Genomic DNA, 60948 nt, shown 5'->3' on the forward strand with positions numbered 1-60948 from the left:
AAACATGTGGCAAATCATGTCTCAACTGGTCTAAAAATCTATCTTACCTTCATATACCCACACATTAGATTCAACATCCAAGTATGTTTATTAATATAGACTAGTATTTTCTTGACTTTTGCAATTACAAATGCTTGCATTGGTAACTGCATAATGTCACCAAGCATTAGATCCACAAAATGCGCCGCACAAGGTGACCAAAACAAATGTTTCCTCCGCTCCATTAATAACTCCACCGCTTTAACATATGTCGCAAAATTATCAATCACTACTTGAACAACGTTTTCCTGATTCACCTCTTCAACAACTCCATCGAACAACTTGAATAGATTTTTGGTATTCTTAGATACATCAGATATGTCAATTGATCTCAAGAAAACAGAGCCAAACGGGTTATTCACTAAGAAGGTAGTGATGAACATTTTCTTCCCATCTATCCACCCATCTGGCATTATAGTGCATCAAACCTTCTTTCTTTCTTATACATCCCAATTCTTTCACTTACCTTATTTATTTATTTCTTTAATAAGATTAATATTTTGTATTTCGTGATACAAATATGGCTTAAGTCAATGACCAAAGCAACTGATCTCTGCTATCATATCTTTCAAATACACATCTTTTACAAGGTTGAATGGGATAACATTAACACAAAAGAACCTAAATATTTTAGCACAACATTTTCTCTATCACCGTTCTTTCAAATTGCGTTGATAGTTTTTTTATTTTTTAACAACTCTGTGATTATCCATTTTGCTTTCTTTTTACATTAGAATCAAAAATATCTATATTTGGCTCATATGATCTTCTTTAATCCATTTTATTGTTTTTTCGTTATTTTTTCATTCAACATCTTCTTAAAGTTTTCATACACCTCTTCCGGATTTTTACTACATGCAGAGTAATAGAATACAAGATATGAGACGAATCGTAAATAAGAGATCCGGCGGTCAAGATGAGTTGCAGAAATAATATACGTGTGTAACACGTGTATGTCGTGACGGATCGAGAAGACGGGATCCGACGATCAAGAAGAGTTCAGAATATATTTGAAGATATGTGAAGATATTTGAAGATATGTAATATTAGTATAATATATTCAGAATATCTCTTGTAACTATCTAATGGTAATATTAGATAGATTTTGTATTATTTCCTAGTTTAGTAATCAGAAACTAGGAAACCCTAAACCCTAAGTCATCTATAAATAGGAGAGGGTTTTAGGCTTCAAACTCATCGAGTTATGTCTGACCAATGTAACCGATCAACCCACATACAATTGTATGTGGTGATTATTAATAAAGAGTTATTTCTCCGTGGATGTAGGTCTTGAGTATTCGACCGAACCACGTTAAATTATCGTGCCTTTATTTCATGTCTATATCTCTGATTATTATATAATCGTGAATTTAACATGGTATCATGAGCAGGTTAATGTTCCTGATTTAAGCTTCCGCAAAATTTCCAACGTTTTTTTTATTCGTTGTGACATAATAGTCGATCAATTATTTTGACGATTTTTTTCCAAGTTATTCTTGTGATTATCAAATTCTAACGATTTTTTTAATTTGTTGTGATTAATCATCCGTTCATCAAGTATCTAAGATTCTCGAATTGTTAGGTTCGGATTTCTCCTTTTCTGCATTCAAGGTCAGTACACATTCTTCAATATTATCAATTGTTTTTCTTTCTTTTTAACAGAAAAAAAAGGTTAGGTTTGGATTTCACTAAAGCTAAACTTTTGAATCAGACTTTTCTTAGTCAGATTCCAATCACCCATTGGCTCACAAACAGACCAAGTACCTTTAATAAGGGACCCTATTACTCGGTACCTACTATTCCTATCGACACTCTTTCTTCTCCATGTGAGAATTTTTTTTCTTTTCTTCATCATGAGAAGCCCTAGGGTTCCTGGTGTGCAACACAAACTTGCCAATTTTAATCACAGGAACCTACACATATGAGTTTACTTTTGCCCAGAGCACGGACGCCAATAGCCTTAATTCTCCCTTTGCCGGCAACACTTTCTCTCTCTAGATTCTTCGCAGTGATCGACCAATCTGGTCTGTTTTGTTGAAATTAATAGGCTACCTGTCCCTCACTTGATATTTACGCGATGATCTATCATTAATTCATTGGCGACTCCAATCCAAATTGAGTTTTAGTTTGATCTGATTTTGTCTCTCTAGCTCACAAACAATTGGATTTGAAAAATCTCTTATTTAACCAGAAGTTGATTACTCTGTGTTTTGCTTGGGCCGAACATCTCTCGCCGCCGTGCTCCCCTCGTGGAACACCAATAATTTTCCGAACTTTTCTTTGACTGGTTTCAACTTCAACGAGATTCGTGACGTTTTCTATGTGGTCCTCTGCAACACTTAGTCGTTGTTGCAAATATCCTAACTGTTTTTTACAGTTGTGACGTACTGTCTCTTATAAATTTAATTTGTGACAGTTTCTCATCCCACTGTTTTGTGACAGCTTTTTTTACCACAATTATCTGTCGAAATTTATTTTGTCACAGACTTCTGATGTCACCTATAACCAACTTTTTCTAGTTGTGACACAATTTTTCTGTCACTTTCTCTTCTATTTGTGACACTAAAAATAGATTAATTTCATCTAATTTTCTTTCCGGATATACCCGTGATATTTCCAAAGTCATACTTTCTTTATGACGACTTCATTTCTCTACCAAAATTTTGGACTCTCTTCAACGGAGAAAGAATTCCTATTTTGGATTTTAATTCCGGAATTCAATCCGCGAAATTTTCATAATCATATATTTCTCATGATTATTTTCTTTCTTCCAATTATATTTTAGACTTTTTCTTACCAGAATATATCTATTTTGGCCTATATTTCAGGATTCTCCCGTGACATTTTCCAACTCATACTTTCTCTATGATGACTTGTCTTTCATACCAAATTACATTTTGGACACTTCCTTTCACCTAATAGAATATCTCTTCCACGGATAGAATATCTCAATCTTTAATTCCGGAATTATATTCGCGATCTTGCCTTTTTTGACAATGAATTTCATGTCGACCATCATTTTGGTTGTTACTTTGCATATTTTTTGGTATTTCGACAATGATTTATTGTCGATTTTAAACAAAACCAACATTATTTTGTTGTCATTCCTAAAGTTCATACTTGACGTTTTTATACGACAAGATATTGATCATCACAACCTTTTAGTTGTTGACATTTTTTTCATACAATGACCAACTTTACATACATGAGAAAAATACATGTAATTTCGTTGTCATTGATTTTCGCTCAATTCTTTGACCGCAATTCCAACTTTTTAGTTGTGACTAAATCCTTCAATCATCTTCCAACGCATCCACAATCTAAGAGTTGACAGAAGACGAATACGAAGAATCGACAAGTACTTTTTTCTCTCTCCAAGTCGGACACTTCAAAAAATTACGTGCTCCAACTTGCGGAGGGGTAATAGAATACAAGATATGAGACGGATCGTAAATAAGAGATCCGGCGGTCAAGATGAGTTGCAGAAATAATATACGTGTGTAACACGTGTATGTCGTGACGGATCGAGAAGACGGGATCCGACGATCAAGAAGAGTTCAGAATATATTTGAAGATATGTGAAGATATTTGAAGATATGTAATATTAGTATAATATATTCAGAATATCTCTTGTAACTATCTAATGGTAATATTAGATAGATTTTGTATTATTTCCTAGTTTAGTAATCAGAAACTAGGAAACCCTAAACCCTAAGTCATCTATAAATAGGAGAGGGTTTTAGGCTTCAAACTCATCGAGTTATGTCTGACCAATGTAACCGATCAACCCACATACAATTGTATGTGGTGATTATTAATAAAGAGTTATTTCTCCGTGGATGTAGGTCTTGAGTATTCGACCGAACCACGTTAAATTATCGTGTCTTTATTTCATGTCTATATCTCCGATTATTATATAATCGTGAATTTAACATGCAGCGACATTCTTCTTAGTTCTTTCCAAATGATGTTTCATCCTATAAACTCTCTCGAATAAACATTAACACAATAATTGCATTTGACATGCATGATCCTTATTTCCATCTATAGGGGTACAATGTTTCTATGTAAAACCATCATTCCCCTCTTTTGTTTTCATGTTAAACTACTAAACCTACATTGAAAATTAAACATATCATTATTCATTATATATATATATCTACATATATTATATTATAATAATATAAGAAAGAAAAATACAAAAGTATGTTATAGTTTTAAAATAAAAACAGTAATCTTAATAACTTATTATTATAATATAATAATAAAAGACAGTTTAAAACATTAGAGCAATAAAATTAATACAATAATAAAAATAGTAAAAATAGTAAAAATAAATATTAAACAGTAAATTTGTAATAATAAAAAATAATATCATTATTATTATAATGGTATAATTTACATCATTATTATAGTAGTAACGATTAAACCCGTGAGGCTATAGTCGACTAATCGTCTATAGAAAATGTAGACATTTTATTTTTATTTTTGTGATCAAAGTTATATGTACAAGTAAGTTCTCTACAATGACAAATGAATATGAATGAAAAGTTTACAGTTATTTTATCTACACTTTTTTCACATCGTTCTAGGTTCTCCATCGACATGATGAGTACAGACGAACAACAACCAAAATTGAAGGTATCTTACCGATTAAGTTTATATAAAGTTGGTAGTTGTCTTATTGACAAACAATTGATGACAACTACTTATTACTCTCAGTTTTCTACCTGTATGATGAATACCGACGTCAAAATAATAAAATCAGATGCTGATTTAGAACAAATAGCCTCAGTAATCACCTTACTGACAGAAAAAAAAGTTTACAGTTATTTTATCTACACTTTTTTCACATTGTTCTAGGTTCTCCATCGACATGATGAGTACAGACGAACAACAACCAAAATTGAAGGTATCTTACCGATTAAATTTATATAAACTTGGTAGTTGTCTTATTGACAAACAATTGATGACAACTACTTATTACTCTCAGTTTTCTACCTGTATGATGAATACCGACGTCAAAATAATAAAATCAGATGCTGATTTAGAACAAATAGCCTCAGTAATCACCTTACTGACAGAAAAAAAAAGTTGTCGTTATAAACTATTGCTCTAAGTTTTCGTTGGTAGAATGACTACTGACGACCAAACATCTAAATTAGTTACATCTTCTTTTAAAAGGAATCAAATTTTACGTCCAAGATCCAATGTCAAAATCGATTTAGATGATTTCTTTCACTTTGCATGTGTCAACAAACAAATACCTACATTTTTCACAACAAGTCGGAGTTATCTAGAAATAGAGACTTACTCGGATAATTTTGCTGTTGTGAGAGAGAATTCGTACTGAGTCTTAATTGGTAACTGAGTTACCCCCCCCCCCCCCCCCTTGGACTTACTACGTTGTTAAGAACCTTGAGACAATGTTTGACGTGGAGAAAAAGAATATGACTACCAAGAATAACGATCTAATAATGCGACATAATGTGACTTTAGTCATTTTAATACCCTACTTTAGTGATGTGTTAAGTCAAGAATATGATTCTTAGAGACTTAATTTGTCCCTAGATTATTTACTTGATGACCAAACATGATTCTAGTATTTTACCAAAAATAGTAAGTCCAAGAAGGTAAACTCAATTACCAATTAGTGTTGAGGGGGTAAGCGCAAAAAATCCTAATCTTTATTCCCTTTTAGAAGTGTTAGGAGCAAACCAAGGTTTACTATAGGCATACTATACTTTATTTGAGTTGGTACAAAGACTTAGACCAAATCTTTATTAAGCCCACAACTCCACACACAAAAATATGTACAATTGCCGGATAAGAGGTTTTTCGCGATTGTTCATCGAGATTGAGTTGAAGAGAGAGTTTAAACAAGGTTGGATAGTTAGTGGAGGACGAGTTGGAGATAGAGATGGATCAAGTGTTTTGAGTGAGAAAGAGATGGAGTTTGAGAGATGTTTGAAAGTTAAAGAGATATATTTAGGGTTAGATAGAGTTACAAAAATATATCCAGCATTTTACATGGTCGCCAAGTGTAAAATATGGTAAATTAGATCGAGTTACGAAGATGGGTTTAGGGTTCACACCTAGATTTTGTTGTTCATTCGAGAGAGATAAATGAAGCTCTTTTTCCACGGATTCCTTTGATTTGGGAGGTTTAGTTGTTCATTGTACGAGTTTAGGGAAATAAAGGTTTCTAAGTTATTTGGTGACAGTGTTGTATGCAAGGCGGTGCCAGGATTTTAAGCTCGCATGGACAAGCCTAAAATTACTTAAAGAGCAAAATTTTTATTTTTAGCCTACATACGCTCAAAAGTAATATTTCAAAAAAAAAAGTATTTTAAAAGCAATTTTTTTCCGAATATGATATTTTCTCTATCATTATTCTTATATATATATCTTGACTTTTCAATCCAATTTAAAGAAGTGATTTTGAAACTTTACATTAGAAGAAATAAAATTTTCGTTATTAGTTCAAATATCAAGAACTTAAGGAAAACTTCACATTAGAAGAAATAATGTATATGATCAATGGTAATTTGATGATAAAGATCTAGAACATAAAATGGAACCTAACAAAAGAAGTAAGAATTTGACTTGGCAAAAAGAAGGGGACAATAGAGAATTTGGTCAAAAAGTAGGGGGCATAAGGTGAGACTAAAACTGAAAGAGCATACTAGATGTAAGGGGTCAATGGGAAACAAATAAAAATAAAAATAAAAAAACCACTCAGATTGGAGGGAGAAGGAAGTCGGTGTCATGATGTGGTGTGCATTGGACTATACAGCCAAGTAGCCAACCACCCTAGCTGGTACTCTAATATTTTATATGTGTCACACATATTACAATTACAGAATTACTCAAGTTTGACCCTTGATTGCAGCCTTGGCTCCCCCTTGGGTTGTATACTTGTATGAGACAAGAATAGTTTGTAATTTGTTCTTTAGGGGGTTAGAGAGAAAAGAGAAGAGATTTATTTGCCGAAGAAAATGTCAAACCAGTGATAGTGGTCAGCCAATAACGAGGGGTCCTGCGAGATTGTTTGGTCTGCGTGATATGGGGAAGAAAGGGAAGTGTGTATAAAAGTAACGTGTTTTTGTGAAAAATCACGTCTTATTTGTTGCGCCTGATCTAACAGTTTGTGTCAATTGTAAAATTTATTTTGCCCCTATAAACTTTTTCCTTTTTCTTTTAGGGGGGGTAGTGGAGCGGGACTTTCACAGACTTTCATAGACAAAATGTCCCGTAGACATTTCAAGACATTTCGGATGAGTTATTATAGACAACATGTGTTCATAGACATTTTTAAGACATTGAGAGTTTGTAGACAAAATGTCTTTATAGACATTCAAGACATTTGATCCATAGACAAAATGTCCTGGGGACATTTTAAGATCTTGAGTCCATTGACAAAATGTGTAATGCATATTATATTTGTGCTAATCAAAAATATATTTTTCGACTTTTGTAGACATCTGTGAATATTTGTGGACATTGATGGACATTTATTATTTTAATATTATTATTTTAATATTATTATTATTATTTAATCACATGAAATAATATATTAATACTAACATTTCAAAAATATATTTTTCGACTTTCGTAAACATCTGTGAATATTTGTGGACATTGATGGACATTTGGTAGATATTTATTATTTTAATATTATTATTATTTTTTAATTACATGAAATAATATATTTATACTAACATTTCAAAAATATATTTTTCGACTTTCGTAGACATCTGTAAATATTGTGGACATTGATGGACATTTGGTAGACATTTACTATTTTAATATTATTATTATTGTTTAATCACATGAAATAATATGTTTATACTAACATTTCAAAAATATATTTTTCGACTTTCGTAGACATCTGTGAATATTTGTGGACATTGATGGACATTTGGTAGACATTTATTATTTTAATATTATTATTATTGTTTAATCACATGAAATAATATATTTATACTAACATTTCAAAAATATATTTTTCGACTTTCGTAAACATCTGTGAATATTTGTGGACATTGATGGACATTTGGTAGACATTTATTATTTTAATATTATTATTGTTGTTTGATCACATGATGGACTTCAAATGTCTCTTGTTTTTTGAAAGACATTTTGGCTTCCAAATTTGTCCCAAATCCTTCACAAATTCATCAAACTATGAAGTCCACCAAAGTCTGGGACATATTTTGTCTACAATCGAATGCCTCGGACTTTCATAGACTCTCAAATGTCTGGATTTGAATGCCTCAGACTTTCGTAGACTCTCAAATGTCTGGATTTGAATGCCTCAGACTTTCGTGGACTCTCAAATGTCTGGATTTGAATGCCTCAGACTTTCGCGGACTCTCAAGAGTCCGCGAAAGTCTTGCTCCACTACCCCCCCCTAAGAAATCATTTCACTCCCAAGCAAGAGGAAGGGAAGAAAACTTGTTATTCCTGTCTCTGGGGTGGTATTTTAAATTTGGAATCGAATCTGTGACCTCATTAGAATTTCACACTCAATGTAAATGTGTTTAGCAAGAAATGATATAGTTCATTGAAAATCCAGTCAAGAAATAATGTTTACCCTATAAAACTTCAGATTTGCCGATGACTAAGGCATCAGTATCCTCAAAGAAGGAAAATGATATTGCTTTTGTTTAATTTTTCATATTTTTATAGCCAAAGGATAATCAATGGTTTGTAACGGATGTGAAACGTAAATTTCCTTTAATGACGTTAGTCTCTTCGCAAATTTGAATTTTTTTCATCATGACGACCAAGTCATATTTTTGTTCTTTTATTAAACTTATGTTCATTATCCGCCAACTGTTTATATTAGGTAGAGTGGTTGAATCCCCCACAACACAAACGACAAACTCTTTAAATAGATTTTGGGTGGATTGGTTGTGGGTTCAAAATTATAGAGTCAATGTGTCAAAACCCCCAAAGATGATTTAGAATGAGATTTAAGTCCTCTAGTTTCAACAAAAAAAAAAAAAAAGAAGAGATTTAAGTCCTCTAGGAGTAATTTACTGCCAAAACCCCTCTTATATCTTAATTCCTAACTTTCCCTGTGATTAAAAACCTTCCCAAACCTTCATTCTCTCATTACCTTTGTTTCTCCAAAACACTCAAACCATTTTTCCTCTTTCTTTCGTCAAGCCAAGGAGTATGGTCTATTCGAGATTCTGTAACGCCCCAAGTCTTAGCAGTTGCCGATATTTGATAGGCCTAAAAATAGGTCTATTCCCGCAAGTATACGGGGTCAAGTTATAGTATTTCTAATAAGTCGAGTTTCGTCCCAAGGGATAAGTAGGCAATTTCGGATATTGACGGCAAGTTTAGCCCAATAATCAAAATGTCAATAGCTAACGTAGACTAACACACACACCCCACTTTATAAGTTTGATTTGATTTGGAAACTACTATGAAAAAAAAGAAAGCAATACTAATAGACTAATGAGAATGAAATCAAGATGAGAAGAAGAATCTAAGGTTTTCGATTTCACCACATAAATGGACTACTTAAAACATGCATTAATTAACAAATCCTTTTTCTCATGTATAACTAAAAATCTAACATAATAAACTATTTAGATTTCGGAATATATTCTTTAATAACACAATTCAAAATCAAGAATGTATGATTGACTACCAAATAAAACTAATTTCCTACACTATCATTCAAGATCTAAAAGGCATATCTCATCTAATAAATCAATAAAAGCATGAAATATCTAATTATAATACATGAATGATAATAAGGTTATAGAATCAACATGAAATGACAATCAATAGGCATTGAAGCTCAAAATAAGGATTCATTGATTTATAACATATCTCAAAATAAGCCCAAATATGGGTTTCCTCTACACCCTAGATACAAAATTTAGCTACTCATGGAATCTAAAATAATATTCATTGAATTCATAAAATAAATGGAATTACAAAAGATTAATGGAAAGAAATCACCAAGAATGTTCACAATCCATATTCCCATGTATCTCCATTTTGATGTCCAATTTAAGCTCCAAGTATCTCAAGAATATTGCTCAAAACTCCAAATAATAGCTTATTAGAAGATAAAAGAAGAGAAATTTAGAAGAGAGATAGAAGAAGAAGAGATTTTAGAGAAGAAGGAAAAGGAAGAAATTAGATGTAGAAAGAAGTTAGAAAGAAGAGATGAAATGGGATAAAGATGATAGAAGAATGTGGAAGGAAGAAGGAGAAGATTATTAATGGAAGAAAGAATAGTGGTAGAGAAGAAGATGGAAAAAGAATGGAAAAGATGGATTTAATAGTAGAGAAGAGGGATCTAGTAAGAAGAGGTATATTAGAGAAGAAGGATTTGGTAAGAATAGGTATATATGAGAGGGTTTGCAAGTCTAGGTTTTAATGGAGGAGAAAGGTGCTATTTATAGATGGGTTAGGGATTTGGTTGGTTAAATTGGTAAAAAGTGGAAAGCTGAGGGTCAAAATTGGAATTCTAGGGGTTAAAAGCACAATCTGGTCGGCGGCTAGGGTTTATAATGGGTTTCGGATGCTAAGGTACTCCCGGGTGTATGGAATTAATCTGCGGCGCGCACAGGAGCCGTCGGATTAGAAGACGCGCGGATCTTGGGCGGCCGGGAAGTTGACACGCGTCCGGGACTAACTTAATATGAAGCTTCGGGCAACACGGGATTACAACAAAAAGAACAGATCATCCGAAGCCGTCAGATCTTGAAAACGCGGAAGCGTGTGGACAGGATTAGAAAGTGGGCACGGGATGCACGGAGTTAAGTTGCAACGGGCTACACAGAAGCATAAACCGTCGATCTGGGACACGCGGAGAAGAACGGTCAAGATTAAAACGTTGAAGTGGGGCTACCGGGTTAAGTTGAGGCGCGCTCCACCGGATCAGGCTTATAAGGGCCATTTCGCTGCTTAGCGTGAATACGGGAATTGGATATACCGGTCCCTAGAGCGCGCCACGTGTCTTCTTGTATCCCGCGTGCCCGAATTTCTACCGAGAGTATCCCACCAAGTCAACAGCATTAGACCCAACTTTGACTTTGCCTAGTTCACTCATCCGGACTCCGATTTGACTTCCGTTTTCTCCTACGGGCTCGTCTCAACCTCTACTTTTCAACCACGCACTAACCTTGGCCAAATTACCAGAATGTCCTTAACTCCAAATGACCAAAATACCCTTCATGCATCTTTTCCTCGTTTTTAACCGTTTTTCACACCTAACTCTGCAAAAGACACCTAATCAAGAAAACCAACCATTTTATTATAATAAAGACTCGAAACCGACTAATTTGTCTAACTTAAGCGACTTAGATGGGACATTTTCATGACCCATCAATATTGTCCCCGCTTTAACCACCTCACACAGGTACGGGGTTTTGTCTTTGGCGAAGGCACCACAAGCCTACCCAAAAGGCCTCGGTACTTACTAAGCTAGAGCTTACACATATAGCCCAGTCTCTGGACACTCTTGTGAGCAATGTGGGACTATTACAATCCCCCACCCTCAGCGAAGAGCCGTCCTCGGCTCTGATACCACTTTGTAACGCCCCAAGCCTTAGCAGTTGCCGATATTGTCCCCGCTTTAACCACTTCACACAGGTACGGGGTTTTGTCTTTGGCGAAGGCACCACAAAAAAAATGATAGGGACACTACAGATTCTGAAGAAAATCATTGACAATGTTTATGCGGAGGATATTCCTAAAGACATGGGGATTTCAAATACCTTTAGTGTCGTTGATATTTATATTTTCTATACAAAAACGCCACTTTATCCTAATCATAACTCGAGGTCGAGTTCTTTTCAAGTGGAGGACACTGATGTAGAGGAATTGGCAAAAACTACAAAGAAGAAACCGGTACGGATATAAAGGGTTACAAACTAAAACGACCAAAACCGGAACTATGGGTGTCAAAATTAAACGACATTTCAAAGGATAGTGCGAAATGACCTTCCGTCACATTCTTTCTTGCTTCGCCGCAATCGACCCACTTTGAGGGTCAAATTCTATCATTTAGGTCCTGAAAAAAAAAGGTGGCCAATACGTGGACAACCGTTTATCTTATATGGACAACTATCTTATGTAGACAACCAAAATAATTAGTTTTTTTATATGGACACCAGTTTCTAAGGGGACAACTCTATTATTTTCACTCAAGTCCTCTTAGAATTAGATGTATTATTTTAACACCTCCCCCTTTTCTCATAAACCCTAAGTAAGTTTGATCTTCTTCTACTACTTCATCTTCATCATCAACCCAAAATTCTAGAGTGAGAATTTTTTTGGAAAATATTATGACATCAAACAAAGGGAAGGGAATTGTTGAAGGATATTCCTAACCAGAAAGATCAGATCTAAAAATCCTAAAACCCGTTAAACTTTTAAAACCTAGAAATCAAAAATTTCAAAACCCTAGATTTTGTACACACACGTAGAGTTGCTCGTGCTTCGTGAAAAATCGACAAAACACGAGAGCTTAATTTCTGAGTTTTTGTAAAAAAAAAAAAAAAAATCTGACTTGCCAATTTCGTAGATTTCCTACGAAAATTTGGCAAGACAGAAGAAAACTTGCCACGAAAATCTACCATATTTTCGTAGATTTCTCACGAAATTCTGGGAATTTCTTCTTCACTTCGATTTTTTGCCTTGAAATCGTTTTATATTCTTTCAAACTACCAAAACTAAAATACAAAATAAAATTAAAAAAGTTAGAGTTTACCTCATCAATGTAGGGTTTGATTAAAACCTATCTAGAGTTTGATAAAAAACAAAGGGAAGTAGTAGAAACTATATAGTTCACTAAAAAACAAAGATAAGTGGTAGAAACTATCGTTTACTAAAAAATAAGGGAAGTGGAGATTGATGAGTTTTATCTTCTTCATTCATCTAGGGTATGATAAAAAACAAAAGGAAGTGGTAGAAACTATAGTTTACTTTTAGTAGCAGTACAAGAATAAGAATGAGACGAAAAAGAAGGAAGAAGAAGAAGATGATGAAGAAGAAGACAACTTAGGTTTTCAATTTTGAACTATTATTTTGTTAATGGTCCACAAGTTAGTAACTGTTAGTATTTAAGACTTTATGGAGTTGTCCCCTTATTAAATCAAAGTCAACTAACTCAAACATAATTGACTCGCACCGGGCCCAAAAATAGTTGTCCATATAACAAAAACAGTTGTCCACGTATTGGCCACAAAAAAAACACTTCTAAAAGCGTCCTGTCAAAATGTTTATTTTTTCGGGAGTGCTACATGTACAAGATCCTTCACAAAATTTGTGACTTAATGACTCTTTTTCACTAAAAGACAAAAATTGATCAAAGCTTTTCAAAGTTTGACTTTGATTGGGACCGTTCAAATGACATTTTGTTAAGAATCTTTTACATTTAGCATTTCCCCCTTTATTTTTATAGTGAAAAATTCTAAATTACAAATTATCTTGAAAATAAAGTAGGATATAAAGTACTTTTATTCATTAACAACTCAATTTTTGGCTTAAAGCACTGATTAACGTACTAATTAAACTCTAATACAAGTCATACATACAAGTCACTTTATCATACATTAACGTATTGATTATCATATACGTACTCTAATAGAATATATATAACGTATTATCATACATTATGAACAGCAGAAGAGAATCATATATACAAGTCACATTTGATTATATAATACTTAATCTTGATACTAGAAATTGCACACTCAAGTGATTAAATTCGACTCATCGTGTCTACTAATGGCTCGAGAGTGAGTCCCTACACACTAAGCGAATCCCTAGGTTGTCTCGGCTACAACTCAATTAGGTTCAAGCGAATTGTCAACCCGAAGAAGAAGCAAACACTGAGATGCTTAAAATTGCAGCTCCGTGAGACTAGTTCTCAAATTCGCACAAGCCATATTTGATTTCATGTTTTCAAATCCAAGCTTTTCAACTTCTCCGCAACCAAGTAGTACCATTCTGAAATCAAAATTTGACTTGTATCCCCTCTGAGCTATTAGCTCAACTACAATCTTTTCTTCTCATCAGAATTGAGGAGTCTTCGTAAATACTACAGAAAGTAAAATAAAAGATTATCAAATACAGTAATATTTTTCTCTTCTTAGGTGGTGTTTGGATTTTTCCTCATTGTCAATATCAAGTGTCACATATCAAGTGCCTAACAAAAAGTAAAATAAAAGATTCAAATAGACCCAAAAAATCAACTTAAATCATCCATTCTCACGAGTCACATATCAAGTGCCTAACAAAAACAAACGTTTGTCAAAAAAAAAAAATAGAATATGACTTGAGTCAATTCAGATTTAAGCAGATTTCGAATACAAAAATTGATATGGTTACATGTATTTCTAGAATGAAAATTAAGAGTCTCATTCCTTATATCACATAAAATCCCTTACTTTTCTATAAATGCGCTTCTTATGTGTTTCTAGTATATGGTGCATTAATTATGCTAATTTAAGACACTTGATTATTTCCAATACAAAAATTGATATGGTTACATGTATTTCTAGAATGAAAGTTATTTCCAAAATAAGAGTCTCATTCTTTATATCACATAAAATCCCTTACTTTTCTATAAATTCGGATAACACTTTAAATGTAGAAAAAAAACAAGCAATTTTCATAACAACAATACTTGAACATGAAAGCGAAATGGTTTGAGGGCAATATGGTCATTTTTCATCTCTTTTTCTTCCTGTGTTATTATTATACTCCCTCCGTCCCAAGTTAAGAATCTACTATTCTTTTTTTAGATGTCTCAAATTAAGAATCTCATTCCTTATATCACATAAAATCTCTTAATTTCTGTAAATACGCTTCTTATATGTTTTTCTAATGAACAAATCAATTCTTTTGGATTAATCAAGTAAGAAATTGATATGGTTACATGTATTTCTAGAATGAAAATTGTAATCTTTGAATTACTTCAAGAAAAGTTAGCAAATAAATAAGGACAAACATGGAAGTAGAGAAAAATACGAAAATAAGTTGGACTTCCAATATGAGACTCTTAATTTAGGCAAGGCCACGGCTTTGGGGAATAAAAGAAAATCTCGGAGGAATAAACATATTTTCGTTTTAGACCAAAATTTGACATTGTTGTTATTAACCCCATAATCTTCATCTCCTCACATCTTCATATCAAGTCACAAGAAAAACAAAGTAAATCAACCCACCAAATAATATATTCACACTATTGAAGAAAGAATTTTTTTTCACAAATCTCTTTTAAAAGATTCAACCAATCCACCTGCTCCTCTAAAATCTAAAATTCCTCTAAACTTTCATATGACTATCACCATCTTTACTTCATCCAAAAAATTTCAGGATTTTGAATTGTTAGCCTTCTACCCTTCATTGAGAGTTAATCACCATCTCCATGTTTTCTTTTACAGAATAAACATCAGAGAAATTTTCTTTTTGTGCCTAAATCTCAATAAGAAACTCCAAGTTATTGTTTCTATAGAAACCCTAAATCAGGGAGATAGATATAGATAATTTAGAAACCCTAGATTAGGGAGAGGAGGGAAATAGAGAGAAAGAAAACGATAGAGAGAAGGGGGAGAGAGAGAGAGAGAACGGCAGAGAGAGAAAGGGGAGAGAGAGGGGAGAGAGAGGGGGAGAACGACAGAAAGTGAATGGGGGAGAGAGAGAGAACAACAGGGAGAGGGGGAAGAGAGAGAGAAAGGGGAAGAGAGAGAGAGAGTTTGTTAGAGATAGGGTTTGTGAGATTTAGGGGATTAACAAGAATCATGTCAATTTTTGGTCTAAACAGAAAATATGTTTTATTCCTCGGAGATTTTTTTTTATTCCCCAAAGCCGTGGCCTTAATTTAAGACGGAATACAAACAATCAAAAGGTCAAGTGGGCGGACAAATTATCTTATTTGGGTTGAAAAAGAATATTAACAAAGTTCCAAAAATAAAAGACAAAAAAAAAAGAAATTGAACAGAAAACCTAATTTTTAAAGTTAAAATAGACAAGTTACAATCACAAAAAGATTTGACCAAATTCTCAAAAACAGAAAATTGTAGTAAGATGTTCATAATGATAAAAAATTAACCATAGAGATAGGAACGACTAACTTTCATTGTTATAATACCAGTATAATCTATTTTTCTTCATTTAATTTGTTAAGTATCAAAAAATTGGGCAAGTTAAACAATTTCATGAAAATCCCTTTGAATTTAAAAAAAAATTTAAATTTGATAAAAGAACACAAATCGTGTAAAATAATTTACCTCTCAACCATCTGATAAGCACTCCAAATAATGCATCAAAACCAGTTGCGGTTCATGTTATGGCTTCGAAGTATCTTTAATACGGAATCGGATCTGTAGCCTCATTCTGAATTAAACATGAAGTATATTTCGTGAGAAATGACGGAAACACTGAAAACCAAGTCAAGAAACAAATCTACTAGTTAGCTTATACTACTCCGGATCAACCCATGTCTAAGGCATCAGTAGCTCAAAGAAAATGAAGATGATTTTGTGCTCTCTCTTACCTTTTTTTTTTTGTTAAGATTGGTCTCTCTTACCTAGTATATATATACACACATAGGGCAAAGGAGAAAGGGAAATATTGTAATGTTTACAAAAAAAGAATATTTTTCTCTATGATGCTTATCTATTAGTATGGTAAGTTTGAATTTCTTCATTATCATGTCCAACTCATATTTTTCATTTTACGAAAGAAATAATCGTTAATGGCCCATTTCCAATTTTATTTTATTTTTTATTGAAAAAATTCCAGTTTTACTTGGTGTGTTTGAATTGTCTTCCATGCAAATGATAAGTGGGAAGTTGATATAGCTCCCCATTTTCTTAGCGCAAATAGATTTGCTCTTCATTTTATTTGAAATTGAAGAATTGTCCATAGCTTTGTTAACTGGACGAAATTTTCCATAGCTTCTTTTTTACTTTGAATTGTCCTCCTCGTAGAAATTATAAACAACTCCGATTGAATAGGTTTGCCAGTGTTGAGTTTAATTCAATATAGATCCTTATATTGAGTGTTATCTCAAATGAAGAAATAGTCACTGATCTTTTTGGACACAGGCTTATCAAGCGTAAAAGAAAAATTCCTTTTTTGGTGTTGAAGGTCGATAACAGAAAAATTTTCCGGTCAGCGACCTTCTGTTGGAGAAGAGAGTTGACATGTAGGGAGATGTGTGGTTGAGAGATATGTGGGATTGAGGTGGAGAGACATGTGAGATGGAGGTGAGGTGGGTGAGATGAGGTGGCTTCAAGTTTTTTAGTTAATTTTATGATGAAAACATATTTATAAGAAAGGTAGTTATGACATCTTGATTAAAGTTAACTGGCAAAATTTAGAAGAAAAACACTAAATTTAAATTTACGACAAAATAGGGGGCCAAATAGGAAGTTGGACACAAAAAAAGGGTAAAAAAAATAACTCAACAAAAAAATTTATAGGAAATTTTGAACAAATTTATTATTTTTTTATGGAGTTATTTATTGTCACATTTTTTTTTAGTGACAAAAAACAGCTACCAAAATCGATGCTCAAGAAAACCAAGTCAAATGACAAAATGAAACTTATAAAATGTTGTACTAGAGGTAGACCTGTATTCCGTTTGATTGTTTTATTTGCATAGTTTTTTTTTTATATTATTAATTTAGGTCGCGGCGTTGGGGCATAAAGAACAATCTTCGGGGAATAAATTCTCTAGGGAATCCATGTTTTTCTGTACATTCTTGGGGGAATATTATTTTTTAACATAAAAATTTACTTGATCAAACATTACCCCCTAATCTTCATCTTCTTTATCACCATCACAACCACAACTTTCCACTACCACCATTTTGACTACCATTTCCTCCTCTTCTCTCCTCTCTCACTTACTCTTACCCTCTCTCTCACTATCTCTCTCTATTGCTTTCTCCATCTATGTCTCTCGATCTCTCGATGTTTCTTTCTCAATATTTCATTGTTTCTTGCTTGATCTCTCATTGTTTTTCTCTCCCTCTCACACACAGACACTGTTCTGACGAAAGAAGTGTTCTTTTCGCCAGAACCAGACCTCGAGGAGGGTTTTTGACGAAACCCTTCGAGTATTTCGTGGCCACGAAACATTTTTTGGATACAAAACGTTTTGTGACCCTGACCATTTCGTGGCTACAAAACGTTTCGTGGCTGCAAATTGAGAGAGAGTGAAAGAGATGGTGAGAGAGAGGGAAGATGAAGATTAGGGGGCGATGTTTGATCAAGTCAATTTTTGGATTAAAAGAAGAATATGCCCTCTAAATCAATTTTTATTAACTAATTCTTTATTCCCCGGAGAATTTTTTATTTCCCAAAGCCGCGGCCTTAATTTAACCCTTTTTTTTCTGAACCCCATTGTCTAAACTGGATTATTTGAAAAATAGTATTGTTAGAGTAATGGATATGGATCAGGGCACCCGATCCATATGCCACACACGACCAACCCGGACGGATCAAGGAAACCGGCCCCACCGGTTCCACCATGTAAAAGGTTCTAGAAGATCGACTGTATTTTACATTAATATCTTAGATAGACATCACTTGTATGTAATCTTTATCCAAAGATTTACCCAAATTGTATTATAGTAGGCTATAAATACTTGTAATCGTTGTTGATAATAAACACAAGAGAACGATTAATCTCTATTCCTTCTTTACTAATTCAGCATCTCTCTCTTTGTTTCTCACGTTCGATCTCTATCGAACTATCAAAGTGATAGTTCTCACATGGTATAAGAGCCAGAAATTTTTTTTTTTAACAATAACTTACCTTTTTTCTCTTATTTAACCATGACTACTAATGATGGTTCTGCCTACACTCTTGGTACTCCACCAAACTCTTCTGCTATGTTTGGTATTCACCATTCTGATTCACCTACCACCTTTCTGATTACCCCTCTGTTAAGCGGAGATAACTATGTTTCCAGGTCTCGAGGGATGAAAATGGCTTTACGAGCAAAAGATAAGCTCGGCTTTGTTGACGGTTCTATTCAAAAACCAACAACTCCCATTGACTTACATGCATGGGAGAGATGTAATGACCTTGTGTCAAGCTGGCTCGTCAACTCAGTCAATCCCAACATCCGTCAGTCTATTCTTTACGATGAATCTGCTGCAGAAATATGGCCAAATCTTTATGAAAGATTTCATCAGACAAACGCGCCAAAGATTTTTCAACTTAAGCGCGCTATTTCCACCTTGAAACAGGAAGGTTCGGATGTCTCAACTTACTTTACTCTTCTCAAATCACATCAGGATGAGCTTCAATCTCTCCTTGCCATTGAACCGTGTTTATGAGGTCACGGAAAAGCTCTTATTGATCGATCCAATCAAGATCGAGCTATGGAGTTCCTTCAAGGACTCCATGATCGATTTGCCGCTATTCGGAGTCAAATACTCCTGATGGATCCTTTTCCATCGGTCCTCAAAATTCATAGCATGGGAAAGCAGGAGGAGTTTCAACAAAACTTAACGCACTCGGATCTCGCAAGCTCGGAAGCCGCCACTCTTGCTGTCGGACAGCAGTCCTCGGGCGGACGGTTTGATCGATCTGGTCGTCCAGACCGAATCCGACCAAAGCGAACCCGACCTTACTGTGACAACTGTCTTCAGCATGGTCACCTCCAAGCCAAGTGTTATAAACTACATGGCTACCCGCCACGTCAGCGTCCAACTCAGCTAGCCGGTTCAGTAGTTAGCGGTTCGGTTTCTGAACCATCACAACAGGGGGCGCCTTCAGCGACTTCCATGACCCAAGAGAAACACCATCACCTTGTTCGTTTATATGAACAAGGCAATGCTGCTGGAGGCACCTCGGTTATGGGCACCACTGATCCGTTAGTCAACCTCGCAGGTATTTCTTCTTATTCATTACCATGGGTCATCGACTCGGGCGCTGCTAAGAATATTTGTGCGACCGTATCATCTTTTTCTTCATATACTAAAGCACCTCCACATTACTATGTTCGATTACCGACGGATCCCGTTCTCATGTCCTTCACATTGGATCCGTCCCGTTTAGTAAAGATTTCCTTCTACTTAATGTATTACATATACCATCGCTTAAGTTCAATCTTATTTCCGTTTCTGAAGTTACCAAATCTCTTGATTATAGTGTTACAATTGACTCTAAATCTTGTATCTTTCAGGACCCGTTGACAACAAGGACGATTGGACTTGGTGATCCTCATGACGGACTCTACTTCTATCGCACGGAACCTAGGATATTTTCTTTCTAATGCTTTTAGTAATTTCAATTTATGGCACTGGCGTCTTGGCCATCCATCTTTAGATCGTTTTAATTTTATTGTTTCTAAAAATCCATGTATTAAGAGTGGATTCGTGAATAAAATTCCGTGTGATGTTTGTCCGATCTCTAAACAACCGTGTCTCTCTTTTTCTTCTAGTACTTCGATTTCATCTCAACCCTTTGAATTAGTTCATGTAGATTTATGGGGACCATTTAATATTACTTCAAATTCTGGTTACCGATATTTCATCACCATAGTTGATGATTACTCAAGATGTACTTGGGTTTATTTATTACATTCTAAATCGGAAACCTTTACTATTCTTTCCAATTTTATTAACTACACAATCACTCAATTTCGTTTTAATATTTCAAACGTTTATTCCGGTAATGGTGAGTCTCTTTTTCCCCAATTACAAACAATACGCTTCGACAATGGTCCGGAATTTCTTTCTCGTGAACTCCAACTATTATTTCACAACAAAGGAATCGTTCACCAACGAAGTTGCGTCTACACACCTCAACAAAATGGTGTGGTAGAACGCAAACACCGCCATATACTTGATGTGGCTAGGGCACTACGTTTTCAAACCCACTTACCTCTCAAATTTTGGGGGGAATGCGTTCTTACGGCCGTATACTTAATCAACAAAATTCCGACACCCATTCTTAAAGGGAAATCCCCTCATGAAGTCCTTCTCGGTTTTCCGCAGTCCCTTGACCATTTCAGGGTGTTCGGTTGTTTATGTTATGCGCATAACACAAATCTTCGACACAAATTCGATCCTTGCGCTTCACGTGGAATGTTTATTGGTTATCCTAACTGACAAAAGGGATATCGTATCTATGACTTAACTAGACATAAGATTTTTACCTCTCGTAACGTCACTTTCCAAGAAGATCGGTTCCTGATGCAACAATTTGATCGACCGATCTCATCACCGTCAGCCCCTTTCCTGTCCATTCAGGGTGATGGTTCTTCGACTACTCTACTGACCACGAGATCAGTCCTCTGTCGGCATCGCGATCTCCTGGCCTACTGGGCTCTGATCAGCCCACTGCACCGATGTCACTTCCTCACGGCAACCCCTCGGTTACTTCACAGGGGGAGCCCCTAACAACTCCACGTCCATCTTTGGACCGTTCTACCTTTCTGGAAAATATTACAGGCACCTCCATTTCTACTACCTCTAGAGGCACTCTTCCCTCTACAAACACTCCGGCTTCTGCTGACACACCCACTAGCCTTGATCTTAAAGGAACCCCTAGGCTTCCAAGTACTCCTGTCACTGTAGACCCTCCAACGTTCTGAGACTCCTACGGGTCCTCCTCCTACAGACACTTCTGGTAACATCACCTCCGATAAATTGGATGTAACTATGACAAGTCGACCAGTTCGCCATCGCCGACCTCCAGCTCATCTCGCAGATTACGACTGTAACAACATTTCCCTGCCTTTTTTGAATTCAAAATCAGATACCCCTTATCCTCTCACTGATTTTTTGTCCGTCGACTCTTTTTCCCCTTCTTACAAAATCTTCTTAACATCGGTTCTCTCTCATTCCGAACCAACCTCTTTCACTCAGACCATGACCTCACCGCATTGGAGAGAAGCAATGGCTACTGAGATTAAAGCTCTCGAATCCAATAAAACTTGGACTCTTACTCATCTTCCAAGTGGTAAGAAACCCATTGGCTGTAAATGGGTCTATAAAGTCAAATTCCGAGCCGATGGGTCTATTGAACGCTACAAAGCTCGTTTGGTCGCAAAGTGGTACACTCAAATCGAAGGTCTTGACTACAATGACACTTTTGCTCCTGTCGCAAAATTAGTCACCGTCCGAGTACTTCTTTCCATCGCAGCTGTCAAAGGTTGGTCCCTTCATCAACTCGACGTCAATAATGCTTTCCTCTAGGGAGACCTGGATGAAGAAGTGTTCATGAAACTGCCACCTGGATTTTCTCCTAAGGGAGAGACAAGGGTATGTCGACTTAACAAGTCCCTTTACGGACTCAAACAAGCATCCCGTCAATGGTTTTCCAAACTTTCATCTGTTCTCCTCAAACGTGGTTTTGTTCAGTCACTCTCTGACTACTAACTTTTCACTTATCGCAAATCCTCCACCTCCTTATATGTTCTGATTTACGTTGACGATATCATCATTACTGGAAATAACGATGCTGTCATTTCCTCTCTCAAGAAATTTCTACGCTCGGCATTCTCCCTCAAAGATCTTGGCCGCCTTCAATACTTTTTGGGTATTGAGGTCTCTCGGTCCTCCAAAGGAATATTTCTCTGTCAACGGAAATATATTATCGACATCCTCAAAGACTCTGGCCTCACGGCCTCCAAGATTTCTCCATTTCCCATGGATCAGAAATCGAAGCTTGGTCCCACTGACGGTCATCCACTCCAGGATCCTTCGGTGTATCGTCGCCTTATTGGTCGTCTTATTTACCTAACAGTTACTCGTCCTGATATCACATATGCTGTAAATAGTCTTAGTCAGTTCATGCAGGACCCACGCTCCGCTCACTTAGATGCCACTTACCGCGTCCTTCTCTACCTTAAAGGCTCTATAGGGAAAGGAATTCTTTTGTCTTCCTCCAGCAAGTTACTTATTTCAGGGTTTTGTGACTCTGATTGGGTTGGATGCCCGACATCCGGTCGTTCTACTACGGGCTATTTGACCATACTTGGTTCAAGTCCGCTTTCTTGGAAATCTAAAAAGCAGCACACGATTGCCCGATCTTCTGCAGAAGCCGAATATCGGGCTCTTGCCACTCTCACTTGTGAGCTTCAATGGCTCAAATCACTTCCCTTTGATCTTGGCATTAATCATTCATCTCCTATGCCAGTACATTGTGACAATGAAGCTGCAACACACATTGCAGAAAATCCAGTTTTCCATGAACGAACCAAGCATATAGAAATTGACTGCCACTTGGTTCGTGAGAAAATTAAAGGCAAATTGATTTCTCCGCAATTCACTCCCTCATCGGAACAACTCGCAGACATCTTTACGAAGCCACTTGGTGCGAACGCCTTCCGAAATACTATTGGCAAGTTGGGCCTCATTAGCATTTCGGCTCCAACATGAGGGGGAGTGTTAGAGTAATGGATATGGATCGGCCACCCGATCCATATGCCACACACTACCGACCCGGTCGGATCAAGGAAACCGGCCCCACCGGTTCCACCATGTAGAAGGTTCCAGAAGATCAACTGTATTTTAGATTAATATCTTAGATAGACATCACTTGTATGTAATCTTTATACAAAGATTTACCCTGATTGTATTATAGTAGGCTATAAATACTTGTAATCGTTGTTGATAATAAACACAAGAGAACAATTAATCTCTATTCCTTCTTTACTAATTCAGCATCTCTCTTTGTTTCTCACGTTCCATCTCTATCGAACTATCAAAGTGATAGTTCTCACAAGTATTGTATATATTAGCTTACCTACAGACTCAGTTATAACCTCTTCTTTGGTTAAACTTGCCTTATCTAGCTTTGGATACTTATTATCTAATAATTCCTTTTTGGGGTTCCATGTTCTTATTTTGTCCTATACAAGGTTATATTGTCCTTGTAAAATGATTTTTTATTGTTTGAGATTTACCTTATATTAAAAAACATAAAAATGGAGGAAATTAAGGATCACTTTAGTCTTTAGTTGTGATTTTAGGGCTTTTTGAAAAGATGAAAACAAAAAGAGAGTTAGTTGGTGGACTAAAATAGTAGTGTATAGATTAATTGTTAGTAAAGGAAAGAGGAGATTAATGGATCCCACATCTATCATTCACTATAATGCCCTACCAAAAACTTGTATTTTATAACAATAGTTGATTATTCACATCCTATACTCCTTGTTGTTGGGTAGTGATGCAAGGTGAGCGGGGCTACCTGAGCCGTGGTCGATCTAGCCCAGCCAGCCTTCAACTGGATTTACGTCATTTATTGTTGGTTTTCTGTTTTGAAGAAAGAAAGTGGTCATAACTAACTCTAACGATTCTGTTAGTTTTGAAGAGAGAAAGTGGTCGTAACCACAATGATATCTCTACTATTGGAGGACACCTCCTTTTTCTTCTTCATCTTAGACTTACACCGTGTTGACAATGATATCTAACAGAATCGTTAGAGTTAGTTACGACCACTTTCTCTCTTCAAAACAGAAATTCATTGGCAGTCGTTGATACATGTCGATAAGATAAGGCAGTTGATAACCAAGATAGAAAAAAAGTGACATTCAAGCACACTAGAAGAAAGATGAATTCGAATGCGGACAAGTCAGCCAAATAGGCTTGGAAGTATAATAGAAATAAGAGTTGGACGTATGTCCCTTGTATTTTGCTTGAGTCGGTATTGTAATGGAACTCTTTGTTAGTAATGTATTGCTTTTCATCAAAAAAAAAAAAAAAGAGATACTGTCAGTAGTTTAGTACTATATAAGCCACATGAATAATGTATTACAGGACCGGAAAAGGTAATTTGGCAGGAGGATGACTTTATATATACATTATTTTTATATCAAAACAAATTTGTTATTATTATTACTATTATTATTTACCTAATATTTTGCCAGGGTTGGAAAGGAGATGTTTTCTAGGGATGCTTCATAGATTTTTTTTTTTTTTCTTTTTGATGAAATAGTATTTTCTATGTTATTCGTTCAATAGAATTTAGCATCAGATAATTATCTTTTTTGGATAACATCCTTAATACAATCTAGAGATGCTTCATAGATTGTTTTCACTCGCAAGGGTGTAAGAGAATGACAACTTTAGTAGTTCTGTCAATTCATATTTGAAAATCTAAAATTCAGTTTCAATTTGTATTCAATTAGTATAAAATATAATAAAATTATCTACAGATTTGGTTGGATTCAATATATGGTATGATAATTATCAAAAATATGTTACTTTCTTCTATTTCATATAAATATACTATATATTTTTAATAATTTATGACAAAATAATATGTTCCACTAGTCACATCTAAGAGAATTCCATGTTTATATATACAAAAAATTATTTTGATTACTTTTTCAATTGAATACCAAATATCACATATTGCCTTCAATGGACAATTTAGCTAATTCCAAATCAAATAAGAGAAAGCAATATCCATCACATATATATACACGAGGATATAACCCGTGTCCGGTGAGCACGGATAGTTCTATCAAATGTGTCACGTGAGGTGATCTATACGTGTTCCACATTGTAATTATAGGCGCGCCTCAAAGGCTAAAGTTTTAAGAAAACCAAGCGCCTACAAACAATAATATGGGTGCCTTTAAGTCTTCTCAAAGAAAATTGGATCTTTAAAAAGATGTTTTTTTCTTATAATCTCAAATGATTTTAATGGCCAGCGCTTTGGGGAAAGCAAAATAGTTTCTGGGGTGTGAAGACTTGATCAAAAATTAGTCAATTTTGTTTAACAATTTTATTTTGTAAGTTGTTAGAGGGAAATAAAAATAAAAAATCCTCCACCTCACCTCACTCTCTCTCCACCTCACCTCTCTCTCTCCACCTCATCTTCTCTCTCCACCTCATCTTCTCTCTCCACCTCATCTTCTCTCTCCCCACCGTTCTCTCTTCTCCCACAAGGTCGCCGGCCGGCGACCTGGTCGGAGAAGAGAGAGAGTGAGGTGAGGTGGAGGGTTTTTTATTTTTATTTTTATTTTGAAACATACTCCCCATAAAATATGTTTCTCCGGAAAAATTTTAAAATATTGTATATTATCTTTAAAATTTCACACCCCGAAAACTATTTAGATTTTCCCAAAGCGCTGGCCTTTTTAATTAAGTGGGCCATCTATTTTTGAATAGTTAAATCCCAACCATGAAAGACAAATTTGTGGGGATAAATCATAGCCCTTGAGAGGAGGGGGAAAGATACCCTCCTCCCTTATTATATAGATATATATTTATGTGAATAATTACATCAAATAACTTATTAAATTTTAATGTTGATGGTATGCCCAGCCACTCTCCCGGTTGAATCCCAACCAGGTGACGTGATCGGACCAGATTTAGAGAGAAAGTGAAAAACCCTCTCTCTCTAATCTGGACCGGCCACGTAATCCATCCGAGATTCAGCTGGGAGAGGGGTCGTACATACCATTACTCTTCATTAAATTTACTTACTAACGTAATCATATTCCATGTCATAGTCTACATTTTACCCCACACCTTCTCTCTTCTGTCCAAAATCTTGTTCAATCTTATGTGGTCCCTTGTCAATCATATGACATAAACAAATCAAAACTTATAGGCGAAAACTACCCCGTTCCAACATGTTTCATACATTTTATGTGAGATAATATTATTCGGATTAAAAAAGAGTAAGGTTGACCAGACGTTAAAAGCTGATGTGGCATGTTCTAACTAATCGAACCTTCAAGTACTAAAAGTAATCCGATTAATTGGAGCCAGTAACATCACCATTCACCCTGTGACCCCAATTTCTTGACATTTTTGTTTATATAGTACTAGTTTTTTTTTTTTTTTTTGATAAAGGGTATAGTACTAGTTGTTAATATTCAATAATAAAATGGAATTTTTTGTGACACCCCATAAACACAAAATCAGATCAAGAAAATACAAAAGAATGTCTCCATAATTCCTCATCAAATACTCAATTATAACACCCTCTCTCTCTCTCTCTTGTGATGTCAAGTTGTTTTCTCTCTTTCTCTCTCTAAAGTCTTGAGTTCTTGATCTCTCACATATGGATCAGGGTAAGCTAGAACCCTCTTCAAATATTAGAGGATTAGTTAGAACATTCACAAAAGCTCTCAAATTCAGGGTACCTGGAATAACCCATGAAGATTCAATTACTAAAATCAGAATTAAGACTACCATTGAAGATGATGATGAAGAAGAAAAGGTAAGAATCAGAGCTTCCATGGAAGCTCTTCTTTCTAAGCTTTTTGCAAGTATTTCTTCAGTTAAAGCTTCTTATGCTCAATTACAAATTTTTCAATCTCCTTATGATTATGAAGGAATTCAAACTTCTGATGAAATTTTAGTCAATGAATTGAAAAAATTATCAGAATTGAAACAGATTTTCTTGAAGAAACAGATTGATCCATCTCCTCCTGTTACAAAATTATTAGCTCAAATTCAAGAACACCAGAGTTTATTAAAGATTTATGAGATTATGAGAAGGAAATTTGAATCAGAAATTAAAGTCCAAGGTTCTGAAATTGAAATTCTGAATCAAGAACTTGAAGAAACAGAGGAAAAAAACAGAGTAACAGAGAAAAGATTGAAATCTAAAGATCATCTTTTTGTTCTTAATGATTTTCATTTTTCTGGGTTAAATCCAAATCATTTTGCCCTAGTTCTGAAACAAACAGTTAAATCAATCAGGGGTTTTGTCAAGTTGATGATTAGTGAGATGAAATCTTCAGGATGGGATTTGAATTCTGCTTCAAATTCAATCTACCCAGGATTCAATTACACAAGAAAAAATCATCTCTGTTTTTCATTTGAATCATTCTATTGTTTAAAGATGTTTGATGGATTCCAATTCAGTAATTTCAATCACCAAAATCAACAAAAGAAGAAACCCCACCAATTTTTCGACGAATTCTTACAATTTAAATCAATGAATCAGAAAGAATTGATAAATAAAAACCCTAACTTTAGGAAATTCTGCCATGAAAAGTACGTTCAATTAGTTCATCCAAAGTTGGAACAATCTTTTTTTGGTGATTTGAAACAGAGAAATTTTATAAATTCAGGTGGGTACCCAGAAACCCATTTCTATAATGGATTTTTGGAGATGGCAAAATGGGTATGGGTTTTGAATTGTTTAGGGTTTTCATTTGAACCAGAAGCAAAAATCTTTGAGATGAGAAAAGGGTGTAGATTTTCTGATGTTTATATGAAGAGTATAGTTGAAGATGCTTTTGTTTTAGAAGATGGGTCAATGATTTTGGATGCTCGGGTCGGGTTTACTGTGATTCCGGGTTTTAAGATTGGGAAGACAATATTGCAATGTGAGGTTTACCCAAGTCCAGGATGAGAGAAAGTGAAAGAAAGAGGGAGAGAGAAAGTGATGGTTTATTTTTAGAGAGAGAAAGTGAAAGAAGAGGGAGAGAGAGAGTGGAGGATGAACTGGAAGTTGGGTTGTGGGTGGGGGTGAGGTAGGGTAGGGTTATTAGTTGAGACTTGAGAGAGTAGAATACATGTAGACAAAGGTTGGAATATAGATTGAAATCCATAAACATTAATATATACATATATTGTTTTGTTTATTTTCTTTATACAGATTAATTTTTGTCTTGATTAGCATTTTATCATAGTTTATCGGATATATCTTCTCCACTGTCTGTATTTTATAATTTTATGATCTCTACCCCAATTGCTGAGAGATTATTAACAATGTAAAGTGCGATATACAAAATATGACCTGGTCTTAGGTCTTGAAAATTTATTTTTGTTTTCTTCAAAAAAATTTAAATACTGGAAAATTAAATCTTTGTCGCCGACAAATTGTCAAGCCCTAAAAATAGGAAAAGAGAGATTTATCATGCTCAATAAACTAGATGTGTTTGAAGCATTTGAAATTACTTGATGAACATTCTTCCTTAAAGTGCTTTATAGCTAGCCTAGGTTGGTAAGTGGTTTGAGATGATCAACAAATACATCATTTGAATTTTCTTCCCTAGTAACTATTAGCTAAGATTCTCTCATCAAAAAAAAACTATTAGCTAAGAGACAAATAAAAGGGTTATTTCAACAAAAAAAGACTAATAAAAGGGTTGGATAAATGTAAGAGAACAAATATGTTCATATTGAAGCTTCATTGGGAACTTTCCATTTACCTAGGTCCGAATGGGGGCAACAATGCTAAGTAGCAAAATTTTGCCCCTTCATGGTCGTAAAACTGACGTAGTAAGCTCATCTCAAAACCTGACATGTCATGTTTTTTTTCAGACAATTTTCGAGCAGAAATATCGGGCGAAAGAACAATTTTCAAATGAATAAAGCAAAATCAACACTAAATAATGATGGATATTAAATTGAGTTAATTCCTATATGGCCCCCTACTTTGTGACCAGCTTCCTTTATGGCCCCCAAATTTCTGTAAATTCAAATATGATCCCCTATTTTCATGGAAATGTCATAACTACCCTTCTCATTAATATATTTTCAAAATAAAATTAAAAACAAAAACCTAAATTCCACCTCATTTCCCTCTCCACCACTCATCTCTCTCCACGTTACCTCTCTCTCCAACTCACTTATCTCTCTCTCTCTCCAAGTCAGCACTCTCTTCTCCGATGAAGGTTGCCAGCCGAAATTTTTTCCGGTCGGCGACCTTCAACGGAGAAGAGAGTGCTGACTTGGAGAGAGAGAGAGAGAGGTGAGTTGGAGAGAGAGGTGACGTGAAGAGAGATGAGTGGTGGAGAGGGAAGTGAGGTGGAATTTAGGTTTTTGTTTTTAATTTTATTTTGAAAATATGTTAATGGGAAGGGTAGTTATGACATTTCCATGAAAATAGGGAGTCATATTTGAATTTACAGAAATTTAGGGGCCATAAAGGAAGCTGGTCACAAAGTAGGGGGCCATATAGGAATTAACTCTATTACATTTCCCAAATATGTAAAAGGATGACATAGTGTGTCCAAAATTTGCAACAAAAAGAAAATAGTCTGACCAAATTGGATCTAAGTGGGACACTCATTATATCCTCATCCTTGTCATAAGATTATCCCATTTTGATAGAAGCTAGAAATGATGGTTGAATATCACCGACCAGGATGACACACACAAATGTGGTATGTTTCTATGAAAGGTCTCTCTTATCTTAGTATTCAATTAATATAGGCTATAAATCTTCCATCAAGATTAGGGTTTTATCCCTAGCCTGTTTCACAGCCTATATTAGAAAAGTCCCCACTAAAATTGGTGCTTCTTTGGTGATGACAAGCATGAAGCATGTCAAGAAAAATGAGGAAACATTGTGGGCCGAGGTCCCCTAAACTTCTCACATGGGACTTGGAGATTGAGGTAAATTGAGTCATGCATGTGCTCAAATAGTAATATAGACTATTCTCATATATTCCTAGCTAGTTGGTTCATTAGGTTTCTTTCCATATAACTTTCTCTTTCTAAGAATTCCCACAAAACTTTCTTTCTCTATGTTGGAAGTGCTACTAGTACAAAATAAGAATGCATACGAGTAACTTTTTGTCGGTGAACCATTTAACATTTGTCCAGAACGAGAATTAGTATCTTAAGAAACAAGTGTCGTTCTGAACCATTTAACATTTGTCCAGAACGAGAATTAGTATCTTGAGAAACAAGTGTCCTATGCGCCACTAAGCCAAAACAAAGTATTTTACCGGACATGAACAGAGTTGTTAGTCGCATTCTAATGATTGTATTTTAGCACCTTTGGAGAAGTTTAGGAATTGCGAAGTACACTAACGTCTTTTTGATTGTTTCAGAAAAGGCCACTCCGGCTACTCTTTAATTCTAATCTATAATATAACTCAATGTCAAGATTTACTTGAACCAGATTTCAAAATATTTGTTTTTGTTCGACTCATGATGTTTGACTTGTCTAACTGGTAAAATCTGGTCGATTTCAGATTCAGAAGATAGCGAGAAAAAAACACCTTAATATCTTCTGCAACTAAAAGATTTTTGAAATTCCGAAAGAAGTGAGAAAAGAATATGCATTTGATCTTTTTACATATGAAGTAAGATTCATAATATGATCAACCAGAGAAATACAAAAGAGAACCAATGTCAACTTCATGTTATTAGTTAATTAAAGAGAAGAAGATCATACATTGATTGATCTTAGAGAGAATTTCTTCATTCTGTTCTAGTTTCATCGACTCACCTTTTTGTCGCCATGGCAATAATTCCTTCCACTTTTTGAGCAAATGCAGAAAGTTCTGCTGCCAATTATTCAGAAAACAAACGCTTCAATCTCACTTTCAGCAAAAAAAACTTCCTATAAGAATGTTTATGAAGAAGAGGCTGCAAAAGTAGACCTTCCCCAGACTTACATAGGAATCAACTGTCCGTCGAGAGTGAAAAAGTATACCTCCAACCTGAGTTCGAATCCACTTTCAATGGTGTTATGGATTTTTTTATTACCCATGTCATGAATAACTCGGGTTTTGCTTGAACAGAACTACATTTTAGATTTCAATGGGAGCTCCTGATTTCTTACTTAGGGTGATGAAACTGATGGATCAGAGGCTTCGGCAAGAGCTTCAAGCATGAGTATCACCTCGGTTGTGTCATCTAAATAGTACTTAGCTTTACTTGGCTTCTGCCCAACTGTACATGCATATACTGCTGTCTTGGAAGAGATTACGCCCCTTGCCATGGCATTGCCAATGATTTCAAACATATCCTCATCCGATCTGTCATCTCCGACACACAGTACAAAATCAGCGTGTTGTTCATTCTCAGCCATTTTCGTGAAAATCTTTTCTGCAACAAGTCCTTTGGTTACTCCCTAAACACCCCACATGAGGAAAAATTATTAGACGATTGCTAGAACATGAGAAGCAAGCTAATAATTGAATTTGCAAGGAAAGCTCCATTCACATTATGTAAAAGAATTAACACAAACAAACCTCATCATTAGTGAAATATGGGATACAATAATACAAATATTAAATATATAAAAGAAACAGTTCTCCGTTGAAGAAAGGGATGATATGTATAAATGCAAATGTGAGTGTGAAATATTAGCCCGAAAAAAATAAAGCAAGGTATAGAGAAGGCATGTACCGATTCAGGTAAGATTCGGACGTAAATCATTCGAGTGTCAAGGTCGGTGAAGTCAAGTTTGTTAGGTCGAATAGGAAGGAGTCTTTGAAAAAGGTTACGCCACTTAATATTTTATTATACAACAACCGCCTCTTAAACGACCCTTTTTTTCTTTTTCATACATTCTCTTAGGCCTCCCCTAACCTACTCACTCACAAGACCTTCCCCACGAAACCTTGGGATATATTAATGAAGGAAATAAACAACCGAAACGGTAGTAATGCCATATGACACTGCCGCAATCGGAACTTAAAAACTTATTTTAGTGATTTACTGAGGACTAGGTCTTGGATGTTATTCGCCACATCTAGGCTTCATGAAAACATTAAGGTGGTGCTTTGTATTTTTTCAAATTCAGAATTAAGATTTGAAAATATTAAGGTGGTGCTTTGTATTTTTTCAAATGTTATTCGCCACACCTACGAATATAAACATAAGTAATTGTAATTCTAAAGAGTGCATCGGGAGACTAGAATAAAGATGGGTATAAATGAGTATACAATATAAGACATACCTGGGGCTTCACTTCTACTATAAATTGACCGCGCTTAACCACGACAGGTTCATTTGTTAGTACACTTTCAAGATGATCTAACATCTCCTTTGCTTGGGTTGATCCAAATACGGGGTCTGCATCTTGATGGTGCCACACCAAGGCACTCTCTTTAGTTTCAATTGAAGAACCATCAGTGGTTTCTGTATACAACTTCATAACAGGCTCTGCCATCTCTATCCACCCAAAATCTGTACTCTGACCACATGTTTCCCATTCTTCGTCAGCTGACCACCTGAGAAGTAATCACACCACAACTCATTGAGAAAGTGTAAAATTACACTTCTAAGAGAAATAAAACCAAATTAACTACCCATACCTTAAAAAGTAACCATGTTCCGCTGCAATCCCAACCTTCTCGCACGGAGAAAACCATTTACCTAAGCTCTCTCTCCCTCTACCACTAACAATAAAGACAGTATTTTTCGGGTCATCACAGAGTGTATTTACAATTGAGATGACTTCCCCGCTCGGAGTCTTGTTAATGGAGGTTTGTGGCATCACAGTACCGTCATAATCCAATAATATAGCTCTATTTTTGGCCCTCGCATAAGATGAAACAATAGTGTCAATCGAAAGCTTCCTGAAATTAGGATCAAGTGCAACAACTCTGAAACCGAAACCCAAACCAATTCCCCAACATCTTCTCTTGAAATGGTCTCTGCAACTTCTCTCTAAATCTTGCAAGAAGCTTCTTGACCAATACGCAACATCATGGGTACTGACGTATCTGTAATGCTTTTCGTGTCTCATTTGCTTCTCCGGCTCAGCTAACGAGATCGCTTCATTCATTGCCTCACCAGTTGTTTCAATATTCCATGGGTTAACACGGATTGCACCACTAAGTGAAGGAGAACATCCAATGAACTCTGACACAACTAGCATACTCTTTTTCGGGCCACTTGATTCCGAAGTGGATTCTACATTCTTTCCACCCTGTCTACAAACAATATATTCATATGGGATTAAGTTCATGCCATCCCTTACAGCGGTGACCACAACACATTCTGCGATAGTATAATAAGCCATTCTTTCACTGATTGAAATTGGTTTATTAATGAACACAATTGGTTCATAACCAGGCTCTCCAAATTCTTCATTTATCCTTCTGCAACTAGCATTTATTTCGGCCTGTATTACTTCAAGATCTCTCCCTTTACCCCTTGCTGGATTTGCAATCTGAACTAGTACGGCTTTTCCTTGCCACTTAGGATGCTGCCTGAGCATTTGTTCCATCGCCAATATCTTCAAATTAATCCCTTTAAATATATCCATATCATCAACTCCGAGCAATATAGTCTTCCCCTCAAATTGCTGTTTTAGTTCATTAACTCTCCATTCCTTATCGGCGAGATTCAATACATTCTCGATTTGATGCATGTGTACCCCAACCGGCATTATCTTAATACCCACCATTCTTCCGTAGTACTCTAAACCAATATAACCCCTCTTTGATTGATACTCCAAACCTAACATTCGACTACAACAAGAGAGAAAATGTCGAGCATAATCAAAAGTGTGAAATCCAATCAAGTCAGAATTCAGAAGCGCCTTTAAGATCTCTTCTCTAACCGGCAGAGTTCTATAGATCTCGGACGAAGGAAATGGACTGTGTAAGAAGAACCCCATCCTCAAACGATTAAAACGCCTTCTCAAGAATGTGGGTAGAACCATGAGATGATAGTCATGTACCCACACAAAGTCATCTTCTGGATTGATAACCTCAATCACCTTCTGTGAGAAAATTTTATTTGCAGCTACATAAGCTTCCCATTGAGATCTATCAAACCTACCACCATGATCGGACGAGAGAGGAAGCATGTAATGAAAAAGCGGCCAAAGATGCGATTTACAGAAACCATGGTAGAATTTCGACAAAATATCAGGCGGAATAAATGCGGGTACACATTTAAATCTCTCTAAAAGAATCTGTGATACATCATCTTGTTCATTCACATCAATGTCAACTTTCAATGATCCGATATAGATAATTTCCATATCATCTGGTAAACCGTCTTTAAGCTGTAAGAGTAAAGAATCTTCATCCCAACTGAAACTCCATCCTTTATTATCAGGCCTTTTCTTGGCCTTAAGAGGAAGTTCATTAGCAACTATTATCATTCTATCTTGAATGACAGATGAAGGAACGTCAGACGAGACACTATTTGCTTGATCATCATCGAGCTCGGAAATTATCCCCGGAACAGTCATTACTCGAGGGAGACGCTTCCTTTCCCTTTCTCGCCCCATCGCCGGGAAATTCCCCGATGCTAGATCTAACAGATTTGTATATGATCTTGACAACATTTTCTCTCACCTCTATCACAGATCCAAACACCCCAGACCCTAAAACAAGTTCCTCAAATAGGTATCAAATCTAACATTAACAAAGCCTAAATCTGAACTCATAATGGGGAAGTTATTAACTAAGCATTTCCATAAAAAGGGTACCCCTTAAAACTACAATTCAATAAACCCAAACACATGAAATGAAATTATGCCCTAAAATACTAATCAAAACAAATGTTATAATGAGGTGATCAAATACATAAACAATACAAGCTTAAGAACAAAAAGAAAACAATGAAACGAAACAACCCTTTCAGAAGAAAGTTGTAGCTAACCTCTTTGACTATCTGATTCTGTCTTCACAGATCTAGATAAAAAAAAAAAATCCGATTTTTCTGGAGTTACTATGTTTCGTTTGAAGAAGTAAAATTCTTCTAGGGTTTGTTTCCTTTCCTCCTTATAATTCAAATATAAAATTCACTTCTCTCTCTCTCTCTCTCTCTATATATATATATATATATATATATATATATATCCCCACCAGTACAATTACAGCCAAGCAAGAATTGAATAATTAGGGCAAAATCAAACTTCTTTCATTTTAACCCATAGAAATAAACAACTTGTGCTTTTTCATGGAAGAGAATCATAAAAGGAAAACATCTTGTTAAAAGTAGAAACATATGGGATAAGGTCGGCTAGTGGCAGCCGACCACATGACAAATGGTGGCACTTGCATAATATGCTTTTACAAATTTGGCTCGATAAAAAGTTGTCCGAATGACCCAACAAAATAAGTTTTATACTCAACGTAATATGTCAGTCAGTAATTTATCTTTAATTGTCTGAATGGCCCGATAAAATAAATTTTATATTCGACGTAGTATGTCTTCAATAGTTTGTCTTGTTCGGATTCTTTAGGCCACTTCTTTTTCGAGGTAAATGGTGTTTTTCTTTCACTATAAGATGTTTTCTTCTCTTTTATTGAGATACTAATTTATCTTTGGTTTGTCTTTTTGTTTGTCTTTGGTTTGTCAGTCAGCACTCAACATCATATTTTATATAATAGATCTTTCACCACAACGTCAAACACTACCAATTTCCAATTTGGACACATGGTCTACATGCTTGAATCAGACCGAGCTAGTCGGTCGGAATGGGCATCAATGGGTACATCTACCCTCTGGCTGCTTGAGGCTCTTGTACTTGTCCTGGCCTCCTGGGGAATACTTCCCTATGAGCGGGATCCGTTTGAGTCCATTTCGAGCAATTTCTACACCTATAGCTCAAGGGTCTGGGAGGTACTAAAGACATGAGGAAATGGGGCTAAAATAGGATCTAATTTATGAAAAAACCACTAGTGGAATAAGATCTATGTTGGAAATTTTTGTTTGCATGAACTGGTTAGCTTCTGGTTAGAGTGGCTCATAAAGAATTGTGAGAATCCTATACATAATTGGTTCTTCTTTCTTGAAGTTTTAAAATTGATGTCAGAACCGACCTTGCTTTTGAGATGTTTTATACAAAACAAATCTGATACTTAGCCAGGAAACTCAGAAACTCAACCGAGGTATTAGACTGGGCAAGATTTAGAGAGAGACGGGATTTAGAGAAACACAGGATTTAGGAGAAAGTAAAAAATGTCTCGATTCAGCCGCAATAGCTGCCTAGCGACGAACATTTTCTACACAAATAAGAATCATCATATAATCAATCAATCAAGTAGAAGAGAGGAGCAAAAGACTGGGGACTGCATTATCAGAAGAGTTAATATTAAACAGATAGCTAATCCAAGATCCAGCCATTGTCTGTTTTATGTTATTAGGTCGCCTGATATTCAGATTTCCAGGCTGCCACTGAAGCTACTTAGAGAGAAGAAGATCATCCTTTGATTGATCTAACCAGAAAGTACGAAATTGGCGTTTCTATTGCTTCGTTCCAACCATTTTTACCTTCTTGCAGATAATTCCTTCTACTGTATCAGCAAACACAGAAAGTTGTCCAACCAAACCAAAGTAAAATCCATTTATTTCCACAGATAGCTTAGCTATCTGAATGTTTCTGTTCTTATCTATAATCAACTTGCCCTTCAATCCATAGCTCTCACAGTTTCAGCCTGATTGGAACCTCCAACTTGAGTTCGAAGCCACTTTTGATCTTATTACTTGTTTTATGACTACCCAAGTAGCGGAATAATAACTCAAGTTGCTTGAAGGAAACTGGACAGAAGGTTTTGATTGGAGCTCCCGGTTTCTTGTTTAAGGTGATGAAACTGACGGATCAGAGGCTTCAGCAAGAGCTTCGAGCATGAGTACGACCTCGGTCGTGTCATCCAAATAATACTTCGCTTTACTTGGCTTCTGCCCAACTGTACATGCATATACTGCTGTCTTGGAAGAGATTATGCCCCTTGCCATCGCATTGCCAATGATTTCAAACATATCCTCATCCGATCTGTCATCCCCGACGCACAGCACAAAATCAGCCTGCCGTTCATTTTCAGCCATTTTTGTGAAAATCTTCTCTGCAACTAGACCTTTGGTTACTCCCTAAACACACAAAATAAACTATTAGACATTTACTAGTACCAGAAAAGAAAGCTGCAACTGAAATTACGAGGGCAACTTCATTCACATTATGCAAAACAGTTTTTTGTTTACGATGCAGAAGAAAGTTATGGACATATATAAGGGGGTTTTTTAGGTTACCCCCTGGATTCAATTAATGTTCTAGGATATCCTCCTAAAATATTGTAATTCACCTTACATACTGAGATAAGAAATCCAACATCCCAGGGTCATAGTGGCGCATGTGTGTTACTCGAGGTGGCAAGGTGAATTACCATTCATTGAGAGAGGTAACCTAAGACGCTAATTGTATCCATGGGTAACACAAGAAACTCCTATATATAACATGCAAATGTCAATAAAAATCTTAGCCTCGAAACGGCGAAGCAGGGTTAAGAGCACTAGAGAAGACAGATCTGACATGGATACACCAAGAGGAATACAAAAACTTGATTTAGTGACATATCAACAACTAGTTCTAGGATGTTTCTTTGACAAATTTCTATGGGCAAGCTGAAAAAGTCGGGGCGTGAACGCGAAACATATATATTAAATATATATAAGATGTACCTGGGGCTTCACTTCTACTATAAACTGACCACGCTTCACGGCGACAGGTTCATTTGCTAGTACACTCTCAAGATGGTCTAACATCTCCTTTGCCTGGGTAGATCCGAAGACTGGGTCCGCATCTTGATGGTGCCACACCAAGGCACTCTCTTTAGTTTCAATTGAAGAACCATCAGTGGTTTCTGTGTACAACTTCATAACAGGCTCTGCCATCTCTATCCACCCAAAATCTGTACTCTGACCACATGTTTCCCATTCTTCTTCTGCAGACCACCTGAGAAATGATCACTGTAACTCATCAACTAAATAGAAAATAAGTAAGTATCGAATGAAAAAGAAAAAAGAAATTAATAGCCCATACCTCAAAAAGTAACCATGTTCTGCTGCAATTCCAAGCTTTTCGCATGGAGAAAACCATTTGCCTAAGCTCTCTCTCCCTCTACCGCTAACAATAAAGACAGTATTTTTCGGGTCATCACAGAGTGTATTTATAATTGAGATGACTTCTTGACTTGGAGTTTTGTTAATGGAGGTTTGAGGCATCACAGTACCATCATAGTCCATTAATATAGCTCTGTTTCTAGCCCTAGCATAAGATGATACTATGGTATCTATGGAAAGCTTCCTAAAATTAGGATCAAGTGCCACAACCCGAAAACCAAAACTCAAACCAATTCCCCAACATCGTCTCTTGAAATGGTCTCTGCAACTTCTCTCTAGATCTTGCAAGAAACTTCTTGACCAATACGCCACGTCATGGGTGCTGACATATCTGTAATGCTTTTCGTGTCTCATTTGCTTCTCGAACTCAGCCAACGAGATCGCTTCATTCATTGCCTCACCAGTATTTTCAATATTCCATGGATTAACACGGATTGCACCACTTAGTGAGGGAGAACAACCGATGAATTCTGACACAACTAGCATACTCTTTTTCGCACCACTTGATTCTGAACTCGATTGTGGCTTATTTCCACCCTGTCTACAAACAATATACTCATATGGGATTAAGTTCATGCCGTCCCTTACAGCTGTTACCACAACACATTCTGCGATAGTATAATAAGCCATTTTTTCACTGATCGAAATTGGTCTATCAACGAACACAATTGGTTCATAACCAGGTTTTCCAAATTCTTCGTTTATCCTTTTACAACTAGCATTTATTTCTGCATGTATTACTTCAAGATCTCTCCCTTTACCCCTAGCAGGATTAGCAATCTGAACAAGTACAGCTTTTCCTTGCCACTTCGGATGCTGCCTGAGCATCTGCTCCATTGCCAATATTTTCAAATTAATCCCTTTGAATATATCCATGTCATCGACTCCAAGCAATACAGTTTTCCCCTCGAATTGCTGTTTGAGTTCATTAACTCTCCATTCCTTATCGGCGAGATTCAATACATTCTCGATTTGCCGCATGTGTACCCCAACCGGCATTATCTTAATACCCACCATTCTTCCATAGTACTCTAAACCAATATAACCCCTCTTTGATTGATACTCCAAACCCAACATTCGACTACAACAAGAGAGAAAATGTCTAGCATAATCAAAAGTGTGGAATCCAATCAAGTCAGAATTCAGAAGCGCCTTTAAGATCTCTTCTCTAACCGGCAGAGTTCTATAGATCTCGGACGAAGGAAATGGACTGTGTAAGAAGAATCCCATCCTCAAACGATTAAAACGCCTTCTCAAGAATGTGGGCAGAACCATGAGATGATAGTCATGGACCCAAACGAAGTCATCTTCTGGATTGATAACCTCAATCACCTTCTGTGAGAAAATTTTATTTGCAGCTACATAAGCTTCCCATTGAGATCTATCAAACCTACCACCATGATCGGACGAGAGAGGAAGCATGTAATGGAAAAGCGGCCAAAGATGCGATTTACAGAAACCATGGTAGAATTTCGACAAAATATCAGGCGGAAGAAATGCGGGTACACATTTAAATCTCTCTAAAAGAATCTGTGATACATCATCTTGTTCACTCACATCAATGTCAACTTTCAATGATCCGATATAGAGAATTTCCATATCATCAGGTAAACCATCCTTAAGCTGTAATAGCAAAGAATCTTCATCCCAACTAAAACTCCATCCCTTATTATCAGGCCTCTTCTTGGCCTTAAGAGGAAGTTCATTTGCAACTATTATCATTCTATCTTGAATGACAGATGAAGGAACGTCAGATGAGACACTATTCGCTTGATCATCATCGAGCTCTGAGATAATCCCTGGAACAGTCATTACTCGAGGAAGACGCTTCCTTTCCCTTTCTCGACCCATTGCCGGGAAATTTCCCGACGCTAGATCTAACAAATTTGTATATGATCTTGACAACATATTCTCTCACTAGAATGAAATCTCTATTACAGATCCAAACACCACAAACCCTACAACAAGGTTCCTTCTTTATTTCCTCAAATGTGTATCAAATCTAACAAACCCTAAATCTAGATTCCATAATCAAAATAGGTTTCATATCAAACAAACATTTCAATGAAATCTAACAATACTCAAAAATCATGAAAGAAAGAGAATCAAGTAACCCTAGAAATTACAATTCAATTAACCCAAACACATGAAATTAAATTATGCCCTAAAATACTGATCAAGTCAAAATGTTATAATGAGATGATCAAATTCATAACTACACAGGCTTAAGAAAAAAAAACAGAAACCTTTTTAGGGGAAATTTGTAGCTAACCTCTTTGAATATATCCGATTCTTTCTTTAATAGTAGTAGATCTGGATCAGAAAATTCCGATTTTTCTGGAGTTTACTAGTTTTTGTTTGAAGAAGCAAAATTCTTCTAGGGTTTGTTTGGGTACCTCTCTCTCTCTAGCAGTAAGTAGTAAGTACAATTACAGCAAAGCAAGAAATGAATAAATTTAGACATCAAAATTGAAAAGAGAATCAAAAAGGAAAAAATATTAGTATTAAAAGTAAGGGATAAGGTCTGACGGAGCTAGCTCATAGTATTTTCCTCTTTGCTGTTTAATTCCTTATCGACAGCCCGAAACAATTCCTATTCGAACAAGGAGAAGTTTAAAGGCCATCTTACAGCAAGTCCAATGGGGAGCGGTCCCAGGGCCCTTAATTCACCTTTTCATTCAAATTTAAGGGCCCGGGCTCAGACCCTCAAAATCAGCTCCAATGGGGAGCGGTCCCGGGCCCTTAAATTTGAAGTTTCTTTAAGTTTTTTTATTCAAGTGTTTTAAGTTTAAGTTTTTTTATTCAAGTTTTTTTAAGTTTAAGTTTTTTTGTTTAAGTTTTTTTATTTAAGTTTTTAAATTAATGAGTTTTTTTATTTTATTTTTATTTTATTTTTACAAAAAAAAGAAAAAGAAAAAAAAATAATCCCACCGTTGGATCACCATTGGATGTGATCCAACGGTGGGATTTGCTCCCCAATGTGACCGTTGGGGAGCCCCAACGGTCCCTTGGGGAGCAAAGGGCCGGCCCCTAATAAGGGGCCGCCCCTTATTTGGCTCCGCCCTCCACCCGGGACCGGCGGAAGTCCAATGGGGAGGATGGGGTGTCCCGGGCCCTTAATTTGAATTAAGGGCCCGGGACTCCTCCCCATTGGATTTGCTCTAAGTATTATTGGTCTCTTCCCCGTTTGACTTAGGTAAATTTAGTTTGACTGTATTTGATTTTAGGCGTCCTCAAATCAGTGGTCTCAAGCTAAATTTTGTTATAGAATTCGGGTCAAGGTCCACTGAATTCAACTCCAATGTTTTGAGTTGAAATAGGTGGTCTCAGATCAGATTTTGTTACAAAATTCGGTTTAAGATCTACTGAATTCAACACTAATGTTCAAGAGTTGAAATTGATTTCTTTTTTTAAATATTATTATGTCTTAATCTAGCGATTTAAGTTACTAGTTCTCGCCTCCTTTCGAATCCAAGGATTTGAGCCGATTTTGTAATCAAATCAGTCGAGTCCACCGTTTAAGTTGAAAAACAGTGCGGTAGTGTCTATTTTGAGATGGAACGTTTTAAACCGTTTTATAGAATGTGGGGGACACCAATAACCGGAGGCCCCAGTAACACTATAAGGAGGCGCCTTTCAAACTCCCCTTTAGACATTCCGATCGTTGTTAACGGTCCTCTAAGAAAAGCGATGCATCGAAAAACAATAAAAAATTACGGAATACAAATTATTTTAGTGGTATTTATCGAAAATTTTGATCATTTTCTCTTCTTATAACAAAATTTAAAGAAAAAAACAGTACACATTTAAGTTCTCAGGAAGGCATTTTGATAGTTTCTTTTCCTATAACATAATTAAAGAAAAGAAAATTAAAGCTTTAAAGATTTTTTTTTAATTTACTAACAGATACAACTTAGAGTCCTGGCTCGACCGACAATCAGACGCGACCCTACTCGGCTTGGAGTTTAGCAAGCTTGATCCCGGATTAGGATTTGTGCTTTAACATGTCGGCCCGACTTTATTTCAACCTGGGCGCCGTAGGTCCGGGTTGAAGCCCGAACCAATCCGATAAGCAACTTTAACCAATTTAATGGGAATGGTAGATTTTGTCAAAAAATTTAGAGCAATAAAACATCTTCTTGTTCCTCATCTCATCCAATTTCCGACCACCATCTTCGGTCAACACACCTCTGACAACCACCACCTCTCATCTTTCTTTAAAATTGTCTACCTCCCCCTTTTTTTTTCCTCCTCTCCTTTCTTTTCTTGTTTTTCTTCTCCTCACACCACCGCCATCTTCATTTATCTTTGCTCTCTTCTTTGTCCCTTTCTCTTTCCTACTCCCACCATCTTTCCTACGTCAATATGGGTTTGAGGAAATCTCTAAAATTCGATGTAGACCTTCTCCTTTGCTGGAACAGATGGACGAAACACATGGAGGGGGAGAGAGAGAGAGAGAGAGATAGAGAGGAATGATGACGGAGATATGATAGTGGTGGTCGGAGGAGAAGAGATAGATGAAAAAAATTGACTGTCGTCGACAAAGACAGTTTGTTGGCAACCATTATCGATGTACAGAGTGAATGGTGGTGAGGGTTGGAGGAAACAAAAGGAAAATAAGAAAAACACAACAAGAATTCCAGTCAAATTTATGTATCTATTAAAATTCTTTTGTTTTTCGAAAGCGGTGCCCGGTGACCTCTAGGGAATAATGTAGATAGGAGGTTTAAGACATTACAAGACAATCCTAGACTCACTCACAATTTTAGTGGAGCTGTGGAGATTAAAGATTTTCAAAGGTCAAAGAAAAATTAAGGTACTACTATTAAAACTGTCAATTACATTTAGAGATAGATAATCCATAATATTTTTTCCATTGACAATTTATGACATTATTAGAATCACACTTGAAGATATTTTACTCTAATTGTGGATTTCTTTTGTCGTATATTCTAATTCATAATCAAATAGCTGTACAAAACACTTTTTCTTATTTGTTATTTGTGACCACCATGGCACCAAACAAATTTGACGCACGACATTTATAACTTTTGCTCTAAATTCTCGGATAGCTATGTGGAGGTGACAAATTTCTTGTATGTTTATACCTTGCTGAAGCCTAAAGGTCAAGTTTGAAAAACTTAGAACTCAAAGAGGCCCAAATATGAGATTTGACCGTCATACACCATCGATGTTATTAGAAGTTAACGGGCAAAGATTCAGAGGAAAGAAGGCAAGTTCATAACTAGGCTCAAGACCTCGACGGGACATCAATCACAATATATCAACAATGTCGAAGTGGGATTTAGTGAGAGCAAAAACATTGTGAAATGGAGGGCCTAGACAATATCTAATTGATGATGGTGTCCCAGTTGAGAGCTTCAAAGTAGTTGAAGATTATTTGGTCGGTTTATGGGACTTTCAAGGATAGTTGTAATTAAATGTCCTTCTTTTCCCTTTTTGTGTGTGAGTGGAGTTCATTTCTCATTTGGCGGTTTGTAGGGCCATTGTGCTAGACTAAAAGGAAACATATGCATGGTGCATATATTTTGATGTTTAACCCTGGTAGTGGTAGCCCACTAATAATTTTAGGATATGTTTGAAAAACATATTTTCTATAGAAACTAACTTCGCACAACATATTTACTAAACTGGGGCGTCCACTTGATAGTCCCGAATTATGCGCGTGAGTGTCTGAAGTTCGGGTTATAGGTGAACGCGTAAACTTAGTAAGTGTCGAGGTCTTTTGAGTGAGTCGTGGAGCTTTCGTTAAGAACAAAATTTCGTAGATGTAGGTTTGGATTTAGGTGTCTAAAACGGGAATGATATCGATAACTGATAAGGTCAAAGTCGAGAACGACTCGTCATTGAAGGTGGAAGATTCTGATAGTCTCTCGCGATAGTGTCCGGACGCTAGGCTATAGGTGGACCCGAGCTTAGTAAGGGCGAGGCCTTTTGGATTGGCACAAGTAGCATTTACCAAGAACAAAAACCTCGTTCATGTACGCTCAGACCTAGGTGTTTATAACAGTGACAATATCAATAACTGTTAAGACTTGAGTTAGTCGTTCTGTTTAGAGGTTTGACTTCGGTCAATCCTTCTTCCCCGCAATATGGATTGTATGGAGCCCGATTGGGTGATAATGAGTGTGATGAAGAGATTAAGAGTCAAGGGTGCCTCGTCTAATTGGACATCTAAATCAAATCAACCAAAATCTTGGGGCACCAATCGAATCCGACGGCTCCTCTAACAAAAATCCAAAGCACTTTTAGACTCGGTTAATTGTTTGACGTAATTAATTTACTTATTTAGGAAAATCTTGCTTCTTTAGAATTATAATCGAAGTAGTCTACATTAAGAATTAAGTGATTATCCAACATTCACATAGGCATGCACTTACCATTACAAATATGTTTTTATGCCATTATACGTGTCGATTGGTTTCCAAGTTTATTATACTTGTGCGTCTTTTTCATTCCTTTCTAAGTGTTTTTCTAAAAGTATGAAGTAAGTGCACTTGCTTTTTATGGTATTGAAGTATATTTTGTCAACGTGAAATTAGTCTCAAATGTCCACTCACATGTGTGATGGAAAGTTAACAAGTGACCAGGGGCGGCCCATGCCCAAAGCAGCCAAAGCGGCTGCTTTGGGCCTCACATTTCGAATGGCCCCAAAATAACAACTAGTTACAGGCACCTCCAATGAAAACTTAAGGAAAACTGAAGCCCAACCACCTACCGTAACCTACCCTTCTTTTATTTCGTTGCGGCCTACCGTTCTTTGTTGGGAATGGTGACATAAAATAAGAAAATGGGATCCACAAAATAATCTAAAAACCAATTTAAACCTAGACCCCTATTTCCTTCCACCCAATAAACTTATATACCACATTTTAAAATCAGTGGAACATCGATTTTGACGATATAATTTATTCTATCTTTTTCTAATTTGTTTTTTAATTACGTTTCTTCTTATTAATTCAAGGGTCACGTGTTTATTAAGTGGAGACATAATTACGTTTCTTCTTATTAATTCAAGGGTCACGTGTTTATTAAGTGGAGACAAAACAAATTTAGAGTCTCTATTTTGACACTTAAGAGAATATTATTAATTCACACTCGATAATTAGGACTTTAATTTCATCAAAAAAAAAAATCATGACTTTTAAAAAAAAATTTAGAGTGTTCTGTTGGAGCGTTCTAAGTTTTAAAATTAAGTTTGAACAAACAATAGTTACGGTTTCCAATTCTCTCATCTTTTGATCTCTTCTACTACTTAAAAGGTATGTATTAAAATGGTATTATTCAATGAGAATATAGTTTTTTTTTTGTTGAATGAATTAGAATTTAGTTGTTTGATTCAAATGTAATTTCTCTGTTTTAGACTTAAATTTTTATATTATACTTCATTTATCCAACTGAAAATAGTACGAAAATGAAGCTTACACATCAATCATGACATCCTAAAAGAGAAAAGAACAAGAGGTTATGAAATTAACGAAGTCTCAAGAAGGTTCAATAAAGAAATACTTTGTGAAAGCTATAACACCATAAAATTTTACAATGGCAGTTCTAGTGTAGATTGGATCTTCTTATATAGGAATAGGACATAGTTCAAGTTTGTGATTTTTATGCTTTTTCATCCTAATTTATCTGTTACCGCAAAAATGAACTTTTTTATAACGAGTAATAACGAGTATAAAGAGGGCCCCAAAATTTTTCTCCGCTTTAGGCCTCCGAATTACTTGGGCCGCCCCTGCAAGTGACCATAGGGTGGCTATATATCATATTAAGTTTATCGACATCCAACTCAATATCAACTTACTACGTGTTCGTTAATCTAATTATATTATTGGTTAAAAGAGTACTTTTGCTTATTATACAAATATTCTACACCATAAGATTATTCGATTTCAATGACTAGTCCCACAAGTATGCATGCGGAGATAAAAAAAAATCAAGCAATCCCACAATTAAAGAAAAAATTAAATCCAGGGTTTGGGATCGAAATACTTTTTCCAATGTTCAAATCAGAAAGTTATATCAAATATTCATTTGAATAGGGTACAAAGAAATTAAACCATTAAAAATCACGTTCTCATATGTATATGTTTCCTCTAGAGAGTTCGAAAGGGAATCCAGAAGAGCGCCAGAATTTGAATTCTGTTTCCATTAGAGTCACATATCAAATAATCTACTGAGAAAAAATGTGTATAAATCAAATTGTTGACCAAAATCAAACCATAACGTAAGGTATTTCGATTACTATGAATTACATTACTTGAAAAAATCTCTAAATGATTCCCAATATATGATCAGTCTGAATTGGGTCGATCTTGACTTCATTTGAGTCAGACAAATCAAATTCATACTATGTCAAGAATCAAAACAACATCTCAATCTCATATAACATGGTCGAGCTGGAACCTACATAGGTTACTAAAATCGAAATTGCTTTTACCCTAGATAGATTTATCATATTAAAAAGGATAAGATAAGTTGAGAAGTTGACAGATAACAAATATGTGTCTTACTTTTGGTGGGTCATATGGCCTTGCTCGGAATTTTCGGTCTCAAATTTATTGTGGGTACGGAGTGTTTGGTAAGAAATTAACTATTAATGCACTCTGCTTGGTATATCTGAAGAACCAGAAAGGAATTCGGTGGTCATAAACAAACGCGTTTACAGCCCTTCCACTTATCTCTGCAAGATAATTAAGTAAATTATTAGATCATGCAATATGAGAAAAAAATAGTGTTTCTTATATTTATGTAGTGGTGCTTATCTGGTTGGTTCGGGGCTTCGGGCCCATCTGAGAATAAAGGTCTTCGCTTTACCATTGGTTTAAAGTAGTTTCGGGCGAGCCCGGGACTACATATATTTTGGCCCGAACTGTGATCCAATAGCCCAACGGGCTATGTCTCAACTTTGGTCTTTTGTCGGTCTGGGTTAGACTAGCAGAGAGGGCTCTAACGGTCTAACCATGCCCAACACAAGATCAGAGGATAACCTGGGTTGGGTTCACCCGTCTTCAGACTGAGCCAGTTCGGTTCAGATCGCCCTTAAATGGTTGGGCCAGAGTCGAACCAACCCAATAAGCACTACTAGTATTATGAATGACAGAAAATATGTTATTTGTTCAAGATTGTATTGGTTGAAATGTTGGGTTTACACTATTGAGCAATTATATTTTTCTTATGACAAGATAGAATGATTTCATTGTTTATGGAAATCTATAGTTGGCTAGCCCTTAAGTAGCTAATAACCAAAGTAGCAAAAAGATAGAGTATAAGAATGGTTCTAAAGCACCACTTCACTAGGTACAAAAAGTTGAATTGGCTTTAAAGATGGAATGCTTGTATGCTTAGACTTTAGAGCCTCATATAAGAAATTGAATGTGTAATAATTGAAGTTTATATCTTCCCGGTTTGGCAATTGAAGTTTATATCTACCCCGGTTTCGCGAAAACTAGGTCCCTACTCTATATATGGTGGCTACATGTGTATTACCAGAAATGTCACGGTAGTATTTCTCGAAATATAATTGAAAATTTTCAATGACAATTTAATTGATTATTGTGTATCTATCAGACAAAATTATATATATACACAATGTAGCATTATGACAAAAAAAAGTACTAATAAAATCGTAGTAAAGTTGAGAATCTAATCTTGGTCCAAGCCAGTAGGTGAAAACAAGCCGTAGATATTTGCATCATTAACATATAAACAAATCTCATATCAAGTTGCTTTTCAAATTTTAATCTTAATTTTACAGACATCCAATTGTAACTTATTTTACAGATGTACGACTGATTTAAAATGAAAGTATTAACAATGATAAAGTAACCTACCACCTATCCTCCTCCATTTTTTTTTTTACGTGAACAATATGACAAGAGGGACCAACAACCCTTGGTTGGAGTGGTAAGAGGTATAGTCTTCCATCTTAGAGGTTAAGGGTTCGAACCAAGCAGAACAATTCAAAAAAAATGTGACAAGGGGGATTTGAGGGTAAGAATGGAGAAATCAACTCACTTAAAAATGTCATGTCATTAAATAATATTTGTAGTAAGTAATACAATTTTTTGATATTTCTCCAAGTTTGTTTCTCTTGGAAAATCCAAAGCAAAATCAATCAATCTAAGAAATTAACAACCTAGAAAAGGAAAGAGTCTAGCTACTCTCTTATGTACTACTATATTCCAATCTATACACATAAACTTAATAAATGGTATAAAAAATATTTCTAGTTGACTAGTTCTAAACTAAGGTATGATGAAACTAAGATCAAATTTAATGACCCATCCCCGGGCTGGGTACGGATCGTAAAAGACGATCGTTGACACGAGCTAGATGTTGTCGACGACTAGTAGTAGTGAAGAGCTTCCCATTGATATTGATCATGGCATGACCTTTTTTGCTTGGTGTAGAAGAAGGTATTCTGCCCTTAGGTAGGGCATTTAGTAACAAACTATCCTCCAAAGATGAAGGAACTTTCATCTTCATCATCCCTTCATGAGAATTATCCTCCAATTTTAAGAGCTTTCTAGCTTCCAATGAAGAAACCAAGATTGATAAGAAAAGAACCAATAATAGTATATTATTGGTTATATTATGACTACCCATATGTATAAAATGATGGAATAATGAAATTGAAGAATCACCTAGAACCCAGAATTCGAATCTTACTGTATCGAAAAATATATAAACTAAGCTCACAATTAATGATTTTGATGAGGGGTTTATATGAGTTTTTTGATCTTGTGAGAATAATGAAATTGTGAAAGAAATGAGTGGAGAATTGGGACTTTGTTTTTGAAGTGTCTGAAATGGGAATTGGTTAGGTTTGATTATATAGGCAAAATATGTAGATGAATAGAGAAGGGGAGAGAGAGAAACGTTGAGATACTAGGTCGCGTGTGAATAGGCTAGAGAGAGAAAGTAGAGAGAGAGAGAGAGAGACGTGGAGGTGAAGTTATAAGCTGGTTTAAGAGGAAGAGTAGTAGTTAGTTGTAGTAGTATTATTATTATTATTTGGGACGTACCAAGTCATCGTCGTCGGAGAGAAGCCGCGTGGTGATTGGTGATGAGGAGTAGGAGGGAGGGCCGAGGGGGGATTTTTAGAGAGAGAGAGAGAGAGAGAGGAAGAGGAAAAGGACGCGGGCTGATTGCCACCGTCAAATTCAATACAATTTTGCTGCCTATATTTTATGATTATGGACACGTGACGTATCTCAGACCAATGGATTGCATCATCTATGACCAATCCCCGACATTTGGACTTCAATGATCCTAGGCATATTATATGGGTTTCTAATTAGGTCCAAATTTGTGACCGGTTGGAACATTTGGCTCCCATACTTGTAAAGGTCGCGACTTTGGGACATGAAGAAAAACTTTAGATCAGACGTTAGACTTGTTCATTACATAGCACTATTCACATTCATAATCCTTTATCTCTATCTATAAAATGAATTGATTGTTAGATCTTTTCATTAGTTTCTTTCCATTACAATGACTAGGGCTTCGTCCCAAACAAATCAAGGCTTCCGTCCATTTGATGTAAATTTTCCCATCACAGGTCGCTTGTATGTGTATGCCAATGATATTGATGGTCACCAATCATGCAGATTTGTCCGATATTTGAACTCAAAAAATAATGTGAGAGAGAGCAGAAGAGAGAATACATGAGGAGATAAAGATTAGGGTGTAAAATACATAAGAAAAAAATCCAATTGTGGGATCCAAAGTGAAGATGCCCCTAGGTCAAGTCTTTATGCCCCAGTGACTTTTCTTTATGTCCAGACGTAAAAATTGCTCGAATTTGTCCTCACTTTTGAATTTCAATGCTGATAGGCAAAAAGTATCGGTTAATTTCATTTTGGTCTTCTATCGTGATATGTTTCTCTTTCTTTAGACTCAAGATCGAGAAAATACCAGGGTTTCAGTTGGGTCGCGATGAAACCCTAGAATCTTAATTACAGTCAGCGACTGAAATCTCAATTTGGAGTTTCTAGAGAGGGATAGTTGCGATGTAAGACTACATCCCATATTGGTATTCCTATAATTTGGGATGTCTAGAGAGACGTAAAACCCCAAGGTTTAAGTAGGAATCTAGGACTAACACCCTAGATTGGGATTTCTTGAAATTTGGGATTTTTTTTATGAGAGATACCAAGTGAGAAGATGGTAATGGTGGATGAAATGGTGAATGATATGATGGTGGGGGTTTTGATACGAAGGGCTATTGGAGAACTTTGAAATTCAAGGCAAAAAGTTTCTAGTGTTTTTCAAGAAGTTAATAACAATTTTTAAGGAGGAAAATGAAATGGGGCTTCCGTTGGGCATACTCCCAAGTGCACTCCCACTCACAAGAGAAGACCATTTTGAACTTTTCAGTCTGACAAACCTGTGAAAAGACCAAAATGGCCTTGTCACTGTGAGGGGGAGTACACCTGCGAGTATGTCTAGGAAGTCCCCTATCACCATTATTTTAAGAAGTTCAAAATTTGTGTTCTTCATATTATTTTATGAGATTTCCAAAAAAATTAACCAAATTCTAAACTTAGGATTTTTCCAGAATAACACAAGCAATTCCTCGTTAATTCGTTCAAGATCCAAGAGGTTGTGGATGCATACTTGACTTGAAGTTGTGTGGACCAACCCTAAAAAATGATCAATGTTAAATATGGAGGTGTTAAAAAACAAAGAATAGAAAACAAACGAACATATTTAAATACAAGCCATGAATGAACCAATTCCGACCTGTCTTCTTGCAAATCTCGTGTTCATGCTTCATATCTCATTTCTAGTATGCATGCAGTTGGTTTCATCTTTGATAGATAATCAACTGCTTTACTAACTTCGGTCCTTGAACACATTATGTATTCGGCAAGCATCAAAATATCTTCGTTTAGTTACATCATATTGATATTCAAAGAATGGTGCTTCAGAACAACCTTGGCTAGATGATTTAGGAGCAACTAGTCATATGTCCCCACATGATACTAACTCTTTAAAATTCTCATGTGTATATTCCGAATAACTCCGTTGTATGTCAAAAACCATTGGTTTTATTTTATTTTAATTGGATTGGCCATTGGTTCAAAAAGGGGCCCAAAATAAAAATCCCACCCAAGGTTGCCTAAAAATGAAAGGGAGGTCCAATGTGTCAATTTGGGATTCAAAATTACGTAAAGGGCCCTTAGAAAATAAAGTATTTACCGTTCATGCCATCGAAAATTACAAAATTGCCATTGAAAATTACAAAATTGCCATGGAAATTTCTCGGGAAACGATTTTTTTTTCTGAAAAAGAATCTGACAACCCGTCCATCAGAATCTGTATTGTTCAGAAATTTACGGAACTGCCACCAAAAAATTCCCGGAAAACGAAATTTTTTTCGGGAAATTATTTTATTTACTGGAAATTTTTTTCTGTACTAGACACTTTTGCTGGGCGGGAATTTAAAATTTGGGCGGGTATTTGAAATTTCGTTTGAAAATTTCAAAATTTCGAAAAAAAGATTTTGTGACCGGGAAATTATTTTATTTAATGGAAATTTGGGAGGGAATTTGAAATTGCGTCCAAAAAAATTTGAAATTTTTAGACGGAAATTTGAAATTTCAAAAAAATTTGAAAATTGGAATTTTTTGTGTACGGGAAATTATTTTATTTACCGGGAAGAGATGGTTTGCTGGGCGGGAATTTGAAATTTCGTTTGAAAATTTCAAATTTTCAAAAAAATTTTAAAATTTTAATTTTTCGTGTACTGGTAAATTATTTTATTTACCAACCAGTTTTTTTTCCAGGAAAACGTCAGCATGTCCCGTCCAAGGACAAGAGCGGGATAAAAATAAAAAAACTGACATTTGGACCTGCAACTAATTTTTGGGTAAGAGTGAATTTTTTTTGGATTTACCCCCCAGATTTTGGACCTTCCACTCAAAAATCCTTTATTTTTGTTGAAAAGTCAAAAACGGTCGGTTGATTACCAAGTTATTTTTTTTTTGTCATAAGCTCCGTCGAATGAGCTGACTGATGACTCCTAACATAATTTTGAACATAAAAGGTCAAACTTCCTCAACTTGTTGTCCTACAAAAAATCTTTACAAAATCCTAAACGCCTTTTGACATGACCCACTTTTGTCTCTAAATACAAATACATTTTACAAGTCAAAATATTGAATTAAATATACTAATTAACTTGTCTTTTTTGTTTAAATTTTATGAACCAAAGTCAAAGAAAATAAATGGTTTTAAAGCAAATAAATGGTTTTGTCTGGTTAATTGTGTACATATTTGAAACAACTTAGTTATAGACACTCAATCTTTTATGCAGTAATAAAAGTATAAATAATTGATGAATAGGTTTTAGATTGACATTAACTTATAAAACCAATCCTTATCATTTGCTTTTCCTGAAATCTTAATGCTTGACTTTCCACTAGGCCATTACTAAACATTTACTTATAAAACCAACATATTCTAATTGTCAAGATATAGAGGAAGTCTTCCAACAAAAAAATATACAAAGAAAGTTCAATTTGGTTGATGGTCACATGCATATCAGGAAAAGCCCGAGCTCGATTCTTATCCATACCAAGAAAAATTATCAAAACATATGTATAGCCCTTTTCTTCTTGCGTATTTAGGACCCTTTCGTTACGTCACTGTAAATGTCTAAGCTTGGTCTTAGTCAAACCTAGAGTTGTCAATATTTGGTTGCTCAAATGACCGATAGTGTTGACATAAACTCTATAATCCGAGAAGTCTCAAGTTCGATTCCCATAAGAAGTGGAATCCATGATTTATTGTTATTAAAGATATCAATAAAGTAGTTTAGTTGGATTATAAATTCGGTTCTGGAACAATTTAAATTTGGTGGTTATTGTGCTTATCACATCCTATTGATGTACAATGCCATAAGAGTTACATAAGTAAGTTCATAGAACTTTTGAATGTAAAGTGCCTCATGAAGGGAAAGAAATTGACCAGACACAGACTCAAAAAAACCTTAAAGGTTGACAAAAAAGATCCTAAAGATCGAGAATGAAAAGATCCTAAAGTTCGACAACATAGAATAATATTATACAAATAAAAGTGACAAAACCACTCGACAATGGAATTGTAGTTAATGAAGTCCTCATCTCCCTCGTTTCTTCCTCTCTGACTACTACACAATTTCTTATTATAGATCTAAAAGTAACAACAAACTAAAAAAAAAAAAATCCGGACAAGACCTTGGAACTGCCTAAATAACTGACTCGCTACCAATTATGGAGGCAATGTTGAAATTAAAATTTGATCTCTGCCCGACTCTTTCTCTCTCTAGAAACAGTTATTGCAAGCGCCCATTTTTTTAAGAGTTAATTCCTATATGGCCCCCTACTTTGTGACCAGCTTCCTTTATGGCCCCCTTTTTTTCGTAAATTCAAATATGGCCCCCTATTTTCAGATAAATGTCATTACTACCCTTCTTAATTCTAAATTTAAAACAATAAAAAAATTATTTCCACCTCACCCCTCTCTCTCTCTCCACCTCATCGCTCCCTACACCTCACCCCTCTCTCTCTCTCTCCAATTCACCTCTCTCTCTCTCTCTCTCCAACTCTCCTCTCTCTCTCTCCTACTCACCCCTTTCTTATTTCCGGCCGGCCACCTTCAAACTTAAAAAAAAAAAAAAAAATTTCTCTATCCTCTCTCTCTCTAAATTTTTTTTGTTTTAAATCTCTCTCTTTAGCATTTTTCTAATTCTTATTTTCAGTTTGAGTTTAGTATTAGTGATGGATTTCAGGAAGTTTGATTTGATAGGGTTTTGATAATCAGAGGAAACGATTTCAGGGTTTGAGAGAAGTAATTTATTATCTGGTAGGTAAAGAAAGCAATTAAAGAGTGAGACTAGTAGCTGACATAGTTAAGTTACACACTGAAAGTTGGTTTTCCCTAATACAAATTCTTTCTCTCTCTAAGTTCCAGTGTTGTTGCAATTTGAAAACCCTAGAAGTTGAAATGGTTCTTGAGTTAGAAAATTCATCATCCACTATGAATGTTTCTACAGCTTCTGGAGAAGCTAGTGTTTCTTCAACACGTACACAAACAACATTACCGCCATTGAATACGACGACTAAGAAGAAGAGGAATCTTCCAGGAATGCCAGGTTTTAATCTTACTTTTTTTAAACCCTAAAAATAGACTCTATTAAGTTATTGGATTTTGATATTGATTTTGTGTTTGAATTGTTTTAGATCCAGATTCTGAAGTAATTGCTTTATCCCCTAAAACCCTAATGGCAACGAACCGATTTGTTTGTGAGATATGTAAAAAAGGGTTTCAACGTGATCAAAACTTACAACTTCATCGCCGTGGTCATAATCTTCCATGGAAACTCAGACAAAGAACGGGTAAAGGGATTTGTAAAAGGGTTTATGTTTGCCCTGAACCTTCTTGTGTTCATCATAATCCATCTAGGGATTTAGGTGATCTTACTGGAACTTTTTGATTCACTTTCTGATTAATTTGGGTTTTACAGAATTGCAGGAAAATTCCACCATAGGAATCTTGAATCAAAACTTGCCGCCACCACCTCATATGAAGGAAATCAATGGAAGCTCCAGCAGCAACAATGTTAGTACCATTAGTAATATGTTGACAAGCACATTTTGTTCATCTTCATCATCAATGGTGGGTGGAAATTTACAGAATCAGGATTCAGCATTTTCTGATCTAATTTGTTCAATGGCAAGATCAGAAACACCAACAACAATAGTTCCATCAGTTTTACAGAATCAGGATTCAACATTTTCTGATCTAATCTGTTCGTGAACAGATCCTCCGGCGAAGGGAAACCCCCTTCGCCGGAGTTTTAGAGAGAGAGAGTGGAGAGTTTTTTAAAAAAAAAAATTTAGAGAGAGACAGGAGAGAGAATTTTTTTTTTTTTAAGTTTGAAGGTGGCCGGCCGGAAAATTTTCCGGCCGGCCACCTTGCCGGAGAAGAAAGGGGTGAGTAGGAGAGAGAGAGGAGAGTTGGAGAGAGAGAGGTGAAATTGGAGAGAGAGGGGTGAGGTGTAGGGAGAGATGAGGTGGAGAGAGAGAGAGGGGTGAGGTGGAAATAATTTTTTTATTGTTTTAAATTTAGAATTAAGAAGGGTAGTAATGACATTTATCTGAAAATAGGGGGCCATATTTGAATTTACGAGAAAAAAAGGGGGCCATAAAGGAAGCTGGTCACAAAATAGGGGGCCATATAGGAATTAACTCTTTTTTTAACGAATACCGTAGTAATTACTTTCCAAAAGACCTGGAGTCATATGTGGAAAAACCAACGGACTGAGGCTAAGGTTTATGGTGAGCTTTGTTGGGAAATCTATAAAATCTGTTTAAAAGCACCTTTCGCTAGGTTTCAGTCAGTGAATACCCACTAATTGGAGGACGAGAAAAAGAGTGCTTTTATAGAACAATTAAGTCAACACCATGGGAAGTTTGAAAAAACCCCCATAGGAGTAATAGGCGCCTCCCTCGAGGAAAATTTGAAAGACAGTTTGTAAAGGAAGTAAACGCCTGTAAAACTTCCCAAACACCATGACACGTACCATTAGGGATGGAGAAGTTTCAAAGACGGTTTTTGAAGTGTTATTGGTGCTTCTTCTACACAAACTTCGGAGGGGAGCGTGAGTTAAATGGGTGCCAATAACACTTTAGAGAGACGACTTTAAAGTTCCCCTGAGAGATATCAATAAAAAGGTGCCATCAAATGTACCCATTAAATATATTTCAGTTTGTAGCTGTTTCAATTTTATAAAGGGCATATTTAGTGGGAGTCTTCAATATAAAATCAATATCCACTTGCCAGCAATTGGTAGCCACAGTTGGTCAGTCTACCAACTCCGTAATGGGGAGGTCCGAGGTCGATTCCATGGAAGTACAGATCCAGAAGTATTGAACTTGAGTGTAAATAAAGTAATTTTTGTAGACTTTAGGCTATTTAATTTCGTCGACTTTAGGGCATTTAATTTCGTCAGGCTTTAGGCCAGTTGTAATTCGGCAGTTATCGTGTTTATCACATCGTATCGATGTATCAATGCATTTGTAATGATCATGTAGTCAATATTCCAAAAAAATAAAGCAGTATCCAATTTAGAAGTGTCTAATGTAAAGAAGTGTCATAAAAGACATTTGAATGATTTCAAGAAACACAAGAAGTCAATCGACCAAGCTATACGAAAAGGTAATAAGTTATTTGTCAAATCTGGATAACTTTTCTTATAAGATCCGGGAGCTAGTTTTGTTATATTATATATGGCTACAAGCCTCTCACATTTTTTTTTGGAAGTCGACTACGATCTACGTCAGTCGTTACAATTGGCATTGATACATCATAGATGTGATAAGCTCGATAACCGCCTACTCAAACTCAAACAAGACCGACGTCAGTCGTTACAATTGGCATTGATACATCATAAATGTGATAAGCTCGATAACCGCCTACTCAAACTCAAACAAGACCGGGCCTATAACCGAACCAGACAATGGCCCAACTATATTATTTAGGGTTATTTCCCTAATGGCCCCCAACTTTGTGACCAGCTTCCCGCCTGGCCCCCTACTTTACAAGAAATACCCATATGGCCCCCTTCAGCTATAACACCGCTACTCTCTCTCTTCCATTTATTTTCTCTCTCCTCCAGCATGTTTTCTCTCTCTGCCACCTCGTTAAAACCAGCCACATCATCGTCTTCACCGGCAAGGTTGCCGGCCGGCGACCTTTAAACTTTTTTTTTTGTCTCACCTCTCTCTCTCTAAACTCCGGCGAAGGTTTCCCTTCGCCGGAGCTAGGTCTATTCATCACGAACAGACCAGATCAGGGTCTGTTCATCACGGACAGACCCAGATCTGGGTCTGTTCATCACGAACAGACCTTGATCTGGTCTGTTCGTGATGAACAGACCTAACTCCGGCGAAGTTTTCCTTCGCCGGAGTTTAGAGAGAGAGAGGTGAGAGATTTTTAAAAAAAAAAAATTTTTTTTTTAGAGAGAGAGAGAAAAAAAAAGTTTGAAGGTCGCCGGTCGGAAATTTGGCCGGCCGGCGACCCTGCCGGTGAAGACGATGATGTGGCTGGTTTTTACGAGGTGGCAGAGAGAGAAAACATGCTGGAGGAGAGAAAAAAGAAATGGAAGAGAGAGAGTAACGGTGTTATAACGGAAGGGGGCCATATGAGTATTTCTTGTAAAGTAGGGGGCCAGGCGGGAAGCTGGTCACAAAATTGGGGGCCATTAGGGAAATAACCCTATTATTTATACTCTAGTAATCCCATTTCAAATACACCTTCTCTGGGGTTCGAACCTGGGACCTCCAGGGCTTTCTAGAGTTTATGTCAACACCTTGGAACCACTCGGGCTACCAACTGTTGACTCAAGCCTCTCATATTAGACAATGGTGTTATGTACTCAAGCCTCCCCACGTAAGGCTCACTTCGATTAATAGTATAATGCTAAAATGAGACATTAGCCCCATGAATGACACCTTTCATGTGGGTAAAATAAACATCAGAAAAAAACCATGTAGTCTAAGATTAAAGTAGTAGAGAACAAGAAAAACTAGACAGACTTACTTATTTGACTTGTTGTGATTCGTGATTCGTACTTCTAATGATTTTGATCCACTCAATCGCGAATCACGGCAAGGCACATAGTAAGTTTGCCTGAATCTTTTTATTTTTTTTTATTCCCTACTGGTACTAGTATTAAAGTAAATTATCTTTCAACAAAAAAAAAGAGTAAATTATCATTTTGTGTATTACAATCATTGCAAAGAAGAATCATAACAAAACCGTCAAATTTACTAGGATCTACGGTGGATCCTCTCTGTCAGACAAACTCCAACCCTAACCCGTCTTACGCCTAAAAAATCATTTTTTTCACCTAAAATTTTCAACCTCGGCTCAACATCAAAAATTCAGCTCCAACCTCAACCTCTCTTGAGGCTTAAAATTTGTGCATATGGGAAACGTGTGTGTGGGTTTTTTGTGGGTGTGCAAAAAACGTATGTAATTTTGTTTATGCGCGAAACACGTGTTTGAACTATTTTGAAGATAACATTTTTTTTCAAAGTTGGGGAACTATTTTCGAAATAATATTTTTTTTTACAATTTTAATTTTTTTTAAAACTAATTAAAGTTTAAAAATAAAAAATAAAAATAATTATATTTTCTCGGGAATTTTGGCCAATACTCCCTCAAAAATTTGGACTTTGGTTAAAAAAGATCAGTCAATTTTTTTTAGTCTTCAGCTCCTAAGTACTTTCTTAATTTGCAACACCTTGCGACAACTTTGCAACGCCTTGTGATAGCTTTGCAATGCCTTGCGACAACTTTGCAGCACCATGCGACAACTTTGCAACGCCTTGCGACAACTTTACAACTGTTTTGCAATAGCTTTGCAACACCTTATAAAACTTTGCAACACCTTGCCACAATTTTGTAAAAAAATATTGAGTTTTTAACCAAACAAAATACAAATATTTGGGGGTGTAAAAAGCAGTTACAATATTTGGGGTTTTAACAAAAAAAATTTCAACTTGTCTTTTTAACTAAAAAAAAGTTTAAAATTGGATCTTCGACCCAATTTCTTATTTTTTTAACTCTAAAATAATCATCTTTAAGAAATAGTAACTATTAAAAAATATCAAAAGATAATTTATATTTTAAGAATAAGAAAAAAAAATTGGACCATTGGATGTGATCCAACGTCTAAATCACATCCAACAGATAAGATAAAATGGTCACATGACCATTGGGAGTCCCAAAGGTCATGTGACCACCCTTCAGCCAACCTCCCAACGGTCATGTGGCCACCCCTTCAACCGACCCAATATGTTGGGTCGGTTGAACGAGACTCGCAACGGCCAGTGACCATCATTCAACAGACCTCCGAACGGTCATGTGACCACCTCTTCAGCCGACCTAAAAACATCTCCAGTCCAAGTCCGGCTGAGGCTAAAATTTTGAAATGCCCCCTTACATTATGGGCAACTAAAGTGTCCTCAATATGACCGTTGAGGACTCCCAGCGGTCATGTTGGGATCATCTTTGCCGTTGGATTATCCAACGACTAGATCTTCCTCTTTTTTTTTTTTAATGTAAATTATTTTAACTTAAAAAAATACATTAATAAACAAAATACATTAAAACAAACCAACTTTTGCATTAATAATCCAACGATCAAAAAACATTACTAATAATCCAAAATACATTACTAACAATCTAACGATCAAAGTCTATTCGTTGTCATCGTTAGATCTCGTTCTACGTCTTTTCGAGCTTGCAGTACACCAAAGGCTCGTTCAACGTCTTTTTGAACCGACTCTTGTCTTTTGGCAAAGTATGCTTCTTTTAGGCCATATGGATTAGAAATAGTTTTACCTAAAGTACCCCATTGAGGGTATATCCCATCAGCAAGATAATAACTCATATCATATTGTGTGTCATTAACTACATAATTAACTAGGGGCTCTCACCCATTAACAGTTTATCAAAAACCGGTGAACGTTTAAGAACATTAATGCCATTGCAAGATCCAGGCACCCCAAAAAATGCATGCCTTATATGGAGGTTTGATGATGCAACTGCTTCTAGGATGATAGTTGGGGCTTTGACATGGCCAGTGTAGGTTCCGAGCCATGCGACAGGACATTTACTTCATTCCCAATGCATACGATCAATACTCCCTAGCATTCCAGGAAATTATTGTGATTCATCGAGTGCTAAGAGTCTAGATATGTCTAACTCATTCGGATCCCTCAAGTATTTAGGGTCGAAGACATGGATGACTCCTATTATAAATTCTCGTAAAGATTCAATTACAGTAGACTTACCAATCCGACAATATTCGCCTTGTGAATCGGTCGGACTTCCATATGCAAGCATCCTCATTATAGATGTAATTTTTTGATGAGGTGACAATCGCTTTTGGCCCATTGTATCAATTCTTTTGGTAAATTTGGAGTTGTATTCCCCAACAACATTGAGAATACACAAAAATAAATCACGATTCATCCTGTAGTGTGAGCGAAACTTTGTATCATTATATGTTCGAGTTTCATTGAAATAGTCTCTCATAATGGTTTCATGACCAAGTTATGTACTATAATCCATCGTTTGGCGACCCGAAACAGAACCAACATAACGAGAACGTTTTCATGTAACGTTCTTTTCCATTTCTTCTCACATTCTAAGATCATCATCATCCCTTTCTCGAACCCATTTATCTTCTTCAAGCATCAAGTTTAATAAAGTAAAACTGGGATTCATTGTATAGTAAAAAAATGAAGTTTGATGAGTTTGTAGAGAAAGAAGAAGATAAAGTTTGATGAGTTTGTAGAGAAA

The 60948-nt window shown here is 36.0% G+C and overlaps 4 protein-coding genes and 1 long non-coding RNA gene across 10 annotated transcripts; 2 read left to right on the forward strand and 3 right to left on the reverse strand.

The window, feature by feature from the left end:
• Nucleotides 1-13551: 13551 nt before the first annotated feature.
• On the reverse strand, nucleotides 13552-16591 carry LOC147536479 (uncharacterized). Its single transcript, XR_015225781.1, has 2 exons — nucleotides 16311-16591; nucleotides 13552-14116 (listed from the first exon to the last, which is right to left on the reverse strand). It is a non-coding gene; the product is annotated as an uncharacterized LOC147536479 (long non-coding RNA).
• A 2276-nt stretch (nucleotides 16592-18867) lies between these two features.
• Nucleotides 18868-19374, forward strand: LOC147536480 (uncharacterized). The gene has a single exon (XM_086640366.1). The coding sequence runs from the start codon at nucleotides 18868-18870 to the stop codon at nucleotides 19372-19374; it is 507 nt and encodes a 168-aa protein (XP_086496492.1).
• Nucleotides 19375-26868: 7494 nt separating this feature from the next.
• On the forward strand, nucleotides 26869-28610 carry LOC147536481 (protein GRAVITROPIC IN THE LIGHT 1-like). The gene has a single exon (XM_086642238.1). The coding sequence runs from the start codon at nucleotides 27068-27070 to the stop codon at nucleotides 28367-28369; it is 1302 nt and encodes a 433-aa protein (XP_086498364.1). The 5' UTR covers nucleotides 26869-27067; the 3' UTR covers nucleotides 28370-28610.
• Nucleotides 28611-31017: 2407 nt separating this feature from the next.
• On the reverse strand, nucleotides 31018-35897 carry LOC147536482 (putative alpha,alpha-trehalose-phosphate synthase [UDP-forming] 7). Of its 4 annotated transcripts, XR_015225747.1 has the most exons (5): nucleotides 35323-35718; nucleotides 33018-35044; nucleotides 32660-32933; nucleotides 31371-31828; nucleotides 31018-31259 (listed from the first exon to the last, which is right to left on the reverse strand). XR_015225747.1 is itself a non-coding variant. In XM_086642244.1 (4 exons), exons 2-4 carry the CDS (start codon nucleotides 35003-35005, stop codon nucleotides 31538-31540), a joined length of 2553 nt encoding a protein of 850 aa, XP_086498370.1. In that variant the 5' UTR covers nucleotides 35006-35044; nucleotides 35323-35897; the 3' UTR covers nucleotides 31018-31537. The 4 variants fall into 4 exon arrangements, 2 of the variants coding, with proteins under 2 accessions (XP_086498370.1, XP_086498369.1); XM_086642244.1 differs by having other exon boundaries at nucleotides 31018-31828; nucleotides 35323-35897; XR_015225748.1 differs by having other exon boundaries at nucleotides 31018-32457; nucleotides 32563-32933; nucleotides 33018-35761.
• Nucleotides 35898-36719: 822 nt separating this feature from the next.
• LOC147536483 (putative alpha,alpha-trehalose-phosphate synthase [UDP-forming] 7) lies at nucleotides 36720-41262 on the reverse strand. Of its 3 annotated transcripts, none has more exons than XM_086642242.1 (4): nucleotides 40838-41262; nucleotides 38486-40523; nucleotides 38125-38398; nucleotides 36720-37536 (listed from the first exon to the last, which is right to left on the reverse strand). In XM_086642242.1, exons 2-4 carry the CDS (start codon nucleotides 40471-40473, stop codon nucleotides 37246-37248), a joined length of 2553 nt encoding a protein of 850 aa, XP_086498368.1. In that variant the 5' UTR covers nucleotides 40474-40523; nucleotides 40838-41262; the 3' UTR covers nucleotides 36720-37245. The 3 variants fall into 3 exon arrangements, with proteins under 3 accessions (XP_086498368.1, XP_086498365.1, XP_086498367.1); XM_086642239.1 differs by having other exon boundaries at nucleotides 38486-40583; nucleotides 40838-41153; XM_086642241.1 differs by having other exon boundaries at nucleotides 38486-41208.
• Nucleotides 41263-60948: the final 19686 nt, after the last annotated feature.

The sequence above is a fragment of the Eschscholzia californica genome, unplaced genomic scaffold (assembly GCF_041429995.1).
Source record: "Eschscholzia californica isolate CP2 unplaced genomic scaffold, dmEscCali1.0.p SCAF_5, whole genome shotgun sequence".
NCBI lineage: Eukaryota > Viridiplantae > Streptophyta > Magnoliopsida > Ranunculales > Papaveraceae > Eschscholzia > Eschscholzia californica.

Excerpts from the sequence above, each read along its gene's own strand:
- LOC147536480 (XM_086640366.1), top strand. The coding sequence starts at position 18,868 with ATGACTACTAATGATGGTTCTGCCTACACTCTTGGTACTCCACCAAAC.
- LOC147536481 (XM_086642238.1), top strand. The coding sequence starts at position 27,068 with ATGGATCAGGGTAAGCTAGAACCCTCTTCAAATATTAGAGGATTAGTT.
- LOC147536482 (XM_086642244.1), bottom strand. The coding sequence starts at position 35,005 with ATGTTGTCAAGATCATATACAAATCTGTTAGATCTAGCATCGGGGAAT. Across the intron at positions 32,934-33,017 it reads GAACATGGTTACTTTTTAAG|GTGGTCAGCTGACGAAGAAT; the intron begins GTATGGGTAGTT and ends ATTACTTCTCAG. Across the intron at positions 31,829-32,659 it reads TAGTAGAAGTGAAGCCCCAG|GGAGTAACCAAAGGACTTGT; the intron begins GTATGTCTTATA and ends TGGGGTGTTTAG.
- LOC147536483 (XM_086642242.1), bottom strand. The coding sequence starts at position 40,473 with ATGTTGTCAAGATCATATACAAATTTGTTAGATCTAGCGTCGGGAAAT. Across the intron at positions 38,399-38,485 it reads GAACATGGTTACTTTTTGAG|GTGGTCTGCAGAAGAAGAAT; the intron begins GTATGGGCTATT and ends ATCATTTCTCAG. Across the intron at positions 37,537-38,124 it reads TAGTAGAAGTGAAGCCCCAG|GGAGTAACCAAAGGTCTAGT; the intron begins GTACATCTTATA and ends TTGTGTGTTTAG.